General features: G+C 45.1%; 2 protein-coding genes across 5 annotated transcripts in view; both read right to left on the reverse strand.

The window, feature by feature from the left end:
* Nucleotides 1–687: 687 nt before the first annotated feature.
* RAB11FIP1 (RAB11 family interacting protein 1) lies at nt 688–35,409 on the reverse strand. Of its 3 annotated transcripts, none has more exons than XM_049631409.1 (6): nt 34,953–35,409; nt 19,966–20,408; nt 15,820–16,624; nt 12,455–14,329; nt 11,568–11,676; nt 688–3,804 (listed from the first exon to the last, which is right to left on the reverse strand). In XM_049631409.1, the coding sequence occupies exons 1-6, from the start codon at nt 35,327–35,329 to the stop codon at nt 3,586–3,588; spliced, it is 3,828 nt and encodes a 1,275-aa protein (XP_049487366.1). In that variant the 5' UTR covers nt 35,330–35,409; the 3' UTR covers nt 688–3,585. The 3 variants fall into 3 exon arrangements, with proteins under 3 accessions (XP_049487366.1, XP_049487367.1, XP_049487368.1); XM_049631410.1 differs by lacking the exon at nt 34,953–35,409 and adding an exon at nt 25,095–25,432; XM_049631411.1 differs by lacking the exon at nt 12,455–14,329 and having other exon boundaries at nt 34,953–35,406.
* A 10,824-nt stretch (nt 35,410–46,233) lies between these two features.
* The window catches only part of GOT1L1 (glutamic-oxaloacetic transaminase 1 like 1), a 35,356-nt gene continuing 15,926 nt past the window's right edge, over nt 46,234–65,663 (reverse strand). The window contains exon 9 of one of the 2 annotated variants that reach the window (XM_049631419.1): nt 46,234–46,605. In XM_049631419.1, the coding sequence (XP_049487376.1) occupies nt 46,280–46,605 (326 nt within the window). In that variant the 3' untranslated portion in view covers nt 46,234–46,279. The remainder of the gene's footprint in view (nt 46,606–65,663) is intronic. The other variant, XM_049631418.1, reaches the window with a different exon arrangement.

Below are 65,663 nucleotides of genomic sequence, written 5' to 3' on the forward strand. Positions count from 1 at the left end.
CTCTGTCCCTCTACAGTGTGACTTTTATCACAGGGCAAGAAAAAGCATCTCCTCCCTTTCAAGAGGTCGGGGCCCTTGGAGCATGGACTATGGTTGGGAGGCAGGCCGACCTCTCACCTCATCAGGAAAGGCTCAGACTTCCAGGAGAGCTGAGCTCGGGAGAAGATTCCCTGTGCTTCCCCAGTACCCTCTATTCAGGAATGGAAAAACCAAGTTGACTGAATCAGGGATTTGGCTCCCAGATCTTGGGCAGTGTGAACACAATATGAATTCAAATCACATCTCCACAGTGAACCTTTCACTCTCTAGGAAACTGGTGGGGGATTGGGGTGGAGGGATCAAGGAAGGAACCTTGCTCATACACTCAGCCAAAAGTGCCCGGTGCTGAGGAACAGGCGGCAGCTTTTAGTAGTGGGGACAGAAAATTCAAATGATGTCCTTCTGGTAAATGCCACGGTCCCTGCAGGCCAAGATTGAGGGACGTGTCGTAGGGAAGGGATCAGAGATGTCCCATCCTCTGTGGGAGAAAGGGCATTGGGACCTCTGGGCACCAGGCAAGGTGGAAGCAGCAGGAATCCAGGTGAGAGACCCTTCATGGGGTGAGAAACACTGGTCATTCCCCAAGAGAAGTTTTCTAGAAGATGGAAGACATTTTGCTGCACCCACACAAAAGTACAGACACAAATCTTTGAAAGGTAGTACCATTTTATTTAGTGTTATAGAAATTTTAGGTTACTTGTTAAAAACGAAACCAAAGAAGTTAAAAATTCCCGAAGTAACAAGGCAGGGAATAGTTTTACAATCCAAAAATGCTGGGCAATCCTGCAATCGGAGGGAGGAAGAGGTCAAGTCAGTCGCTCCCATAGTAGATACTGAGAAACCAGAGTTGCCGTTCATGTGACTAGTAGGAGGTTAAGTTCTCCACCTAAGGCAATGACTCTTTCGGCCTTGAGGGATAATTCATTAGTAGTTCTCAGAAAGAAAACAGAAAGGTCAATTGGGAAAAAGGACCCAGGGAAGGAAGATCCTAATTTAACATTAAGTTGCCTCTGGACTTCAACACAGTATGTGGCTGAGGGGCGAGGATCCTCCCTCCTCTCTGACCTTCTGAGCGCCGCCCGCTGCGGGCAAAGCTGGAAACGGCATGCGTACACCCCATCCGTGCACACACCTCTCCACTCAGCAGAGGCAAAGGGCAGACTTTCTTGCTCCTGCGTTCTGCCACCCTGATGTGGCTAACACACCGGAATAAGACGGAGGGCAAGAAACCTGTCAAAGTCCAATGAGATGGACAGCAAGTAGTCGGGCAAAGGACTGACATTTTTTCAGGAGTCTGACCTCCAACTGAAGTTCACTGCAAGGTGTTTGGTATTTAATCGGATGCTTCCCTAAAGTCCTGACTACTCTTTCTGAAGGCAGCCGGGCAAGGCCAGGAAGAGGAGAGCTGCTCCAGCTTCTCCAGAACACAGCTGCCTCCCAGGGTCCTTCAACTGGGTTAGCATTTACAGCAGCCAGAGGCGGGTCCCAGCTCTCTTTGTGTACTTGGGTGTGTGCCCCCCCCCAACCCCCGCCAGTTAGAGGAGCTCCAACCCTTGCTAATGGCTCAGAGCAGACTAAAATTCTTCCTAGATAAATTCTCCCCCAGAGACGAGAGTCCTCGAGGACAGTCGTTAACTAATGACCTCCAGGTGATCTATGCTGAGAGGTGCAGGAATGCTATGAATTCGGGTTTTTTCCAGCAGTGGTAGAAGCCAGACACCCTTGAAGTAAATTGTCCTTCATTCTCCAGAGTTCCCAAGTGGCATTTCAGAGTACAGGAATTCACTCCTCTACCCAGACTTCCCTCTCATTATCTCCAGCAGATTATCTCCAGACCAACCACCTCTCGTGAACAGGTCTCCACACCAGCCCTTCTAAGGAGAAATCATTCAGACCACACCTGCCCCCAGTACACTTGGGTTATCACAGTCAAAATACACTTATAAGTAAAAAATATATTGCAGAATAAATATATACACGCACATTTTCAGAGTTCAAGTGGAATATAAGGTTCTTTTTGCAGGTATGTAAATAACTTTCATAGCACTCCAAAAATACAAGGCATCTGAGAGGCTTACAGTGGTCCCCACTACTGTAAGACAGTATTAAATAAAATAGCTAAAGATAATTAACAGCTAATTCGATAAATCAAGTTACAGTATCATCCTTCAGATTAAAGTGCTCCGATATAACTAACATTGCAGCAAACGTGATCCTGAAAAGGGCCTCTGCTGACAACCATCTTGCCTCTTAACCTCCATATAACAAGGACAGACAGAGAAGCGATCCCTAGCCAATCCTCAAGCCCCGCCCACCACGCTAGCCTCAGATATTCTTCCCCCGGGGAGAGTGGTAAAGATTTGATCAGATCCTGTCACAACCACGAGAAAAAACTGACCAACGCAGAAATATTCTAATTCCAGTATTAGGTTCCGGACAATGAAACTACCTGAAGGATCGGAACTGGGTGCTATTAGTGAAGACGTGTCCTAGCTTAAAAAAAGAAAAAAGAAAAAAAAAAAAAGGGGGGGGGGGTCCCCCTAGATTTAAAAATACAGCAAACCAAAACTAAGTGTTATCTTCTTGCTCTTCATAATTTTATAATAAGGTGGGGGAAACGCCGGGAAGTGCTGCTGAGGAAATCCGGGGGCCAAGCAAGGCCAAAGGAATCCTACTAAAATCATTCCATACCTGGCGGAACCATTTTAGTGAGTGTATGGGTTATCCAATCCCTTATCAAGGCACCGACTAGACTACTCTAGCCAGCTAGGAACCTGGCTATCATGAGACTTTGACCAACCCCATTAAGTGAGTGCAAAATGATTCTCTAATTCCCTATTCTACTTCTCGTGTCTCTACAGACACGCCCTAAGGATTGATAAAGAGCACATTTTAAGGCTAGAGAGTAGTGGTAGCTAATGTTTAGAAAAGGCAGCTTGTTCAAAATCTACAAGGCACACTCAGGGGCTTTCTTTAAACTCCCCTGCTCCAGTCAAATCAACAAGACCAAGTCGAAGAAGCCCAGAAGGTTCACACGGTATCAGAATTTAGCACCCGCAGCCAAAAGCCACCCTGAGCTACTCAAAAGCCAAGCAAGTGTGTGTAACGCAACACCAACCACACGGTCCTTCTCATTTCACCCCACGCTTTACTGACTGGGGGGGGAAGGGGTACGTATCTTTAAATTTCAATATCAAAGAAAGAAAATCATCCCAATGTTAAATACATGAATATCCCCTGCGCCATCTGAATCTCTGGGCCAGGAGCAGATCTTATGACCATGTCTCCGATCAGAGCATAAAATATTTACAGGATAGTCAAAGGCACAGTGGGATTTAAAAACAAAACCCTGGGACTGTACAGTAAAAGATTCATTGTAATAATTAACCTGGTCTCAACTGGTAGAACGGACTCTTGCCAGATAACACACAAGGGAGATAGATGATTTCGAGCCTGTGTGCCGGTTATCAGGCATGCTGAGTCCTTGACCTCCGGGGCAGGTGGAAACAAACTCACAAAGAAGTCTCGGTGTCGCAGGCTGACGATTCACATCTTTCCTGCCTTTTTGCCGACCTGAGCAGGAATCCGGAGGATGTTGGGGGTCTCCTCCATGACCCTGACTAGCAGGTTGTCAATGTAGTCTTCCAGCTCGCGGACCTGAAACTCCTTCTTGCTTATCGTCTCCTTCTGTTTGAGGACCAGCTGGATCAGCTCATCGTGGGTTAGCTGTGCATAAGCGAAGGCAGGGTCCGACGGGTTGTATTTCTTTAGGGGGAGGAGAGAGGGGGAGAAAAAGTGGTAAAGTCAGCAAAGAAGTCAAATATCTAAAAGAAATACAAAAGAGGAAAATGTTAGCCGTCTGAGCCTCCTGGGAACGTGTTTTCAGTTCTGGTGGAAAAGCAGTTATTGACAAAGTTTTCTGTAAAGGACCAGACAGTGAATATTTTAGGCCTTGCAGGCCACATAGGGCCTTTGTTGCCTGTTATTCAATGTAGTAACTGGAGGCCTGTGAACACCAGGGATGACTGATGTCCACCTGTAAAGTGACCAGGCCCAAACGGTGAGGAAACACTAGGTAAGGACTGAATAAAAAGCACCTAATCATACCAAGTCTCCAGTTGTGTGGGGGAGGGGGCAATGCAACTTAACTTTTCCTGAAATTTGTAGTTCAGAGGATTTAGAAGTTTAAAGAAACAAATTCCTAGAGCCACCTCAAGACACTTTTGCCTGCAGAACTCGGAGGCAATCAGTTTCACCACCCTGAGGGTCAAATAATTTCACTTAGGAAGGCTAAGAGACCACCTTCTACAAGAAGCTAAGTCAAGAGAATCCTCATGGGGAACCAGTGTGGCTCAGTTGGTTAAGCATCCGACTCTTGGTCGGGTCATGACCAAGGCTCAGGTCATGATCTCATGGTTCAAGGGTTCGAGCCCCGTATCAGGTTCTGCACTGGCAGCACAGAGCCTGCTTGGGATCCTCTTTTTTCCCCCACCTCCCTGCCCCTTCCCTGCCCACTCTCTCTCTCCCTCAAAATAAACAAACATATTTATTTATGATATATTATAATAAAGAAATAAGAAGAATCATCATTCACTCTTTGACAAAAACATATAGACGGCTCTGTTCAGTCCCATGACATAAGCTGCCTACACACAAGCCGGAAATCAGAGAGATAGGCCACCTCTCCCATCCTGGCTCAGAAGGGAAGCTCAGTGCTTGTACGACTGGCTTAGAAGCCCACACCAACATTTCCATCCGCAGAGCAGGTTTTCACCTACCACAGGCTGCACAGAAACAGGTGAGATGTTGGACTACTTTTCAAAAAACAACTTCTCCCTTAATCTTTCTGTTGTTTTTGTTTTTTACCTTGTTGAAGGCATACATCCCTCTAGACCTCAATCGCTCTATTTGTAATTCTAAAACAACCTTCAGCCAGAAAGTTGCATGCCTGGAAAAGAATTCTGGAGACTGGCTGTACAATGTGACTGTACTTAACCCTACCGATCTGTATGCTTAAAGGTGCTTAAAATCCCTCGTACACTGTGGTGGGAATGCAAACTGGTGCAGCCACTGTGGAAAATAGTATGGAGGTGCCTTTAAAAATTAAAAATAGAACTGATCCAGTAATTCCACTACTAGGTATTCACCCAAAGAAAACAAAAACACTAATTCAAAAAGATATACGCACCCCTATGTTTACTGCAGCATAGTTTACAAGAGCCAAACCATGGAAGCAGCCCAAGTGTCCTCAATAGATAAATGGGTTAAAAAAAAAATGTGGTAATATATACAATGGAATGTTATTCAGCCACAAAAAAAAGAACAAAACCTTACCATTTGCAACAACATGAACGGATCTAGAGAATATAATGTTAAGCAAAATAAGTCACAGAAAGACAAATACCATATGATTTCACTCATATATGGAATTTAAGAAACAAAACAAAGAAAGAAAAAAAAGAGACAAAAAAACCTCAGACTCTTAAATATAGAAAACTAGTGGTTACCAGAGGGGGCGTAGGTGGGAGTATGGCTGAAACAGGCAAAAGGGATTAAGAGTACATCATAATGAGCACCGACTAATGTACAGAATTGATGAATCATTAAACTGTACACCTGAAACTAATATAATACTAAATGCCAATTACACTTTAATTTTAAAAAATAATTTTAAAAAATTTTAAATGCTTAAGATGGTAAGTTTTATGTTTATTTTACCACAATTTTCTTTAATGTTTTTATTTATTTTTGAGACGGAGAGAGACACAGCATGAGCAGGGGAGGAGCAGAGAGAGAGGGAGACACAGAATCTGAAGCAGGCTCCAGGCTCTGAGCTACCAGTACAGAGCCTGCAGTGGGGCTGGAATTCATGAACCGTGAGATCATGACCTGAGCTGAAGTCGGATGCTTAACCGACTGAGCCACCCAGGCACCCCTACCACAATTTTTTTTAATGTTTATTTATTTTTGAGAGGGAGAGAGAGCGAGCACGGGGGGTGGGGGGGGAGGTAGGGGTGGTGCAGTGCAGAGAGCGAGAGGGACAGAGGATCCGAAGTAGGGTCTGCGCTAACAGAAGCAAGCCTGACGCGGGGCCCGAACTCATGAACTGTGAGATCATGACCTGAGCCAAAGTCAGACACTCAACTGACTGAGCCACGCAGGTGTCTCTACCACAATTTTTAAAAAACTAGTTGCACGTCTATTGATACATCCTATCAAGAAAAAAAGTACTCTTTGGACACAATAGCAAAGACTATGTTCTCAAGGGTTTTTAAATCATAACTCTGTCATGTAAGGATTTTATTTATTAAAAAATGTGGATCACAGAAGATACTCTCTGTAAGACAGTTTGTGAGATAGAAACATGAAGAAGCTGTCACCTGGAGGGAGGGACAGGCAGGGATTCCTCGAGAGTAGGGACCAGGTATGCGCAGGGGTTCAGGGGCTCAGAGTCCAGAGAGCTGGACAACCAAGCACCCACTGTCACACAAGAGATCATGACAAACTTCAGAGATGGGAGTGACGAGTCAACTAGACTTTGGGCATGGATTAAAATTGATTTCCCCCCCCCAAAATAACAGGATCCTGTTTTTCACTTTAAAGGGAATATTCCTTCCTAATGGAAAATCTCAACTACAGAAGAGGGAAAAAATTATTGCCTATAACTCCCAACACTTAACATTTGGGTCTCCTATTGTTTCCTTGGTTTCTTTATGGTATGTTTTCAAACTTTAAGCATCACGCAGAATATGGCTTAAAAGCATTTTAAAATTATTGTTTTGTGAGCATTTTCCCATCATTAAATTTTGGCAAAAATCACGTTTTTTAACAGATGCTTAAAATTTCGTTATACTTTACCCATCTCCCTATTGCTGGATATTTAGGTTGTTTTAAAAATTATACATAACAGTTTTTATTAAAATGCCTGAGCAGAAATCTTTGATCATATCTCTAAAATATTTCCTTACGATAGATGCAGAGGATTGAAAGAGCATGCATACTTCATACCTTACAAACTGTGAAACAGCGATTCAATTTGATTTCATAATCCAAAGGGGAAAGAATGTAAGACTTTGAAATCATTACACGATCCTAGACATGTGATCATTTAAAAAATTGCAAAACAATCCAGCATTACAAAAAGTGAGCAACAGCCATGGTGAGGAAGACGTACAAAGAAAATATCTGTTAATTCCTTGTCACATATTTCCTTCCAGGATTTTTGCATTGGACTCCCCCTCCCATAGTTGTAATAATAATAATAATGATGATGATGTCTATTCAAATTTGGGTCCAACTGTTTCCATATTAATAGGACAGATGATTTTTGGATCTAGGTGGCTGTATTATTTTTAAATTTTTTTTTTAATGTTTGTTATTTTTGAGAGAGACAGAGAGCAGCAAGAGAGAGGGAGACACAAAATCAGAAGCAGGCTCCAGCTCTGAGCTGTCAGCACAGAGCCCGATGTGGGGCTTGAACTCACCGACCACGAGGCCATGACCTGAGCTGTAGTCAGCCGCCCAAACGACTGAGCCACCCAGGCGCCCCAGGTGGCTGTATTATTTTTAAATGGAAGTGTTAAAGCCACTTGGGTAAATAATACACTAAGTTTTAAATCATCTAGAAAGAACGGAGGCCCTAAAACAGGAACCTGCCTCCCAAAAAAAGCCATTGTAGCAATGCTTCAGCTATCTTTTCATAACTTTAGCTATGCAATTTCTTTCCCTAACCTCTGTCTTACTTTGCAACATTCCAAAGAGTAGTTACTTTTATAAATATTATTTACGGCTTAGTACAAAGCATCTATTATACAGAGGGCCAATAGCAGTCTCCAGGAAACTTTCCATATTTACTCAGAATATTTACGAGGCATGGTCCAGGACCAAGCGCTTTGTTGCAGTCAGCCAGAGGGGCAGCGGTGGGTCAGACAAACCGTAAGCAAAATAAGCAGCAGTTGCTTTTGTTGTAAGGCAAGTTATTCTCTCAATCAGGGCCAGGAGATAAGCCCCTGATTACATGAGCTTTGAAGAATAAATAAAATGGGAGCCAAGGGTCTTGCTCACTTCCCGACAGCTAGGTGTTTCTCTTTGGAGCCCAGCTGCATTCCACAGTAAAAGGAAGGAGGGATGGGAGGCTGCTCCACGACCCTGGTTTTCATTACTGTCCCTTTTATGCTGTCCTTTTGCCCGGTTTCCTGGTAAATATCGTTAACTCCAGGAAGATAAACGCGGCCTCCTCTCCACACCCACAGAAGCCAGCCAAGCTGCGTTGGTCGAGTTATGGTGTGGTTTTAGGCTATGGCTAAAACACAGCAGGCACACCGTACTGGCCACAGCTGATCATTCTGAGAATGATGCTTACTTACCGGCGGCCCTGGAAGCATGTAGTACAAGCGAAGAGAAGGCGAGGCGGCTGGAAGATGCTAAACAGCTCGCAGCAACCATCTGTCATCACCGCTCAGCCTCTTTACCTGAATCTCTGATCTCAGGGACCCTTTAGCCCAGCTCCTGGTGGCACAGGTGCAATGGAGCCAGAGGTAATACAGACTAACCAATGCTTTAAAAATGCTTGCGGGAGTAAAGGAGGCATGAGCGAAAAGTTTTTATTTTAAAAACACAAAAACTGGGGCGCCTGGGTGGCTCAGCTGGTTAAGCGTCCAACTCCTGGTTTCAACTCAGGTCATGACCTCAACGTTCTGTGAGTGCGAGCCCCACATCAGGCTCTGCACTAACAGTGTGGTGCCTACTTGGGGTTCTCTCTCTGCCCCTCCCACTCGCTCTCTCTCTCTCTCTCAAAATAAATAAATAAACTTAAAAAAAAAGAATAAAAACACAAAAACTGGGGTGCCTGGGTGGCTCAGTCAGTTGGGCGTCCGACTCTTGATTAAGGCTCAGGTCAGGATCTCAGTTTATGGGATCCAGCCCTGCATCAGGCTCTGCGTGGACAGCATGGAGCCTGCTTGGGATTCTCAGTCTCTCTCTCTCTCTTTGTCTCTCTCTGCCCTGCTCGTGCTCCACCCCCCCCAAAATAAATAAACTTTAAAACATAAACAATAAAAAATAAAAACAGAAAAGCTACTTGATGTCTTACACTGCACAAGACTGTAAGATCTCTGATTGAATGCAATTTCTAGATGCCCTAAACTAAAATAGAAATAAGGTTCATTTCTACTGACAGTGACTACCCCAGGAGTCAGTTAGGAAATTCCTCTCCACATATTTGAAATGCAACACATCCTTGCCCACCAGTCCCTCAGTAAATCATTCTCCTCCAGCCCACGTGACAATGAGTCAAAGACCAGAGGTCTGCAACAAGGCAGTGTTCTAAATCCTCCTGATTTTTGAACCAGAAAGGGCAGAATGGAGACACTCTATAACTCTATAGCAGAGATCATCTGGGGCTCTGGGGGGGGGGGGGGGGGGGGGGGGAGGGGTTGGTTTTGTTTGATTTGTGGGCAGGAGTTGTTGTTTTAAAGTTAGCCCAAGCTTTTTAAAGAGAAGAGACCCTCTAATCAAGCAATATTCTTCCTGGAGATTTAGCTTAAGAAGGGAAAGAGTTCTATGCAAGAAATTATTGACTATGACAGCATTCGCACTGAAAAACAGAAAACAGCCCAAATATCCAATAATAGGGGAACAGGTTAAGTAAATGTTGATATAACCATTTCAAAGAATTAAGTAGCAACATACAAAAATGCTTATGGTATACTAGATAAACCACCAAATGAATAAGAGAACCAGTGTCTCCATGCAGGCAATGGGGCTGGAAAACCACCAATTTGGCCACTGATGTATTCATCAGTGGATACAAAAGCCTGAGAATGAGGGGCGCCTGGGTGGCGCAGTCGGTTAAGCGTCCGACTTCAGCCAGGTCACGATCTCATGGTCCGTGAGTTCGAGCCCCGCGTCAGGCTCTGGGCTGATGGCTCGGAGCCTGGAGCCTGTTTCCGATTCTGTGTCTCCCTCTCTAGACTCTGTCCCTCCCCCGTTCATGCTCTGTCTCTCTCTGTCCCAAAAATCAATAAACGTTGAAAAAAAAAAAAATTAAAAAAAAAAAAAAGCCTGAGAATGAAAGGTTGGTGAGGAGCAGGATACCTACAGAGTCTGAAATTAATTCCCCACAAATTCTTATTGATTGTAAAGGGGATAAATAGCAATGTTATCCTAGAGACGCTGATGGGCACCACCTACAGAAAGTCATCAGAGTTAACACCCCCACTACCAGGACAAGCTGATACCATGTGCCTCTTTACACGATGTACCGGGAAGGGACACATGACTTGCATGGTTAATTCCTGCCAAGAAAGCATAACCTCAACCAAACCATGAGGTTTTGAGCAGACAAATCCAAACTGAGGAGAACTCTACAAAACAACTGATCTGAAGTCTTAGAAAATGTCGAGGTCTTGAAAGACAAAGAAGGCTCGGGGGATCCAGGATAAAAGAGTCTAGAGAGACACAGCAACATAAGAGCGAGAGATCCTGGATTGGATCCCGGACTAGAAAGAAAGACAGAAAAACGAAGCAGCACACTAATGAGACAACGGGTGGACCTGAAATTTGGGCTAGAGATGAGAAAAGAGGATTACGCCAATTTTAAAAGTCGTGATCCTGATTAAATGTCCTTATTCTTAGGAATTACATGCTTAGGTATTTTAGAGGTAAAAGGGGCATGAGGTAGGCAACTTACCCTCCAGCGGTTCAGAAGAAAAAAAAAAGTATGTATATACAAAGACAGAACAGACAGGGATGGGGAGAGAGAGGGTGGCAATGATAAAACCAATGTGGTAAGATGTCAACAATTGGTGAATTGGGATGAAAGGTATATAGGAGTTCTTTGTTCTATTCTTGCAACTTTTAATTTTGAAATGACTGCAGAATAAAGTTTCAGAAAATTATATCTATGCCATGATTACAACCCCAGGAATTTTACACTCGTGCCAAAAGATAAGAAAAGATACACGGGGAAATGAAAATATCGAATTTGAATGGACCAGATGGTGGGTGACATTTTCTTCTTACTGAAAAGAAGTAACAGTATCAATCACATTGCTTGGGGACAACAAACAATCGGACAATAAGTCAGTAACCATAAGGGGAATAGTAATTATCCAATGGAAAGTGTAGAAGCTCCCAAAGATTATCCAAAGACACAGACATAAGGTTAAATTGCTCCTGGCATTACCTGCTACCCAAGGAGGTGTACATAATGGTGGCTCTAGAAACGGGTTTTGTATAGAACCCTAACTAGCATGTCTATTTCTTTTTTTTTTTTAATTTTTTTTTTTAATGTTTATTTATTTTTGAGAGAGAGAGAAAGAGAGAGAGTACGAGCAGGAGAGGAACAGAGAGAGGCAGGCACAGAATTGGAAGCAGGCTCCCGGCTCTGAGCTGAGCTGTCAGCACAGAGCCCAATGCGGGGCTTGAACTCACGGAGCGTGAGATCACGACCTGAGCTGAAGTCAGGCGCTTAACCGAAGGAGCCACCCAGGCACCCCTAGCGTGCCTATTTCTTGGATAAAGCATACCTTCATCATGGCTTCATTGATCATGTTCTCACTGATGATGGTGGCAGTGCCCAAGCTGGAATTAACAATCTTGGGGGCTGCTGCGTTCATTGGCTTCACGGGATGAAGTCTAAAGAGAAGGGGATAGGATCCTTAGACCTTTCTGTAATGACAAAACTGAGAAACTGTCCATCTCACAGATGGCAGTCAGCAAGACAGACAAGGGGACAGAGTGGTGATACACTGTGTTCACACCCCCAGTCCAACACACGCCAATGTTCCTGTGGAAATGAAAGCAGTCAGCACAAGGCAGCCACAGGGTGAACAAAGCCCACCCACCTGACAGCCAGGGGTCCTGACATTCTCGCGAGACCCTTGGTCTCCTGATCATTGTCAGAAGAACATTAAAGACGGTCTCTTACTTTTGAGACAACGACAGCCTCAGATTGCACCGTGTGAGTCCCTACAGAGCCTGCTGCTCCTCAACAGTAAAGGAAGAGTTCAGAACAAATACGCCTGCTTCACATCAGCCAGTGCTTAACGCAAGCTTTCAACCCTGCTAGGTTCCACCACTCTGTCTCCGTTGGCTTCTGATACTAGGAAGATGCTGGTCACGAGACATCTCTGCAGTCTGAGAGCCCCAAATCTGACTATGCTGAACTATTCCAAAACTGGCTTTGAAGCCTGTCACTATGTCCTCCCTACAAACGTAGGAGTGTCTAGGGGAGGGATTCCCACCGCAGGGGGAGACCCTTTGAAAACAGCCCCTACCAGCCAAATGCACAGTATGTACCATCAAGATATCTGTGCGGTTAGAAAGCCAGAACCTCGGCAGGCAAAAAGCAAAGGGCAGGGTGGGCAGGGTGGGGGACATCGCTCATGTGGAAACAACCTTTCCCGACTCTCACCTGTGCTTGGCTGACCCCGTTCCCATGCTCGGCTGAGCTGAGACTGGATGTGTCTCTGAGGGTGAGACCCAGGCCTGAAGAAGCGGCTTCCTCTTGCCAGAATTGTCCACCTTACCAGCAGGGCCCTCTGCTGTTGCTTTTTTTTGAGATTCTGCTGTACTGGTGTGGTGCGTGTCAGCGTGTGGGTAGCTAGGGAAAGAGTGCGGAACAGGAAAGGTCTCAGAAAAGGAGGGGCTGGGTACAGGAGAATCCAGGGCCGCTTCAGGACACTGGCTTGGCCCCCCATTTCCCGGCAACTCTTCCTTCTCGCCACCACCAGGACCTGACCGCTGTTTATCCGAGCGTGAACTCTTGCCATGATCTGGTTTATGAATTCCCAAAGCTGTGGTCAGGAAGCTGTGGTCCGAAGAAGAAGCTGTAACGGGTGCTTTGGGCGCCTTCGACTGGGGGTCGTGCAGGCTCTCGGTGGGCGCCACCCACCCAACCGCCTGGCCTTTCGGCCCCTTTCCCATCTCAGGACAGGCAGGTGACATGCTCAAGGAAGAAGGCCCGGCTTCCGGGGCTGCCACCCGGGCCGTCTCTCCATCTCCGTCATCTTCAACCTGATCCACTCTTTCATCATCCGATGCCACTTCGGGGATGGAAGGAAGGGTTAAGCCCAGGTCAGCCAGGACTGGAGAGCTAACACCTGGGGCAGAGGGAAGGCCGCCCAGGGAGTCGGGCAATAAGCCTTCGTGATCACTGGCTTTGCTCTGATTCTCGGCCATGAGCAGATGGTCTCCCTCGACCCCACAGAGGGGAAGGTCTTGCCCCGAGCTTGCTTCACTCACAGGGCCTTCTGAGAAACTCTCCTCGCAGGGGAGGGCAAGGGGATCAGCCGTGGAAGCTAGCGCACCCTGACTGGCCGCTTCCCTCTTGGAGTCCTCTGTGTGGACAGACCCGGCAGGCTCCCCATCTGACCCATTTCCAGCCGTGGCTCCTTCCCGTGGCGGCTCCTGGGGGTTCCCTTCATCCTCCTCCACCGACCCGGGGAACTTCTCTAACTCCTCCTCCGTAAAGAGCTGCTCAGAAAATGACACCCGCTTCTTGATTTTCTTTCGGCCCTCATGGACATTCTCCTCGTGCGTCTGCATCGCACAGCCAAGAGTGGGGGATGATTCTGCCATCTGAAGAGGGGACACTGCTTCTGGAACCGCAGAAGCCGTTCTGCCGTCCTTCACTCTGTTCTCCCCACAAGACCCACATGGACTTGCGACGTCTGTGTCTTCCCCCATCGGAGGCTTCCCAGCTGGGCTTTCAATCTCGCCACTTGGGGGTGAAAGGGCGAATGTCATTTCTTGGGTCCCTTGAGATGAAGGGACAGAGGTTTGTTCTGAGGGGGGCAACCTCAGAACTTCTTGTGGCTCGGTCTCAGGCTGCTTCGGGAGAGACTTTGCTGAGTCATTACTGACGGTGTTCTCCGGGCCTACCTCACTGGTCTTCCTCGGAGAATCTTCTGGCCCTTTCCTCACTGGAGTGGGTAGCTGTTTAGAAAGTGACCCCGAGGCACAAGAAACAGTCTTTGGAACTTGTGTTAAACTCTCCTTTTGCAATTCTGCTTTAAGGAGTAAGGATGGTTCTTCAGGACCGGCCTGGCCCTTGTCTGTGGAAGGCCAGTTTTCAACCGGCGTGGATGTGGAAATGGGGGCCGCTATGGGAGATGAGAAAGAGAAGAAGACAGAAGGAGATTCAGAGGACAGTGTCTCTGAGCCATGACCCGGTTTAGAAAGGACAGGTGTCTGGCCAGAACTGGAAAGAAGAGCGGAAAAAAAGAGAGGAGACTCAGGGGAAGAAGGAAGCCTGGCTGTGGGTTGAGCCTCTGGAGACACTTCCAGTCTGCAAAAAGGACAAAATAAAATCTGCAGGTCAGTTGCAGATGCATCAGAAGAGGCAAAAAAAAAAACCCCAAAAACATGTAAAAATAAAGTTGATCCAAAGGGGAGAGCTTTTTTATACTTGGGGCAGTATCTTAAGGAGTTAAAGAAGGAGGGAGCATCTGGGTGGGTCAGCTGGTTAAGCATCTGACTTCTGGTTTTGGCTTAGGTCATGACTTCATGGTTTGTGAATTTGAGCCCCGCATCAGGCTCCTTGCTGACAGTGTGGAGCTGGCTTGGGATTCTCTCTCTCCCTCTCTCTTTGCCCCTCCCTTGCTCTCTCTCTCCCTCTCCCTCTCTTGAAAATAAATAAGTGAACTTTAAAAAAAAAAAAAAAAAAAAGTTAAGGAAGAAACAACAACAGAAAGAAGTTAAGGAAGAAACACGAATTATTTAACACATAAAAGGGACATTTTTTAAAACATTTTTTAAAAATGTTTATTCATTTTTGAGAGAGAGAGAGTGCGCGAGCGTGCAGGGGAGGGGCAGAGAAAGGGGCTGGAGGGAGGATCTGAAGCAGGCTCCGAGCTGACAGCACAGAACCCAACACGGGGCTCAAACCCATGAACTGTGAGATCACGACCTGAGCCAAAGTCGGACACTCAACCGACTGAGCCACCCAGGTGCCCCACAAAAGGGACACTTTGATCACCAAGCACACCTGCCACACAAGGGCTGTTGCCACAGAAAGAGAAAGCTCCAGGTAAAGCAACAGTTTACAGTGTCTTTTGGTGATAAACAAAAAGCATCTAAAAAGTTCAAAGCAGTCCAAGAGGCACCTCAAGGCAACAGGCACAAATTTTGAAGAGGAATGGCCTGCGTGTATGTGTCTGTGTGTCTGAAATCAAAGTAAGCAGAATCTCAAAAAAAGTCTCCCCCACCCCAGACCACAGAAATACTGTTTGTGCTTCTGGTGAATCATGCTGAAAGCAGAAAGTTCCCGACGCACCACCCCCCCCACCGGGCTCCTGCCACGAGGGGCACCCTAAACACTCTGAGAACTCAAGGGTGGATCAAGGGTCTCTGGTGCCAGCAGACCAGAGCCAAAGTGCAAGGAGGAAAGATAACATCTGCCTCAAATGGAAATATGTGGTAAGAACTTTAAATACACACATGTTCTGCGCATAACCACAACCCCAATCTGGTATTCCCAACTTGCAATACTCAGAATCTGCTATACCCTGCGGCAGTCCATCGGGGTCTGAACGTCCTACTGAGACGGGCAGACCACACATGGTGGCCGTGGCTTTGGGCCGGGACGCATCACTGCCGTCTGTGCAGGGCGGGCCAGGCAGGCAAGCCAGGCTGGTCGAAAACCACTTAGACTATCAAATGCTTGCCACACACAGGGACCGCCATAGAATGACGAGCAAGAGGTGCTGTAACGGTAGACCCCGCTGATTACAACGAGCAGTGAGGGGCAGGCCCTGCATGAGAAGGAACAAGACTCACCGAGGCTTGACAGCTTTGGTCTGCAGAGCCCTTACAGAGGGAGCAGGTGGTGTAGGTTCAGACTTGGGCTCTCGGTCAGCTTCCGGTTCTGTGATCTGCACGTCCTCAAAGGGATTCAGGGATTTACCGTGTCCAGAGACAACAGCTGTAGTATCCTTCTCGGATCTTTCTACTAGGTTTCCATCAGGCCCCGCCTGGTCCCCCCTCGGTGTGACTTCCATAAGCGTGCCTTCCTTCTCCTTTCCTGGGACCGTAGGGGGGCTTCCGCCTTCACTGCCCTTAGCCGCATCCTTCTTTCCTGTCACCAGAGACAGCAAAGAGGACTTCTTGTTCTCCTGCTTCTTGCTCTCCTTGGTTTCTTTTGCCGCCTCCAAGCTCACTGGAGCCGTGTTCTCCTGAATGTCCCCACTGATCTGTGGCCGGTAGGATGGCAGAGACATAGATTTCAGAGAGTCTTTTGTGGAAGACTCAGAGAACTGTCTGTCGGAAGACACCGCCCCAACGTCCCCAGGCTCCTTCCAGGACCGAGTGGCCAGGTTTTCGGTGGAGGAGAACAAATGCTTCTTCCTGAAGCCCTGGGGGGACGGGGAAGAAGAAGGGGTGCTGTCCTTGGTCTCGCTCTTGGCTTCTGGCTGCTCCACATAAACATGGTTCCCGTTGATACAGACATTAGAGCGAGAAAGGAAGTCATTCTTAGACCGAAGGCCACCAAGAAAGGGGAGTCCTCCTTCCTTCTTGGGAAGGTTGAAATTGATCTGGTTCAGTTGCTTAGGATGTGCACTCTCTGTTCTCTTGGGAGACAGGACTATGGGAAGAAAAACAAAGATCCAAAGGAAACAAGATGTTAAACGAGTGGTTCACAACTGGAAGGGGGTCCGTCTCTCCACGTCTGAATACATTTTTGGTAAACCGCCATCGGGTGTGTTACTGGCATCTAGCAGGTAGAGGTCAGGGTTGCTGCTAAAGATCCTACAGCACAGGGGGCAGCCCCACAACAAAGAATTATCTGGCCCAAACTACCAATAGTGCTGGGATTGAGAAGCCCTGCATTAAACCAATGCGAAGGGCAGAATCTGGCCAACAGTAACGATTTGGTCATTGAAATTGAAGTTCAAAACACACATTTAATTCACAGTTAAAGGAACTGAATTCCTCAACTTTCATGAAGGATGTAGCCCATGAAGGTTACGCACATCAAGAGGACCTCAATAAATACCTCATGAATAAATGAAATATCAGAATTACTCTAAGGTTGCATGATTTTACCCTTAATTAGAAAAAAAAAAAAAAAACCCGGATGCATACATTTTGTTAATTCCAAAAGCTTATATTAATGTATATCAGTTACAGAGCCAGACTGATTTAGAAAAGAATTTATGCATTCTTAGAAACCAGAGTGCTTAGAAATAGAGAAGATGACATGATACTATACATGGAAAATCCGATAGACTCCACCAAAAGTCTGCTAGAATTGATACATGAATTCAGCAAAGTTGCAGGATACAAAATCAATGTACAGAAATCAGTTGCATTCTTATACACTAACAATGAAGCAACAGAAAGACAAATAAAGAAACTGTTCCCATTCACAATTGCACCAAGAAGCATAAAATACCTAGGAATAAATCTAACCAAAGATGTAAAAGATCTGTATGCTGAAAACTATAGAAAGCTTATGAAGGTAATTGAAGAAGATATAAAGAAATGGAAAAACATTCCCTGCTCATGGATTGGAAGAATAAATATTGTCAAAATGTCAATACTACCCAAAGCTATCTACACATTCACTGCAATCCCAATCAAAATTGCACCAGCATTCTTCTTGAAACTAGAACAAGCAATCCTAAAATTCATATGGAACCACAAAAGGCCCCGAATAGCCAAAGTAATTTTGAAGAAGAAGACCAAAGCAGGAGGCATCACAATCCCAGACTTTAGCCTCTACTACAAAGCTGTAATCATCAAGACAGCATGGTTTTGGCACAAAAACAGACATATAGACCAATGGAATAGAATAGAAACCCCAGAACTAGACCCACAAACGTATGACCAACTAATCTTTGACAAAGCAGGAAAGAACATCCAATGGAAAAAAGACAGTCTCTTTAACAAATGGTGCTGGGAGAACTGGAGAGCAACATGCAGAAGGTTGAAACTAGACCACTTTCTCACACCATTCACAAAAATAAACTCAAAATGGATAAAGGACCTGAATGTGAGACAGGAAACCATCAAAACCCTAGAGGAGAAAGCAGGAAAAGACCTCTCTGACCTCAGACGTAGCAATCTCTTACTCGACACATCCCCAAAGGCAAGGGAATTAAAAGCAAAAATGAACTACTGGACCTTATGAAGATAAAAAGCTTCTGCACAGCAAAGGAAACAACCAACAAAACTAAAAGGCAACCAACAGAATGGGAAAAGATATTTGCAAATGACATATCGGACAAAGGGCTAGTATCCAAAATCTATAAGAGCTCACCAAACTCCACACCCAAAAAACAAATAACCCAGTGAAGAAATGGGCAGAAAACATGAATAGACACTTCTCTAAAGAAGACATCCGGATGGCCAACAGGCACATGAAAAGATGCTCAACGTTGCTCCTCATCGGGGAAATACAAATCAAAACCACACTCAGATATCACCTCACGCCAGTCAGAGTGGCCAAAATGAACAAATCAGGAGACTATAGATGCTGGAGAGGATGTGGAGAAACGGGAACCCTCTTGCACTGTTGGTGGGAATGCAAATTGGTGCAGCCACTCTGGAAAACAGTGTGGAGGTTCCTCAGAAAATTACAAATAGACCTACCCTATGACCCAGCAATAGCATTGCTAGGAATTTACCCAAGGGATACAGGAGTACTGATGCATAGGGGCACTTGTACCCCAATGTTCATAGCAGCACTCTCAACAATAGCCAAATTATGGAAAAAGCCTAAATGTCCATCAACTGATGAATGGATAAAGAAATTGTGGTTTATATACACAATGGAGTACTACAGGGCAATGAGAAAGAACGAAATATGGCCCTTTGTAGCAACGTGGATGGAACTGGAGAGTGTGATGCTAAGTGAAATAAGCCATACAGAGAAAGACAGATACCATATGGTTTCACTCTTATGTGGATCCTGAGAAACTTGACAGAAACCCATGGGGGAGGGGAAGGAAAAAAAAAAAAAAGAGGTTAGAGTGGGAGAGAGCCAAAGCATAAGAGACTCTTAAAAACTGAAAACAAACTGAGGGTTGATGGGGGGTGGGAGGGAGGGGAGGGTGGGTGATGGGTATTGAGGAGGGCACCTGTTGGGATGAGCACTGGGTGCTGTACGGAAACCAATTTGACAATAAATTTCATATACTGAAAAAAAAAAAGGAAAGAAACCAGAGTGCTTAGGATGAGCACTGGGTGTTGTATGGAAACCAATTTGACAATAAATTTCATATATTGAAAAAAAAAAAAAGAAAAGAAACCAGAGTGCTTAGAAATAGAGAAGCCTTTCTTCTTATTTATTTATTTATTTACTTATTTATTTTGAGAGAGAAAGAGGGCGTGCATGCATGAACAAGCAGGGGAGAAGCAGAGACAGAGGGAGAGAGAGAGAATCCCAAGCAGGCTCTGCACTGTCAGCACAGAGCCCAATGCGGGACTCAATCCCACAATCCATGAGATTATGACCATGAGCCGAAATGAAGAGTCAGACACTTAACTAACTAAGCCACCCAAGCGGCCCAAGAAGCCTTTCTAACCAAGATCATCCATCATCATGACCATCATCACCATTTTAGTAACTGAGGAACTGAATTAAAATCTTTCTCCTAAGATTTGTTTCTTCTCTTTTTTTTTTTAAGTTTATTTATTTACTTAGAGAGAGAGAGAGCGCGAGTGACGTGAGCGGGATCAGGGCAGAGAGAGACAGGGAGACAGAGAATCCCACGCAGGCTCCATGCTGTCAGCACAGAGCCCGATGCGGGGCTCGATCCCAGGAACCGTGAGATCATGACCTGAGGCAAAGTCAAGAACCAGATGCTGAACTGACTGAGCCACCCGGACACCACATTGTTTCTTCTCTCTTAAAGCAAACTAGACTGAGAGACAGAGAGAGAGAGAGAGAGAGAGCCAAGTAAGGAGGAGGAGAAAACTCACCATCCGAGGCAGAGGAGGACTCATCCTCATTTTCATCATCCTCCCACCGGGACTGAAAGCCTCCAGGACGAAGCAGCACTTTGTCTGACTTTGAAGTAGGCAGGACAGACATGGACTGGGAAAGTGGTGTTTTCTGCAAATTTGACTTGGAAAACAAGGTCTTGATCTTCGACTTCTTTTTCTTGTCTTTTGAAGTGGACTCATCATCGCTGTCGGCAGAGGGTGTGACGCTGGGAATGACGGCTGAAGCAGTATCGGACGCGCTATCCTTATGCTTCCCCTTGATCTTGTCCTTCAGCTTCCCAAATGGATTCCGAGACTTGTCTTTCATGGAAAGGTCAAACATGCTGGCGGTCATGTTGTTTCTCATAAACTGGATGTCAACCTCAATTTCGCCTCGCTCTTTATCCTTCTTTCCTGGTTTCGATTTCAAGGTATACCACCTACAAGGAGAAAGGCTGAGAGGTTACCTTTGAATTGGGCCTAAAACAGTGTTCACAATGTCCATTAACTTGGCCTCTCTTCTTCTCTGCTACTACCAACCTCTTACATAAATGCATTCTTGGGCTCTCTTTGGAGAGTAGAGGGTGGGGTGGGGAATGAAGGCAGAACCTGTAGTTTTATTTTTGAGAAGACATCCCGTAGGCAAAGATAGGATCTGATTCTGTACTGAACATACAGTCACTTAAAATCTTTATTCGATAGCTATTTCTAAAAATAAAATAAATATAACAAACATTCCATCAAATCCTCTCCTAGGGCTGGTATTTGGCTTCAATAGGGGAAAGATGCAAAGATCATACACAAACAGAAGGCAAAATGGAAATTGACACATAAATCTCAGAAAAAAGGGCAAGGGTTTGTAGAACCATCCCTGCCGGGGAGTTGACAGAAAACACAGGACAGAATAAAAAAAAAATTGTTTTTCAAAAAGAGTGCAATAAGCTAGTCACGAGATGACAGATATGGTATGATTCGATTTCTATGAAGTACCTAGAGCAGTCCAATCCACAGAGTAGAACGGTGGCTGTCCAGGGCCGGGGCCAGAAGTGAATAAGAATTAGTCCTTAATGGGTACAGTCTCAGTTTCGGGAAATAAAAAAGTCTGGACAAGGACGGTTGGCGGTGGCACAACAGTGTGAATGTATTGGACCAAGCCGTACACTAAAAAACGGTTGGTAAATTTTGTTACGTATATTTTACCACGCTAAAAAAATAATAAGAATTAGAAGTGGAAAGGAGGCATTCTTCCCTAGCTTAATACTCCTAAAAAGAGAAGATTTCAAACATTATCCAAGTATTTCAATGGGTCATTTGCAAACTACTTCAAGACAGGGCAAGTATTGTATCAGTCCAACTCGACTGAAAGACAAACTTCAGAAAAAGAAATCTCCCCTTGGCATGTTCCATCTGGTGACCTCCAAGAAGGCGAGGCGGATCCGTGGCATGACCACTACAGAGCAAATAGGTCTGAATCCACGGTCCACCGACAGCCATCCCCGGCGTTACCGTACAAACTGAGAAACCGCATTTGGATGTTCTTTGGAGTGACCTACTTAAGAGCTGAGGGCCGTGGACGTAAAGGAAATGACGGGTTTGCGCAAAAGAACACAGTTTCCTCCTTCACTCTCAGCCTGTCTTGCTCGCAGGGCAGATCCCTGCCCCACTACCTTAGCTCGTTTTACAACTGAGAGGAAAGGGGCAGAAGGAAGCAGAAACCTAACACTTAAATAGCATCTACAACATAACCTGGCACTGTGCACACTTAGGAACATCCTGGAATTAGTGTCCCAAGAATGACACACAGTAGACATTATACTCACTTTACAAAGACACTGAGGCTCACAAGTTAGGTGTTTCGTACAAGGTCTTACCACTGTTAAGGGGCATAGCCAGGATTCTGAATCAGTTCTGCATTTCTCCAAAGGTCCTATTCATTCTCTAACCCCAAGATTCCTGCTTTAACTCTTTGCTAACTCACCTCCCATGGGCCATGTTCACAACACACAGAGAGGAGATTCAAATTTAAATTCTTTCTAAATAAATAAACCTAAAAAAAAAGGGGGGGGGGCTGTGAGGGGTGCCTGGGTGGCTCAGTCGGTTAAGTGGCTGACTTTTGATTTTGGCTCAGGTCACGATCTCAAGGTTGTGAGACTGAACCCGTGTTGGGCTCTGTGCTGAGTGGTGAGTCTGCTTGGGATTCTCTCTCTCTAGGTGCCTCTGTCCCTCGCCAGCTCTCTCTCTTTCTCAAAACAAATAAATAAATAAATAAAACTTAAGAAAATAAATAAATTCTTTCTGAGGCAGGTTTAAGCTTCTCATTTAAAAGGCCCTACCATAAGAAAGAAAGTACCGAGGAAAAAAGTACTAAGAAATGTTCTAGGAAGAAAAGGGGGAAATCCCACCACAGTCACCACCAACCATAAATCATGAGATTACATATAGAGTCCAGTATACAAAGTCATCAAGAACAACTTAAACTTGGGGCGCCTGGGTGGCTTGGTCGGTTAAGCGTCCGACTTCGGCTCAGGTCACGATCTCACGGTCCGTGGGTTCGAGCCCCGTGTCGGGCTCTGTGCTGACAGCTCAGAGCCTGGAGCCAGTTTCAGATTCTGTGTCTCCCCCTCTCTCTGCTCCTCCCCTGTTCATGCTCTGTCTCTCTCTGTCTCAAAAATAAATAAACGTTAAAAAAAAAAATTAAAAAAAAAAAAAAAGAACAACTTAAACTTGATTTTAAAAATACATCCAAAAATTGGAGAAAATGATATAAGCTACGATTCTGGACTTTTAGAGGAAATTTTTTATGGTTTTTAAAACCACAATCCACAGCTGGGGGGCCGGGGGGGGGGTGGGCAGGGCAGGGGGAGACGCAAGGTGTTTATGGACAACCTCACCCCTGCCAGCCTAGTGTCTTCACAATATATTTTCCAAGACCTAGCCTGGAATAGCTTGCTTATTTGTCATTTAGATGTCCAGAGGATTATTTCTTTTTGTCATCTGCCCGTCATGCGGCTAAATGGTAGCCCTGGTGATGAAGGGTGGTTAGCTTTGGTAAATACCCACTGCAGGCACCTGAAAGGGGAAGTTGCTGAAGCTGAATGCAGAGGTTCAGATGACCACACCGGCCGCAAGAAGTTTGACCTCTTTGCCCACGGAAGCGGGGTCAGTCCGGCCTTCTCCCCAGCCTCCTCCACACAACTCGTACTGTTAGCCAAGCAGGGGATGCAAAGATGACCTTCAAAGCGTGCCATCGACAGTTCCTGGGACCAGCCCTCCTTTCCAAAAGTATCACCACCAGTCTGTTTACTTTGAACGAAGCTACAACCGACTCTGGAATCCTCCCTGGGCACCTATGCCCAGGATCAGTCCCCGGGGAACTAAAGTGGGATCTGTTTGGGGAACTTCTAAAACCACTAGGAGGTGTGAATAGATGCTCCAGCAACTGTTCCTATCCTTTATTTTCACAGGCAAACCTCAAACCAAAGACCAGGTAGCCAAGAACAGCCACAGAGCTATTTAAGGATGTGAAAAGCAGACCGAATCACAGGTAAGCGTCCCATGCAAACGTTCAGAATTTTTAACAATCTGTGCTGGATTTGTTAAAGCTGGAAACGAATACAGGAATTGTTCCGTCTAACAACATGACATTCAAACCACTTAAGCAAGGAATCTTTGGCACAAGGATAATTTTATAATAAATGAAAGCCATCATTCATAAATGTCTCTCACCCTAAGAAATCCCAAACCAGATATACGTTTGTGGGTTTCCGCATTCAAGCATCAATTTTATTTTAAGTGCTTTTTTATGCATTTGTTTTTTAGCTCACTTAATTCCAGCACCTCACGGAAGCAATTCTTGAATAACAAAGTCTCAGCAAAGCCACCCAGTGTAGGTAAGGTGGCAGTGTGGGTGTGTTCCAGCATTACCTTTCAGGTAGGCCCAGAAAGCTTGAATTATCTCAAAAATCAGGGCTGGGTTGATTTTCCTAGTCCAAAGGGCAGGGTACAGAAAGAAAGCCATAATCCCAAGGTAGTGAGTTTGTTTTAAGCCCGTATTTCTGAAAAATTCCTGCAACCTATCAAGAAAAATCAAATGATCCCTTCTGTAATCAAATAATTATTTTAACTTATAATTAAAAATTCAATTCTTTGGAAATTAAAAGGATCTCTGAATACATAAAAAGTGATAGGAAACATAAAAAAAACTATATTCGAAAGTAATAACAGGCATAGGGTAAAAATTCAAATCATACAAAATGGTACAAAATGAAAACTTCAATCTTCCCACCCCTCCATGCCCCTCAGTCAAGGGATGATGATCCTGGGCACACAAAAACAAAAACGCCCATTATCCAAACAGGCTACCCTGCTATTTTAGAGTTTTGGGGGCTTTGGGGTTTTAGGCTTTTTTAATCGAACACAAGACAAGGCAAGAGCTAAAAATACAGAAAAATTCATTTATGTCTTCTATTGCCTGGGCCCGCATCGTCAAATCTTCTGGGCCTTTCAATAGTCATTTTGAGAAAAGCTAGAATTATCCAACCATGCCCAATTCTCAGGGCCGGTCTGCTTTCAGAACGCACCGAGTCTCACTCCGGGGCTCAAATACGTGGAAAGTTGATCACAGGGGGCCTTCCATCGGAATGCGGCAGGGTGAGGGGAGTATGGTTCCTACTCTTGGGAAATGAGAAGTCTCGCAGCAATGCAGGCTTTCGGGATTATCCTTGTAAAGGACTGGCCGGTATGTCTCAAAAATAACCTTTCTGCAGCTGAAACAAACATGTTTTTCCTTTGAAACATTCCGCAGGGCAGACACGTACAAAGAAATGATGACTTCAAAGATTGGCTTCCAATTTTTTTCTTACATAGCAGCCACTGGAAATACAAAATGAAAAGGCCAGATTCTGCCCTAAAAGGCATACCCTCCAGTGGGAAAGAGAGAGAGCTGGCTCACCAAACATCACAAAGTGCTCCATTAGAACCACTGTTGCCTTTTCTTTCTGACTTTGAAGCATGAGAAAATAATTAGACGCGGAAAGAAATGCCTGCTAACGCATACAATTTCATCCCAAATAAGGGCTCTCACACACAAATAAGGTCCTCAGCAAAATTAAATACGAACCACCTACCTAGGGGCTCCAGCAAAACGAATTAATATTGCATACTTGTATTAGACACAGGAGGCTCCAGGGAAGGCAGGGAAAGAAAGACCACTATGGCTCTACGAGTCACTTCAACATTTTCATGTGTGTTAATTTCCAGGGCTCTCCGTCTGTGGGTCTGGTCTGGACTCAGGGTCAGTGGTAGACTGGCCCCCGCCCCAACCTGTTCCCTGCAAAATCTCAACCGTGACTTATAGCATGAGTCATCTCCATGGTAACCAAGCATCATGACACAGGGGATTATGGCCTCAGGTGAGGGAAGAAGCAGGAAGAACAGAAAGGCACCTGATGTAGTGTTTGACACAGAGGACACTCTCAATCTTTCATAGATGAAGAATTTTTAAAAAGCAACTCATTCGTTGTCTTCCCCAGGGAATAAAAAGAAGGCTGCACATGCGGGGTTAGCAGTTGAGAACATCTGAATGGGGTTCTGAAAAGGAGTGATTCCATATGGGTGAAATGTCCAGACTCTTCTCCCGGTAGCCTAGAAGCAATGGAGAGCAAACAGGGACAGAAATGTTTATGGCCTATAAAACGTCTGTGGTGTTCCCTACACGGGCGAGGCAGTTTCATATGTTTTGTTACTGCCCTTTGTAGCTGGTCTTGATTACCTTACTCTGACTACAGAATGACCAATCGGCCAACCTTGCCTCCCTCAGTGACGCTTCCCCTCTGCCCATTGTTAACAACTTGGAAGAACTCCTGAGAGTGGCAAATGGCTCATTTTTTTACCCCAACCCCTAAAACAGCCATTCTAGCGGCACTGAAAGGCCACCTGTAGCCACCAAACTCCATCCTGAAAACTGGTAAGTGGTGTGCTAAAGGAGGCAGAACAGAAAAAGCAGGTTGAAAACGCCCTGGGTCCCTTCCCTATTATTTGCTCTACAGAAATTCTCTTAGAAAGTGAGCACAACAAGTTACAGAGAATTTTTTGTTAATTTTTTTAATGGGCTTACTTTCATGCTAATGTGACCATTATCCCTTTTTACATACCTTCTTGAAGTGTTTTTCCTGTACATTTTAACAACCACTAGCTGAGACACTTCAGGCAAGTTACTTAACCTCTCTGTGGCTCAGGTTCCTCTGACACAGGGCTGAAAGCACCTAATTCACAAGGATGCTAATGAAGATTAAGGGACTTAATATATGTAGTGCCTGGCACTTAATAAGCATTCAATAAGTATTAGCTATAATCCTTACTTGGTTGTAACCAGAGTTTACATGTGATTTTATTTTTATAGCGTGTGGTGCGTTCTTGCCCTACAGTCTTCATACCCACCATTTCTAGTGGCTGTATGATATCCCGCCAAATGCGTCTATACCGTGGTTTACCCCCGCAGATAGTTCTCAGAAGGGAATTTAAGATCTCAACATTTCTGACTGGCTCTGCCCCTAGATAACCAAACCTATCCAACAAACACAAACAATAAAGATCTGCATTTGAAGGGAGGAGGAAATGGCTCAGTTACAAAGTAAGTCTGTATTACGCAATCTCCAAAATTAAAAAGTATGCGAGAGTCTTTTAAAACACCAGTCAGTGTGTATTTTCTGTAACTTACTGAGAGATGTAACGATCCTCAGATCAAACCCTTCAGGGTTTCTACACAGCAGACAAGACCCAGGGCTTCCAAACTACTGCAGGGATATGCTGAGATGGCGTGACTGAAGTATAAGGATCAAGACATGTTTTCTAAGTTGAAATCACTCAATGCTAGACTCCTTATAGGTGAAGACTATAAGAAATGGCAAGTATCGGTATTTTAAGATTCTCTACAAATTAGAAAAACATCAACTCGTTTTTAAACATGGAAGTGCACCCCTCCTGTATTCATTTACTTGCCGTTTTTTTTTTTTTTTTTACTTGATCATATCTCAAAAAGCCACAAATGTTAATATTCTACCATCAGATTAGGTATCTCGCCTCTTGCCCAATTGGTCCGTCAAAGAACAATGTCGCGGCAACCACAGGGTCCTTTATTATTCATGCAAAGAGACTTGGGACAAACATGCAATGGTTTTTGTTCACCTTCTAAGGACCAGGACAAAAGGAAACAAATACACTCTAGCATAAGGGATCCAACAGTCCACTCCCCACCCCACAAACAGGTTCACACTCTTTCTATGAGAGTTCCTGGCAAGAAAGCAGAGTGTCTATGATTTATCGTGTAATCAGCTAAGTCCCAAGAAAGAGGAGGAGGGGAACCCACATTTTAAAATCCTGTTTTAACAACAAATGACTAGCAAAAATGCAAAGTTCCATTAGCATAAAAGGAAAACCCCAGTTTTGGTGCTAGAAGAGGCAACACCCTTGAAGAAATATCCCGGGACCCAGCGTGCTGCCTGGTGCCCTCCACACAGGACATCCATTCTTCATGATCACAAGAGGCCTTTTCAGACCAGGCTTTCTGGAAGCCTGAATTGTTCCACCTAGGTTAGCCAAGTCCTTTCTCATAAAAGAGTGTTTAAAAGGTAAAGTGTACAGCAGCCACACCTCTAGAAACATTTTTCTGGGATTTCTTATAAATGCCTCCCCTCTACTCCATTCAAAGCCCAGCATTCAGGAAAGGACACTTAATTAGTGCTGCCTTTTTTCTCTCTGCAGGCACATTCCTAAATGTGTCCCTCAGGGACACCCTGGAGACTAAAATCCTCGCTTTTTCTCTAACAGAAGATCTACAGCCTTCTCTCTGCAGGAAAGGAATTTCTCATCTCATTAGTGGCTAACTGCAGCTCCCTCGCCAAAGGCATCATTAGCAGAAGGGAACCTGCTTCCTTGGTGTTAAGAAAAGGCAACCGACAAGCCACAGCCCAAACTAAGAAACTGAAAGAGCAGAGCTTTGACTTCATACCTCCGGCACCCCTGGTCTTTGATCCACTGGGCTAATTCTAAGATTAAACAGTTTTCCGTGTCCACGCAGGCAAACAACCGCCCGCTCTGTGCCTACAGGGACCTCAACCATTCACTCACTCACACAGATGTTACGAGCTCCTGCGTTGGGTCACACAACAAAGAACAAGACCAAAGTGGTCCGGGGCCAAGGGAAAGGCAGGCAGAGTCAGACTTGGTCTCCTAAGTCACAGCTCGGGCGCAAGATCTGACCCAGGACACCTTAAGAGGAGAAGCTCTCACTGCCAAGTCTTTTCCCAAACAAATATCTTGGCAGTGGACCGATTTTCTTCAAAAGCCAATACAAGGGTCCCGGTGTTGATTTTGTTGGAATTCAAAGGCCCAGAGATTTAGAGATCTGCACAAGACCCAGAACCAAAGGTCACACAAGGAACTGCTCTGAGATGAAAATAAAGCCCAAAATGACCTCCTATCACTTTCTCCATTAGCCTAGGGCTTCATCCTTCTGGAATCAGCCAGGGCTGGCGTCTCCAAAGTGTAGAGTGAGGAGCACAGTTTTCTAGGATGTATGGCAACTAAAATTGTACTATTTTTAATAGATACCTAAGATTACTGTTAAGGGCGAAAAGGGTAAGGTCAGCAAACCTATGTCAGAGTGGGTGACATTTTAATAAGCACATGTATTGCTTTCCATGTAATTATAACATTTTTTGGTTAATCGCTACAATTAAAATGACATATCAAATACTATTCATAAAAACCTCCCTCCGATGGTAGTTACAGAACTACAATAGAGGTCTTTGTAACCAAAAGGAAGTTTAAGCACAACAAAAAAGGCACAAGACTCTCCTGTACGCTCACCTTCCCTAATGTGAAAAACATGTAAATGGTTAGCTTACTAGAGTTTTATTTTTCACTTATAGGTTTCTTTTTCCTAATGTTATGTACTATTTTCCCTTTTTTAGTCCTACATTCCTTGAAGCAGTGACCTCATCAGCTGTGTTAGAGCGCACCGGTGAGATTTTACCAGCTACGTACACTATTACAAAACAAAGACTCGTCCTGTTTTAAAACTGTAAATACTTGGAGACACACATATACACACCCTGGTTTCCACCCTGGTTTCAATGGTGTTTCCTACTAATTCCTTCCAACAGGAGACTCAACTCACAGGTGTCACTGCCCAAAGCTGTCTTTGTAATGGTGACCTCACTCTGCTGGGGAAAGAAGACACCATCACTTCCTGGTTCATTTTCAACAGCAAGCTCTCTTTATTTTATTAGTTCATTCTTATCACTTCCTCTTCTCTCCCCCCACCCACATCCAATCTATCACAAATCAGGCCAACTACACTTCCAAAATATCTCTGAAATCCACCACCTCTGTCCACCTCCATGGCCATCACCCAAGTGCAAGCCACCACCACTGGTGGCCTAGATTACTGTAACAGCCTCCCATTTTGTCTATCCGATTCCAGGCTAGGTCTGCTTTGAATCCATTCTCCACCCAACAGCCACAGTGGTTTTTGACAACGTGGATCACAACACCCTTTGCTTTTAATACTCCGTGACTTCTCGCTGCTTTTAAATAAAACCCTGCCTTCCTCTTCAGCCTCCATCTATACAATCCCTCCAGCTTCCCAGGTGTTCCAGCCTCAGGGCCTTTGTGCAGGCTGTTCCCTCTGCCTCGGGCCCTTTTCCTCTACTTGTCACCAGAAAAATCTCTTTGTACTTCAGGTTTCTGCCTCAGAGAAGCATCCCCTTCTTTAAGCCATGTCCTTCCTGTTCTTTCCTCTTATGATACCCTGTTCTCTTCCTCCACAGTACTTATCATAATCCATGATTATTTATTTATGTGTTCATTTGCCTAACGTCTGTCTCCCCCACAAGGCTCTGAACTTCCTGAAAGCAAGGATCGTGTCTGTTTTGGTCACTATTGTTTACACCCCAGTGCTTGGCACCTAGAAGGTATTAAAATACATTTACTAAAAATACAAGCATGAGATCTTGCCATCTGCCACAACATGGGTGGACCTAGAGGGTATTATGCTAAGTGAAATAAGTCAGACTGAGAAAAACAAATACATATGAGTTCACTTCTATGTGGAATCTAAAAACCGGAACAAATGGCAGAAACAGGCCCATAAATACAGTGAGAACAAAGTGGTGGCTGCTAGAAGGGAGGGGGTGGCAATGGGCAAAAGGGGTAAAGGGGAGTGGGAGATACAGGCTTCCAGGTGTGAAAGACATCGGTCACAGCCGTGAACGTGCAGCATAGGGAACAGTCGGTGGTACTCTAACAGCACTGCATTGACGGATGGCGGTGAGTATAGCACAGCGTATAATAGCACTGTCGAATCACTATGGTATACACCTGAAACTAACGTAGTATTGTGGGTCAACTATACTTCAGTAAAAAAAAAAAAAAAAAAAAAAAAATAAAAAAAAAAGGTTTGAAGACAAAAAAAAGGGGGGGGGGGGGCGGTTGGAACTTTCCCCAAGCTAACTAAATATCTTATAAATGAAGTCGTAACCAAACAATACCATGAGCTCCCAGGTGGCTCAGTCAAGTAAGCGTCCGGCTCCTGGTTTCGGCTCAGGTCATGATCTCACAGTTCTTGAGTTCGAGCCCTCAGTCTGGCTCTGCACTGACAGCCCAGAGCCTGCTTGGGATTTCTCTCTCCCCTTCCCGGGCTTTCTCTCTTTCTTTCTCTCTCTCTCTCTCCCCCCCCCCTTTCTCTCTCTCTGTCCCCCGCCCCTCAAAAAATAATAATAAACAAATAATACCATGAGGAACATGAGGGAGCATCTTTCCCATCACCGGAACAATGACTCTCCCCTTCTTAGTCATTTCATTCCATGGCTACAACCAGGTTGGGGTTACTTGTCCCAGAGCTGACAGACAACTCTGTCTCAAGCACTGAGCTGTCAGTTTCCTACACTGGAGTAGGAGGGGACTGTGAGAGGCAGGAGGGTTTCCAGAAAGGCCCAATGTTACCTTTAAGGGGAATCCCAAGAAAGGAAAAATTTAATCAGTAACACTGCTCCAGTTTTCCAATCGGTTACAAAAAAAAAACCTAACTGCACTTAGGAAACTTAACAGTATAAGCACAAACACTGACTGCTTTTTTTTTTTCTTAACGTTTATTTATTTACAAGAGAGAGCAGCAGAGGGGCAGAGAGAGAGGGAGACAGAGGATCTGAAGCAGGCTCTGTGCTGACAGTTCGGGGCTTGAACCCATGAACCGTGAGAGCGTGACCTGAGCCAAAGTCGGACTTTTAACCAACTGAGCCAACCAGGTACCCCTGACAGCTTATTATTTATCTCTCTGGTCCATTAAATCATTTCTCCACATCCAACTCTCCCAGGAAAACAACCATTGAGCCTTTATTTCTTTTTAATAACCCGGATTTCCTCTGGCAACTTATTATAGCAGCTTACTACACTTATAGTTCTTCAAAATCTCAAATCTTTCATGTGCAACCAAACTCCCTCTTGCATCTTCAAGAGACATAAGAAAATGACTCTCCATCACTCACTCTCCCTTCACAGCTGGAAGACTATTACAGTATTAAGTGTCATGATATTTAGTTACACAATGGCCTTTCAGTCACTAGCCTGAATGGATGTTTATTTTAATCTGTTTTTAACAGATTATTTCCCCCAAATTTTGTTGCTCTTAGTATCCTAAAAGGGTTCCCCCCACCCTTCTGGCCTCTCAGCTTCAGGTCCGTTTTATGAGCGTGAGACTTAACTGGTTCCCATTTCACCAAGGCCCAACTGTGACCCCAGGTCTTTAATAAGTGCAAAAGAAACACATTTCAATTTCTTCTTCTTTTTTTAAATATTTTTTAATGTTTATTCATTTTTGAGAGAGAGAGAGAGAGAGAGAGAGAGCGAGCATGAGTGGGGTAGGAGCAGAGAGAGAGGGGACACAGAATCCGAAGCAGGCTCCAGGCTCTGAGCTGTCAGCACAGAACCTGACGCGGGGCTCAAACCCACAAAACGTGAGATCATGACCTGAGCCAAAGTCAGATGCCCAACTGACTGAGCCACCCAGGTGCCCCCATTTCAATTTCTTCTTAGCAAAAGGGGCCACACACTATTCCCTATTAGAAGTATCCTACCTCTATGTCAGTCTCCACTTGGTATTTTAAAGATGTGTGTCATCACACTAAATTTGAGGTCCCCCAAATTTGAGTCATGAAAAACATATTTTCTGAACTCCAAACATATGATGGATGAGGGCTTATCAAGAGAACAAAGGGAAGTATGAGCACAGTTAACTCTTAACGTCTTGAGTTTCTGGACCCGTGACAAAAGTCATACTCTAAATAGCAGCAACTCTTCTTTGCTAGAGATTAACACACATGCATGCACACGCACGTGCACACACACACACACACACACACACCTGGAAACCAAAATTGAACTTATGTTTTGTTTCCAGTTTTTATTTTATTTTTTAAAAAATTCTGTTTTAATGTTTATTTATTTTTGAGAGCAAGACAGAAACAGAGCATGAGCAGGCGAGGGGCAGAGAGAAAGGGAGACACAGAACCGAAACAGGCTCTAGGCTCTGAGCTGTCAGCCCAGAGCCCGACACAGGGCTCGAACTCACGCACCGTGACATCATGACCCAGCCGAAGTCGGACGCTTAACAAACCGAGCCACCCAGGCGCCCCTGTTTTTGGTTTTTAATGTCTAAGGTGTAGTCAAACCATTAATAACTAGTTCAAATGATTTTCCTAGCCCAACCAGTTTCCTTCTGGTAAACTTCCACCTCTCTCGGTATGCATCACTCTCCACATGTCAGCCATCTTGAGCACCCAAGTGATGTACCAAGGCATCAGAGAAGCTCGGTTTCACTAGGTTCCCTAGCACCCTGGAAAGTCCCAGGAAGTGGCAGATGGAAAGCTTGCAATTTCACCTACTGCTGATGGGGCAAAGACTTCCTTTGCAGTTACAAAAAAAAAAAAAAAAAAAAAAAATACACATCAACTAAGCATCATTTTCCTACAAAGTTGATACTGCGACTAAGTGGTAATCAGCTCCTACAGTAGACAGGAGGAACCATCTAGGTTTAGGATTACACTGGAGAGAATGACAGAAAGGAAGATGTAGACCTCTGAACCCTTTCTGAAATAGGGAATTTAAGGAGGTTTTCATTCCTCACAAAGCAGTAACAGAACCTTCTGAGCCTATACCCAGGCCCCATTAATCCAGGAACCTGGAAACATCTTATAAACATCAATTAAGCCGGTAACAAGCTCCACGTATAAATAGGGACACTTGGGTGTTTAGAGATCGAGTCGCTTGAAGCCTAACAATGAGTCAGGACCAGAGTGGGCACCCGACCCAGGAATCTGGAACCCTCATCTCTGGCAGGGACATGTGATCTATCCTTCAAGGGAATAAAATGTTCCAACAGAAACAGACGGCAGAAACAGATGATAATATCCACACATCTTGGGATGGGACAAGACAAAGGACAGCCAATGGCGCCCAGTTGAAGCCAGAAAGGAAGCCAACCCAAGGCCCCAAATGTCATTTAATCAAATGGAAAATTAGCATTGCTTCAGCACCTCCTTAGCAAAGACACTGCTCACCTTCTGGCTTGTAAGTTGATGCCAAGAGATATCCTATCCATCCTCACCTCAAGGCTCTCTATTTTTATCTGATTTGAATTCAGAAAATGCCTATTCATCTTTGGCCAGATAAGTGAATCGGGTAATACATTCACAAGCATGCAAGCTGAAATTGGACCCACCCTGCAGAAAAGGGAATCTGGTAACTTCAAACCCTCTGGCTTTTACTGTCCTGTTCACAAGGGAAAGTGAAAATGCCGTGTATATCTAAAACACCCAATGTGAATCAGTATGCTTCACCAACTGTAGGACCTGTGGTAATATGACTGACGTGCCTATTTACCGTCCAGCACAAAGTAACCAATTAAGCTAAGGAGCCCAGCTTTTGGTATAGGATATGAACATAATCAAATGTTCCATAATCAAATGCTCCATGACAAACACCTGTGAAAGAGAACAAACAAATGGGTGACACCTTGAAGTGAACTGGGTGTTGTCCAGCTTTCCCTGTGGGAGCGAGATACCCTAGCACAGAACTCCACACCTAGAAACCACTGAGAAGCCACAGGCGAGCAGTCATCCACTCTGAGTAGGACCAGAGAGAACCTGACAAACTCCAAAGAGAAACAGTGCCTACCACCCACTTTAGCTTGGCCAAGGGCAGACCCTGGCTCCAACCAGCACACCTTACTAATTTGGGGCCCAGGACAAACAGGGTTAATAATTTTCAGTCTGAAAAGTTAAATTGTTTTAGCATGCTTTGGGGAGGCAGGGGAGGAGGGGGTTGAAAAGGGGAGGAAAGACAGGCAAATTCTCTTCACCAACCCCTTAAGCAGTGCGGTCACACTGCAATGCCTCTGCTCTGCCCCTCGGTGAGCCTCTGGGTTTCACTCCTCCACTTAATCCTCCCTGCGTTCTGGCCCCGCCATTCCCAGCTCAGTGGCTAGGACAGTGAAATACCCAGGAGCCTTTCCACAGAAGCTAATGTGTGTATCACACATACACACTACCCACAGTAATAAGAATTCGTCAGCCCACATGTATTTTCAATTCATCAAAAATTCATTAAGCGCTTACTAAGTTCCGGGCGCTGAGCGTCTCCCTGCAGATTCAAAACTACCCCAGGTACTCCCCGCCCCCACCCCGCACGCCCGCCGCAAAGAGCCCACACGCGGGGAGAGCTGGGGTTGGACAGCCGAAGGAGAAGTTGAAGTTAGGTGAGAATACGGTGACCGGCCGGGGAGATCCCTCTCGAAAGGCCTCTCTCCCTCCGTCCCTTTGGGACGCAGCGGCGCGGGGTCTGCCGCGCGCTAAGTGGATCTCAGCGCCAAGCCACACGTTCGCCCCGCACCTCCCCGCTCCGCGTCCCCTCCCCCGGCCCGCACTCACTGGGTCTTCCTGCGGCCCTGGTCCCGGTGCAGCTCCCGCAGGTCCACCTCGGCCCGGCCCAGGAACTTGTCGAGGCCGAGCAGCGAGCGGTGCAGCACGGTGAGCTGCAGGGTGGCGGCGGCCGCGGGCGCGGCCCCGGCGGACAGCAGCGGCGGCAGCTCGAAGGTGGCCTCCTCCCGCCACACCGGCGCGCCCAAGCTGCGCTCCGACACCGAGGTGGCGTACTTCTCTTTGCCCACCTGGATCACCGCGTACGCATCGCTCGTGCCCCCGGGGCCCTTGGCCCGCAGGCCCCGCGCCTGCAGCACCGTCACCTGCACGTGCGTTGGGGACCACACGGCCCCCGGGCCCCGGCCAGCCGAGGCCGCCAGGGACATGGTGAGCGCGCCGCGGCCGGCTCTGAAACGAAAAGAAGATCACCGGGATGTGCGGCCCCTGCGGCCCACCCCGCCGCCCCAGCCGCTTTAAGGCTTCCGGCCACGCCCCCCCCAGGGCCCGCCTCCCCAGCCCGGGCCGCCCCGCCCGCCCCGCCCGCCCCACCTGCCGCGCCGGGCCGGGCCTCCGCCGCACTGGCTGGAGAATACCAGGGCGCGGGAGGCCGGCGCGGCCGGGCGGGGGCGGGGACTTGGAGAATTCCGGCGTGAGAGGTGTGGTTAGTTAAGGGACGAGGTCCCCAACTGCCAAAGGTCGCACGGCCCAACCGGAACTGGCCGGGGCACTGCCTTGGGAGTCAGACCTCTTTTCCAATCTGGCACCGCCAATTGGCAGGTGTGTGAGCTGGCACAGGTTACTTAACATCTTTTGGTCTCAGTTTCTTCATCCATAAAATGAGATAACAATCGCCTCAAACAAGTGCTGTAAAAAAATAATAATAATAACGTAGCCTGGCACGCGGTGAGTTCTCAATCAAGAGTAGCTATGAGGGTGATAATGAACGCGATTCCAAATTCACCGCCTTTTCTGTTTGGGACAGTCGGCGGTTTACTCTGGAGAACGGTGGGTTCTGGGATGGCGCCAGGTGGGCGGGGGAGGAGGAGGATCGTTCGAGGGCCAGAAAAGGGGAAGGTAAGGGGGGGGAGACGGCCTGGAGGTGGTGTGGGAGTGTCTTATTTTGCCCTGCCCTCACCGAAAAAGGTGAGGCTAAGAGGCTAAATTAGGGAAGGAGAATGAAAGAGGAAGTGAAATTAGGATTGCTAAACCAGACCTCAGGAACAGAGTGCCATTCCCCCCCCCCCCCCCCCCGCACAATTCCCCAATTCTCCCTGGCTGGATCCTTTTCAGTCTCTCCCTTCTTTTTATCTCTCGGCTCCCAATCATTTACTTCCTTGTTCCAGATATCCATTGGATTGGCAGATTCCCTTCGTTCCCAATATGCTACCTCAAAGGTTCAACCATGGGCGGGCCATCAGATTGGAAAGGGCACTTTGAACGTTTTAGGTTATACAGCTAAGGAAAGGCCCAGAGGAGAGAAGTAACTCGTTCAGGGTCCCACAACAGAGCCAGGACTAGAACCTAGGTGTCCTGACTCCTGTCCAATGTTTTTGCTACAGAACTCCCATCTTGAATTGCTGCTAGTTTCTCACCTGATCACTAGGCTATCCTCCCTTCAATTCACACTACACATTGCTTCACTGACCTGCGTAAACCTGCAATTTTGCCTCACCACCAACTGCATATACTTCAGACTTAAGATTTCAAGGCATTCCTATTTTGTCCCCACCCTAACTCATCCTTCTCTATCTCCCAAACAAACCTCCAGGCCTGTGCTCACTCGGTTGTCCTGTGGCTGCCCTGCCAACCCCTCTGCCTACCCCGGTCCTGCGACATTTCACCTAGATTTCCCCCACGGTTTAGCTTCCAGTAGTCCCTGTCAGAGCGGGGACCAGGTGGTAACTTACTTGTGTCTTCCATAGCCCCTGGCAGAAACCTGGGTACACAGTAGGTACTCACAAAGTGCCGTGAAATTGAAGAGTTTGCAAGTTGTTCCAGCCTATATCAGTACATAGCATTTCCTGTTACCATGGAGGAGATTAGAAGATACATTATGCCTCAGGTTTGCAAGGGAGGGTAGCTACCCTGTGGGTAAGACCTATTCAGTACATTGTAAATATTTAATGGTGATAGAAAGGGAAAAGAAAGGAGGCACCAGACAGGTAAGTGATGGGAAAGCCTAACAGAACTCTGTTGTTTTGGTGCCATTCCCCCCCCCCTTTTTTTTAAGTTTATTTATTCTGAGAGAGAGAGAGAGACAGCCTGTGGGAGGGGCAGAGAGAGGGAAAGAGAGAGAATCCCAAGCAGGCTCCACACTGTCAGCGTGGAGCTCCATGCCAGGTTCAAACTCACAAATGGTGAGATCATGATCTGAACCAAAATCAAGAATCAAACACTTGGGGCACCTGGGTGGCTCAGTTCCCAGGCTTCGGCTCAGGTCACGATCTTGCGGTTCGTGGGTTCGAGCCCCGCATTGGGCTCTGTGCTGACAGCTCAAAGCCTGGAACCTGCTTTGGATTCTATGTCTCCCTCTCTATCTGCCCCTCCCCTGCTCATGCTCTGGCTTTCTCTTTCTCAAAAGTAGATAAACATTAAAAAAAAAAATTAAAAAAAAAAAATAAAAAAGAATCAGACACTTAACCGACTGAGCCACCCAGACACCCCAACCATTTCCCTTTCTTGACAATATATTAGTGTCATTCAACCTCATGACTCCATTCACTATCATAAAGGTTTATTGAGAACTTACTTGGTGCCTGGCATGTGCTAGGAACTATGGAGGGCACAAAGCCTTCTGAACAAGATCCAGTTCCAAGGCACACACTGACAACTGCTGTAAAGGAAGTTCTGTACTAATAAAATGCTTTGGGGGTTTTGAGGTTGGAGTGATTTTTCTTGGTGGGTGGATTTTTTTGAAGGAAGTGTGGTTGAGCTGAGCCCTAAGGCATATACCGCATTTGACAGGCAGAGAGGGGGGCACGGGGGAAGAATATTTCAGAAAGAACAGCCTATGCAAAGTATGAGGGCCAGAGAGTTCATGGCATGTGCAGGGGTTATGAACACCCCATTGGGGCTGGAATGTGGGATATTTTAGGAGGACACTGGGGGTGGGTTGTAGAGATACCTTGGTAAGACAGCTGAGGTAGGTGAGCCCAGATCATGTAGATCATGAACACCAGGCTAAGGAGTTTATACCACCGTGTTAGGCCAGGGTGAGCCACCTTCAGAGGGTTTTGAGCATTGGCGTGATGAGGCTGTGCTTCAAGTTGTAAGGCAGGTATGAGCTGACGTAGCCTGGCAGCCAATATCATGGCAGGTCACAGCCAGATGGTTTCATTTTCACCTGGGGACTGCCTGCCTCTGGTGCCATTCCACCCTGCCACTTACTAATCCTCAGGGTCTATTTCAAGTTGGTACCGTATTAAATAAGGCATATACTTCCCTCCCGGTTTTCCTACCTGTGCACTGCTCAACTACATCCCAGCTGAACAAAGTCAGAGACTTGGGGTCAAAACTGACCCTGGGAGGGGCACCTGGGTGGCTCAGTCGGTTGAGCGTCTGACTTCAGCTCAGGTCATGATCTCACCGCTCCGTGAGTTCAAGCCCCACATGGGGTTCTGTGCTGACTGCTCAGAGCCTGGAGCCTGCTTCGGATTCTGTGTATGTGTGTCCCTCTCTCTCTCTGCCCTCCCCTGCTCGCGCTCTGTCTCTGTCTCTCAAAAATCAACATTAAAAAAATTTTTTTAATTAAAAAAAAAAAGCTGACCCTGGGAATAAAGTTTTTCAGCTCTCATCTCCTATCCTCCCCCACACTCACATTGTTAGTGCAGCCCCACAATAAAGATAGCAAGGAATTAAACCTAGCTGGAGAGCTTCATTGGCTGAGTATGACACAAAACATCCCTTCCATTCATGGACAGGATTAGAAGACAAAGTGTGGGGAGGGGGGGAAGGAGGGAGGAAAAATTATGAGCACCTTGTGACGTCATGTGTTTGGGTTTCTGTCAGACACATAGGCTCTGTGGTTAGAGCAGAGGTGGTAGGTAGGCTGGGGAGGACATGGCTGCCCTACAACCTCAAGAAATCAAGATCAAGATCCTTCCAGACACAGGACACTGGCAGGGGCTCACTCAGAGGAGTGTGGGCTCACCAGAGCCAGGCACTGGAGATTTGTTGGAGAAGAGAGAAGCCAGGAGCTAGAGCACAAGGTGTGCTTGGAGCTGGCTTACCGCCTGCTAGACGCCTTGGTGGCTGTTTTCTCCCTTCCTCCAGCCAGAGCACATTGTCCCTCAAGACTCACTGACCACCGGGGGGTGAGCCTGTCTTCTCCCAATATTACAGCCCCCCAGTCCAGACCGGGGGGTGTGCAGGTGCAATGACAAGGACCAGAAGCCCTGTTCCCCACTTGCACTTGGAGGAATCCACCTGGGCGTCCCTCCCACCCTCTCCGGCAGCCTGGGCAGTCCTGGGGCGGCTGACCCCTCGCAGGTTCACTGCATTTCAGGAGTGTTTATAAACACCTCCACAGCCAGGGTGGGGCAAGATGACTTCTCCTTCCTCTGGCCGGCCGGCCTCTAGCCCTGATGGAAAGAGGAAAAGAGTTTCTGTGAGCCCTGAGCACGTGGACAAGGTGCCTGGCAGGTTGGACTGGACAGGTTAGCCCTCCTGCCCTCCTCCCACAGAGGAGCACACCAGGACTTCAGACACCAGCTGTGCGGTTGGGTGACCAGGGGGGATTTGCTTTTAGGAGGAGCTGGGAGCAATCCCCCAGGATGAGGTCTCTGGTAGAGTCATGCTGGGGGTGGGAAGAGCGAGCAGAGGGAGAGCCGTTCACTACTCTGCCACTGCCAACCAATCACTCCTGCCCACAGCTCCTCAGTCCGCCCCCAACTGCAAGAGATCCAACTCAAAACCCACCTCTGGAGGCGCTGAACGAGCTAATGTGCTAGCCAGCCCCAGGGAGGAGCAGAGAGAGGCCGGTAATGGTTGCTCGTGTTTCTCCTTTGCCTCGGACTCTGGGGTGTGGTGACAAATGTCCACACATGACTCATTCACTGCCGTGCTTGGTAAACAGCCTTCTGGCTTCAAGTCCAGCCGCCTCAGACTCTTGCCCACTCTGACCAACGAGACGATCAAGGTGTGTAGGCTCTGTGAGCAAGGGGCTCCCCTCTCAGGGCTCAGCGAGCCAGGGAAACAAGTCCCCAACATCAGGCTCTCTTTCCACTGCCCCAGTGGGTGTGGCAATGCGGAGGTTAAAACTGTGGCCACACTGGACAGAGGATGGTCCCAAGAAGCAAATGGCTAACATTTCCCCCTGCGGTCTTGCTGGCAATGTTACTTTGTTTAACAAAGCTTGCGTCATGAAAGACACAAAGGCATTCTCTTTCTAATTTGCCAAGTCTCTTCAGAGAAGGCCCTGGAATCTTCCAAGTGAAAAGTTGTCTAGAGAATGTGGACCCCTTACCTTTCCCTTCACCTCTCCCTTTAAGAAATTCCTTCTGGTTTCCTAGCTTATTTCTTGTGCTCTGATTCAGCACTTGTTTCATTCACCTGTAAGCATCTGGAAGCAGGAAATGTGGGCTTCACCATTTCCCGATCTCCCTATGCCCTGCTAGCAGAAGGCAGGTCAGGTTAGTCAGGAGAGGCATAGAGGACTTTGAAGCCTCCAGCATTTGTCCAGTCAAGGCCACTGGTAGCACAACCCAATAGAACCGTCTTTTGAAAACATAGGTTGATTCTTTCTGATTATAAAAGAAATATGTGTTCATTGTAGATACAAGCCATGCTTCGTCTTTCCATAATCAGTGTCACGGCATAGGGGGAAGGAAGGCAGAAGTTCCAAGCATTTACCCCTCTGCAAACTGTCCCATTGGAAGCTACCCCTCAGGGCCTTGTTCTCCTGGCCTGGTCCATGAGCCTCCGCTTTCTCAACCGCTGGGCCCCTGGACACAGACCTGCGGAGGCAGAGCCGGCCAAGACGTGGTGTAAGCAGCCCACCGTCCCTTCACTTCGCTTCCCCTTCAACGCCACAGCACATGGCACAGCGCTGACGGGCATGTCGACTGTTGACCCTAAGGAACTATAACGCTGGCCGGGAAGCCTCAAGGCAAGCCCAGCATTTGACAGTTCACTAAGTCCAAGGTTGGGGGTGGGGAGCACAGCCAGAATAAAGCTCCTTACCTAGGGGTTCCCTCTAGGAGGCAACCTTTTGAACCAGGTTCAAACCAGGTCCTATCTTTAAGCACCCTCTTCTTACCTGCCCTTATAGTCCCTCTGATGAAATCTCTGCCCACCTTCGGGAAATGAGAAAGAAAATATTGTCAATAATCAGAATACGTGGGTGGCTCAGTTGGTTAAGCATCTGACTTCGGCTCAGGTCATGATCTCACAGTTCAGTTCGTGGGTTTGAGCCCCTCATTGGGCTCTGTGTTGACAGCTCAGAGCCTGGAGCCTGCTTCGGATTCTGTCTCCTTCTCTCTTTGCCCTTTCTTCTCTCTCTCTCTCTCAAAAATAAATAAATGTTAAAAAAAATTTTTTTAATAATTTTTTTTTTTTAAGTAGGTTTCATGCCCAGCTGCAGCCCAACACCGGGCTTGAACTCACAACTCTGAGATCAAGACCTGAGCTGAGATCAAGACTGAGCGATTTAACCAACTGAGCCACCCAGGTGCCTCCATTCATAATTTTTCATAAACATACGTATTGGAATCTAATATATTCAGAAAATAGAAGAAAATGTATAACATAGAAACAGATTTTTTTTTAAACCACAGCCATAGTAAAGGAAAGAAGGTGAAAAGGAAAATGTACTATAAACATTATCAGCAGAAAAGTGCAGAAAAGCATTCAGCTTGGTGAGTCTTCAGCACCCAGATCAGGAAACAGGACAGTATCCACACCTGCAGAAACCATGCTAGAGTCCCTCTCAGTCCCTGGGTCCCCTCCTTTCCATAAGGTACCTACCACCATCCCAGGTTCTGTCCTCTACATTAGTCTTGCTATTTTTGAACATTGTATAAATGAATCATACATTAGGTATTTATTTGGAGTCAGGCTCCTTTCACTCAGTATTACGAGAGTCACCATGGTGTTCGTGTATAGTAATTTGTTCATCTTTATTGTTTTATAGCAATACATCACAATTTATTTTTCATTCTACAGTTGATAGACATGGCTTGTAGTGGGTTGAATGACGCTCTCCCCGCCACCAAAAAAAAAAAAAAAAAAAAAAAAAAAAAAAAAAAAAAAACAAACGTATGCATGTCCTAATCCCTGGAACCTGTGAATGCTACTTGTTTAGAAAATGTGTTTCTGCAGATATAATTAAGGATTTGAGATGAGGAGATCATCCTGGATTGTCCAAGTGGGCCCTAGATCCAATGACAGACGTTCTTAAAGGAATGAGTCACAGAGGTTATACAGAAGGGGCCAAGGCCATGAGAAGAGGCAAAGGCATCCACAAGCCAACGAATGCCCATAGCCACTACTGGCAGCTGGAAGAGGCAAGGAACAGAATCTCCTCTAGAGCCTCTGGAAGGAGTGTAGCCCTGACATCTTGACTTCAGACTTCTGAGCTCCAGAGACAACAGAGAGAGATTTAATTACTGTTTTAAGCCACTGAGTTTGTGGTAGTTCATTATGGCAGCCACGGGAAACCAACAAAGAGCTATTAAGAATAAATTGCTGTACATTCTCATGTGTCTTTTTGTACATGTACATAAACATACACACACACACCCCTAAGAATGGAATTGCCAGGTCGTAGGGTTGGGTATATGTTTAGCACTCGGAGATATTGCCAAATAATATTTTAAAGCAGTTACACCAATTTATACTCCCACCAGTGCTGTTCGAGAGATCCAGTTTCTCCACATTTTTGTCAACCTTGGCATCGTCAATCTTTTGTATGTGGCCCTTCTGGGAGATGCGCGGTGGTTTTAGTTTGTATTTACCTGATGACTCGTGAGGCTGAGCACTTGTTTATTAGCCATTTGGATACGGTCTTTTGTGATGTGCTATTCAGGTCTTTTGTCCATTTTTCTTTTCTGTTATCTATTTTATTGATTTGTAATAAATATTTGTATTGTTACATAATATATATATTTCTATTATATCATACATATAATATATAATACTTTGTATATGTAATATATAAAAATGCTTTGCTAATATCTTCTCCCACTCTGTGGCTTGCCTTTTCACTCTCAGTGGTGTTCCTGGGTAAAAAGTACTTAGTTTTTTTTTTAATTTTTTTTTAATGTTTATTTATTTTTGAGACAGAGAGAGACAGAGCATGAATGGGGGAGGGTCAGAGAGAGGGGGAGACACAGAATCCGAAGCAGGCTCCAGGCTCTGAGCTGTCAGCACAGAGCCCGACACGGGGCTCGAACTCACGGACTATGAGATCATGACTTGAGCTGAAGTCGGACACTTAACCGACTGAGCCACCCAGGTGCCCCAAAAAGTACTTAGTTTTAATGAAATTTGAGTTATTCATCTTTTCTTTTATGGTTAGTGCTTTTGTGTCCTGTTTATGAAATCTTTGCTGCCCCCAAAGTCATGAATATATTCTCCTTTATAATCTTCTAGAAGCTTTATTGCTTTACCTTTCACATTTAGGTTCGTTATCCATCTGGAATTAATCTGCATGTATTGTTAAAAGATAATTTTTTTTTTTTTAAGATAAAATCATGGGGCACCTGGTGGCTCAGTTAGTTAAGACTCTAACTCTTGATTTCAGTTCAGGTCGTGATCTCACCATTCACAGGATCAAGCCTTGCATCGGGCTTCTTGTTGTCAGTGGATCTCTGCTTGGGATTCTCTCTTCCTCTCTCTCTGCCCCTCCCCCACATGTGTGCACACACGTGCTGTCTCTCTCTCAAATAAATAAACTTAAAAAAAATTTTAAAACATAAAATCATGACACTCATTCACATATGAAAATAAACACATGTAGGGGCGCCTGGGTGGCTCAGTCGGTTGAGCGTCTGTCTTCGACTCAGGTCATGATCTCATTGTTCGTGAGTTTGAGCCCTGTGTCGGGCTCTGTGCTGACAGCTCGGAGCCTAGAGCCTGCTTCAGATTCTGTGTCTCCCTGTCTTTCTGCCCCTCCGCTGCTCACACTCTGACTCTCCCTCTCAAAAATAAATAAGCATTAAAAAAAATTTTTTTTAAAGAAAATAAACATATGTTAAAATTTTATTTAACTTATAAAGAAGAAAAACTGGCAAGGTGTTTCAACCTGTTCAAAGGTGAGTCCAAAGAACAGACACATTGGTAGATCAGGAATATTGAAATGAATATGCAAATTGAGGCAAAATAAATTTTTCTCTGGGGGAGATGGTATCCCTCCATGAGACAGAATTTATTTTCATGAATTTTGCTTTGCTATCAGTTATCTACAAGTTACAGAGTTATAAAATGGTTGCCATAAAATCACAATCAGATAACCCAGAGGGTATGCTACAAAAACGCAGTTTTCCACGGAAGCATAAATTTTTCCTACCATACAGTATCAGATAAGAATCAAGATTCTTTTTTAGTTTTTTCACAAATATATCCCATAGACCCAGCCCCATTTATTGAAAAACCTAGCTCTTCACTGTCACAGTTATGTCAGATTTGTTCCTGACCTCTATTCTGGTCCATTGGTCTATTAGTCTATTCTTGAGCCAATACCACACTGTCTTAATTATTATAGCTTTCTAATAGTTCTTGATATTTACTAATGTAAAGCCTTCAGCTTTGTCATTCCTCCTTCTAGATTTCTTGACTATTCTTGGCCCATTCCATTTTCATGTTCATTTTAGAACCAACTTGTTCATTTCTAAAACAAAACAAGACCAAACAAAAACAACAACAAAAACTTGCTCAAATTTCGATTGAGATTGCATTGAATTTATAGATCAATGTGGGGAAATTTAATATCCTTATAATATTGAATCTTCTAAACAATGTGCAAGATATACCCTTTTCAAATTTAATTTCCCTCAATGTTTATAGTTTTCTGTGTAGGTCTTGTTCATCTTTTGTTAGGTTTATTCCTAGGTATTTGATGTTCTTGATTCTATTGTAAACAGTATCACTTTACATTTTCATTTTTAATAGCCATTCATAATTTGTAAAGTCTCTCTGATCCTGGGGCACCTGGCTTGCTCAGTGGGTAGAGCACATGGCTTTTGATCTCAGGGTTGTAAGTTCAAGCCCCACATTGGGATTACTTAAAAATAAAATCTTTTTTTTTTTTTAATTTTTTTTTTCAACATCTTTTATTTATTTTTGGGACAGAGAGAGACCGAGCATGAACGGGGGAGGGGCAGAGAGAGAGGGAGACACAGAATCGGAAACAGGCTCCAGGCTCCGAGCCATCAGCCCAGAGCCTGACTCGGGGCTCGAACTCACGGACCGCGAGATCGTGACCTGGCTGAAGTCGGACGCTTAACCGACTGCGCCACCCAGGCGCCCCAAAAATAAAATCTTAAAAGGGGTGCCTGGGTGGCTCAGTTGGTTAAGCGTCCAACTTTGGCTCAGGTCATGATGTCACGGTTCGTGGGTTCAAGCCCCGCATCAGGCTCTGTGCTGACAGCTCAGAGCCTGGAGCCTGCTTCAGATTCTGTGTCTCCCTCTCTCTCTGCCCCTTCCCCACGGTGCTCTGTCTCATGTTAAATTTTTTTTTTTTTTAAATCTTAAAAACACAAAGCAATGTTTGGTCTTCCTCCTCTCTTTTTTTCCATTTTTTTACTTTTTATTTGAGAGAAAGAGCACGGGGGGGGGAGGGAGAGTGGGGAGAGAAGGGTGGTGGGGTGGGAAGAGATAAATGGGGGAGAGGGGGGAGGGAGAGAGAGGGATGGTAGGAGGAGAGGGGGAGATGGTGGGGGGAAAGAGGGGCATGGGGAGAACAGAGGGATGGGGCAGGGAGCATGGTGGGGGAGAGGGATGGGCAGGGAAAGAGAGAGTGAAGGAGAATCTTAAGCAGGCTCCACACTCAGTGCGGAGCCCTACGCAGGGCTCAGTCCCACGACCCTAGGATCATGACCTGAGCTGAAATCAAGAGTTGGTCGCTCAACCAACTGAGCCACCAAGATGCCCCTCATTTTCCTTGTCTTCTTCTCTGAACTACACACCACCCAGTGAGGTCCTTGACGCCTATCAGGAAAAAGTGAGAGGCTCCCTTGAGAATGCAGAGATGACCATTTGAAAATGGACTTTTAGTTCTTCACCTAAAGCCCTCATTTACTTCGGTTTCTGTCTTTGTTTAATATCAAGCTTTATTTATTTATTTGAGATATAATTCACATAACATAAAATTAGCCATGTTCAAGTGTGCAGGGCAGTGGTTAATCTTCGCTGTGTTGTGTAACCATCGCCACTGATGCCGGAACATTTCCATCACCCGAAAAAGAAACCCCATGCCTATGAGCAATCAGTCCAATTCCTCTTTCCCGGCCCCTGGCAAACGCTAATCTGCTTTCTGTCTCTGTAGATTTGCATTTCATGTACATGGAATCATACAATATGTGGCCTTTTGTGTCTGGTTTCTTACACGTAGCCTTGTGTCTTTGAGATTCGTCCAGGTCGTAGCCTGTGTCAGTACTTGATTCGTTTTTATGGCATTGCCTCTGTTTTCCCACAGGAAGGGAGTGAGGATTGGTTCGTAGGAAATCTTGAAAACAAAGAGAAACAAGTAAAAATAAAAATTCACTTATATTCTACCTTGGAAAAATAATGACTGGTTTTGTTCCCATTTCAGTGTATTTCTTCCCGGTGTTTCTCTCTGCCCACTTGTCTTTTATGTAGTTGAGAGTATATGGTGCACACACTTTTGTATCCCATTGTGCCCACGTTTTCTCGTTTTATTGGAAAATTTCATATATTTAATTTCCAATGGTGGTTTAATTTCATTATGTGAATGTCCCCTCGTTTTTTAGCGATCTCCCTCTTATTACACATAATACTATATGTAATACTTCCATGAAAATCTTTGTGCATAAAACACTGCTTATATTTAGACTTACTTCCTTAACACATTTCCTAATGATACATTCTGGGAAATGGATCAAAAGTTGTGAACATTTTTAATATTCATTATACATAATGATGAATGTCACTTCCCCACAGCAATGTATTGGATGAAAAGCTATTTCACCCATCCTTCTCCAATACTGAGTATAATACACTTTTTATTTCTGTTAATTTGATAGGTTAAAATGGTAATTTTTGCATTTATGCGACTGCAAAATAGGCAATTTGCATTTCTTTGATTTCTAGCAAGTTTGGTTTTTTTTAATTGTTTTTTTAATGTTTACTTATTTTTGACAGAGAGAGAGAGACAGAGTATGAGCAGGGGAGGGGCAGAGAGAGAGGGAGACACAGAATCATCTGAAGCAGGCTCCAGGCTCCAAGCTGTCAGCACAGAGCCGGATGCGGGCCTTGAACTCACAGACTGCGACATCATGACCTGGGCCGAAGTCAGACGCCCAACCGACTGAGCCACCTAGGCGCCCCCGATTTCTAGCAAGTTTGAATATTTTCTTGCGAGTCAGATCAATTATTTTATCTTACACGCGAAGTGTCTGTTCGTATCCTTTGCCCAATTTCTTTACTGGGGTCTTAGCACTTGGTTACTGATTTATAAATGTCCTTATGTAATACAGACATTAACCCTTTGTATAGTTTCTGATAGCCTATTTTTTCCCCATTTTGTTGTTTACCTTTTTTTTTTAATGTTTATTTATTTTTGAGACAGACAGAGTGTGAGCAGGGGTAGGGGCAGACACAAGAGGGAGACACAGTATCCGAAGCAGGTTCCAGACTCTGAGCTGTCGGCGCAGAGCCTGACGCGGGGCTCAAACTCATGAACCATGAGATCATGACCGGAGCCGAAGTCAGACAACCAACTGAGCCACCCAGGGTCCCCTTGTTGTTTACCTTTTAACTTCGTCATTAATTTTTCATTTTCATGTAGTCAAACATTTTCTCTTGGGGGGATGAAAGCCATGTTTTCCATTGCTCTCAAGCTTAGAATGTCTTCCTCTGGATGTGCGATTCACTTAGGTTTTCATACAGCCTTTTTTGGCCTAAGTTTTTACCATTTTACATGTTAAATTTTCAGGAACTTATATTAGTATATGATGTGGTTTAAAGATAAATTTTACTTTTTCCCACAAAGTGCTACTTAAATATTCAAACGGAATTTGTTGAATAACCTGACTCTTCCCTAATTGGATTTATAATCCTTCCTTATCATATAATTCTTATATTTTACAGGGTCTGTTTGAAACACCTAGTCTGCCGGAGTGATTCTAATCATCTTAATAATATATAAGATTCCGTCAACTTACCCATTTTGGGAACTTTCAAGAAAAGAGAAGATATACAGTGGAGAAGGTAACCTGGATGAGCCCTCTTTGCTTGATTTTGTTGAGTCCTGATATCACAGGCAAAAGCACTATCTTCTAAATGTCCATAGCCTGTCTCCAGGATGAACGACACTTAAACCATCCCATAGCATTCATGAACTAAGGAGGAACTCACTGAGAGAAAAGCTTCCTGGGATATTTTAATCAAACATTAGTAATCTTCTGAAGATGTATATCCAATAGAAAAAAAGAATACAGGTAAATATATTTAATGGTACTTTCCAAAAATACATGAAGAAAAAGAAAGGTTGGCTTATGTTTTAATGGTCCTCAACTAGATCTTCGTCTTCATACAGGAAGACAGACAAAAACTTAGTTTCATGCAGAAAGTAATTATGCAGACAAATGTAAAAATGAAACCATGACAAGTGCTATGGAGCTATCTCTTGTCAGCAGTTTTTTATTTTTCAAGTTATTTTGACTACGATTTTTCTGTCAAATACATTTGACATCAGGACACACAGGAACTAGTACTTTAAGCTCTGACAGTGACATCAGGAAGATGAGTAGAAATTAAGTGGGTAAAGAGAAGAAGAATGTTCCAAGCAGAGAAAGCAATACGTGCAAAGGCCCTGTGGCAGGACAGAGCAAGCAATGATAAGCACTGTAAAAAAGGCTACTTGGCTGGATCTCAAAAGCAAGGGTGATCGTGATATGAGACAAGGCTAGAAGAGTCATAGGATGCATACCATGTATGACCTCAGAGTCCACGGCAAGAACGCTTGCCTTAGATTCAGATTTGTTTTGAAACGATCACTGGCTAGAGTGGAAGATATATAGAAATATCAGTCAGGAGGCTCTTGCAGCAGTGCCGGCGAGAAGTTACAGCAGCCTGGACTGAATAGTAGTGGTGGAGATGGAGGAAAATGAGCGCAGGCAGTTATCCCACAGAACTCAATCAATACCCGCTCTGTGCCATGCTCTGTTCTAGGTCATGAAGACACAGCAGAAAACAAGCCAGGCCAGGTCCCTGCCCTTAGGAAGATTATATTCTGGCTCCCGGCCTCTGGCTTGCCTAACTGTGCACACAATGATGCCATTGACTGAGACAGGGAATCCTGGAAGCAGGATCAGGTGCTATTTTGGACACGTTGAGCTTTAGGTACTTTTGAAACACCCAAGAGGATGGTAAATGGATATATGAGTCTGCAACTCAGAGGAGAGGTCTGGCCTGGAAATATATTTTCTTCATCAGACCTAGAACCGAACCAAGGGATAAGAGACACACCAGGAAGTATCTTTGTGTGCATAAAGCGGGGCTGGAAGTTGTACAAGAATTCATCCCAAATTTACTGCACGCTTGCAATACACTGAAAACTAACATGTTTGTGGGCAGCTACTACATATCTGTACGCATGGATATGCACACCCACGACATACCTGCACACAGGCAATTTGCTGGTACTTGCTGATAAGTTTCGTTGTTTGGTAGAGTTACTATTTTTTTCACATACTGTGATGCTAAACTCCTCATTAAATTGTGAGAGTATTGATCAAAGTCGGCTTTATATTAGAATTATTGAAGCATATGTCTAGCCTGCAAGAACTTCTAGAGGGTAGGACCCTGCCTAAATTTCATTGTTTGCCCTAGAGTTCTGCATTCGGTGCACAAAATTAATTTTTTTTCTCCCTCAGTCTCATTCATTCATTTCATTTATTAGGGGTCCGCATTTGTCCTTAAGACACTCAGGACAAACAGTTAAAATTGTGCACATAGCGCAAATAATCATTCCTCTATTACTTGCATTCCTAATTCCACTACCTTGCCTGTGTATATATGCATATGTGTTTGCATCTACATATATCATCTTCTTCTGTAAGAAAGTCCCAGTCACGATCACACTTCTGTTTAGATGTGCAAGAGGCCAATCTCCATGAGAAACAGAGTGGTCTGGGTAGCAATAGGCATAAATCTTAGTTTAGACTCTTTAGCTCTGGGACCTTCAGCAAGTCGTTTAATCAGTTCCAGCCTGAGTACTCTGTATGAATGGCTATAAATGGTCTCTTACATCTCCAAGATGTTTTGGAATCCAATTTGATAGTAAAAATGGCTTTTCAACACTTAGATGCCTCTGACCACACACCTTTGACTGAAACACGTCAGAGAAGGCAGGGAGATACTTCTAAGTCTTTGGTAGAGCTACATTCATCTTTTAAGATTGCAGTGGGGGGAGGGACCATTGGGGGACGGAGGTGGGGCGTGAGTTAAAACTGAAAGCCAAGATTGCTGCTGGAAGTTACGAAGCATCATCTGGCTTGAAAGTTGCTCTAGGCAGGGGTGCTAGAAGGACCACTCTTTTGAGGAAGGGGAACAGAGGGTCCTGCAGTTTGAGAATTACTTAGGTTTGTAGCTGGTATAAAAATATGACCACTGTCCTGATCGGCCTTCGTCTGAATGTTGTGGTCACCATGTGGTGCGTAATGGAAAATAAAATAAAAAATCATGAACTATCGCTCAGATGACTTAGTTTCACATTATTTTCTGCTTACGTTTTGCTCATCTAATAGACTTTTTTAGGTCATTTCAAATGTTCCGGTCTTATGAGTTTAGAGCTTCAGGGGCTCTGCAGGGAGTATTAGGGAAAGGTCATGAGTCCACAGTGGCAAATGGTTAATGTCACAGCAATCCCCAGCCTTCACCCCACCCCAAAGCTTAGTGGTAACAGCAGCAACCCTGGAAAGATGCTGAGGGGAGAGGCACCGGGAATGCCAGGAGTCAAAAGGTAAGCCTGTGCGGTCCTGTCACCTCTTTCCATGAGGAGATCCTCTCTCTTCTGTGAGTCGTGGAAGATTCTGGATGTTATGGTCAGTAAGGAGTGCAGTCATTTTCTTATATTAGCCCAAGGTTTAGCCAATATCAAAACATCTGACCTTTCAGAGTCGTGTTTTTCTTTCTATTTATTTGCACCCTGCCCTGTCTCAAAAAGGACTTAAGACCATTTACAAAATCCCGTAAGTGAAGTTCAACAGCATCAAATAAGGACACCATGGTAAGGTGTGGCAGAGGAAAAACAAGGGTAGGGACATAAAAGCCTATCAAGAGCGAGACTGGCAATGTGGAGTCCCAAAGGCACACGGGGCTTTGGTGTGTTGGGCTTTTTAAAACTTGCTGAAGCTGTCAAACCAGTGTTGTGTTTGCATTCCCCAGAATCCTACCATTGTTGGGGACAAAGCCCAGTGAAACAATCAAGTCCAGATTCACTGGATAGAAGGAGACCTCCTACCTAACCCAATGCCCCAGCTCAGCAGAAAGCACCCAGTTCACTAACTAGTCCCCATGGATGCTTTCTGGAACCTGAGCTCACTGGATAGAAGCCTGAAATTTAAAGCTACAATTGAAGAGATGTTTCCCAAGTGTCTGGTCTGTTTTACTGTGGAGTCCCAGACCCCTAAGAGCACTCTGAGCTTTCTCGGGAGACGGGAATCCCAAGAGCGAGAGGAGCAGGCAAAGCCATCGAAGCTACCCTTAGCTGGGGACAGGGTGAGTCAGCAAGGCTGATGGAGGGGTGTGTAAGAATGCCTCTGAATTTCTTTACCCCTCCCAGACAAACTACCGGTGGCCACCACCCAGGATTTCACCTGAGCCACATTCCAAAGACATTTGGGATACCAGCGCACGTGGGAAACACACAAGAGAGCAGATCTCAGCCCTCCCTCCTCCCTGGGCCAGCTGAGGAGCTCTAAAGAAGCTCAAGGAGGAAGATGCTTCCCATCGCCCACACCCTCCTCTGCTGTGGCAGCTGGAAGGGAGAGAGTCACCAGGGTAGAGATGCCTTCTCACGTGAAAAGTTCAGGTTTCCCCTCCTCGCCTCCCAAGTTTACTAAACAGCACCACCTGCTGTCTCCAAAGTCAGGAAACCGGAGAGAGCCGCAGGAAACCGGTGTGAGCCTCGCAGACTCCTGCTTGGGGTGGAACAGGTGTCCCCCTCACTGGGAGAGGCTCAGAAAAGACAGAAAGGGGGCAGGATCCCACCCCCCACACCGCAGGCCAGCTTTACACCCTCTCCTCCACCACCCCTGCCTCCTCCACGCCACCCCTCCCCTGTCAAAACCCACCAATTTCCCAGAGCTGTACGCTAACTCCCTCACCAGCACCACCTCAACCATCCCCCCAACACCCACTTACCATCCATAAAGGGGGTCCTAGACCCGAATTCTGTCACTGACTTTTGCACTTCCTGGTAGGAAGAGGTGGTCAACTGCCTCGAGTCTGGTACGGTGGTAGACCCCTAAAAGTTCTCATAAGGACATGTTGCCTGCTGTCTTAAAAAAATTTTTTTTTAATTTATTTTGAGAGACAGCGCAAGCAGGGGTGGGGGGGCAGAGAGAGAGGGAGGAGGAGAGAGAGGGAGGGAGGGGGAGAGAGAGAGAGAGAGAGAGAGAGAGAGAGAGAGAGAGAATCCCAAGCAGACTCCTCACTGTCGGCACAGAGCCTGATGCAGGGCTCAATCCAGCGAACCATGAGATCACAGCCTGAGCCAAAATCAAGAGTCCGATGCTTAACCGACTGAGCCACCCAGGCGCCCCCCAGTAATTTTTTTTAAAAAATTGTGGCAAAACGCACATAACATAAAATTTACATTTTCAAGTGTACAGTTTAGTAGGGGTAAGTAATTCACAGCGTCCAGAACTGTTTTCATCTTAACCCTGGTAACATTTTTGACATCAGCCTTCCCCCCTCTTCCAACCTTCCCGTCCCCTCTCATATCTCAACTTTTTCTGCATTGTCATACATTTTTTGTTTGTTTGATGTAAGGTTTATTTTTAAGAGAGAGAGAGCACAAGTAGGGGAGGGGCAGAGAGAAATGGACAGAGGATCCAAATTAGGCTCCTGCTGACAGCAGCGAGCCTGATGGGGGGCTTGAACTCAAAACCGTGAGATCATGACCTGAGCCAAAGTCAGACACTCAACTGACTGAGCCACCCAGGTGCCCGGTGTCATACTTTTTTTTCTTTTCCCTAATTGACATCATGAATCTTCATGGAGCTCACAAAATCTACTCCATTAGCTTAGCCATCTCTCAATTTCCCACAGGCTATGTTTCAACGCTGGTTTATTTCACTCTTGTTTCTCCCTTCCTTAAGGCAGTTTTAGTTCCTTCTGACAAAGAGAAGGCAGGAAAAGAGAAGAGTTGAGGTTTGCCCATTTTTCTGCTGCTACAGCTCTGTGAAGAGTCTGCCCAGGAAGGAGTTAAAGAGTGGGCATCTGGGCTGCCTGGGTCCTGAGGATCCCTCCGGGGCACTGGACAGGGTTCCCTGAGTCCAAGAACTCCTGGAATTGTATGCAAATTGTATGTGCTTGTGGGAGTGCAGGTAGGTGTGTGTGTGTGTGAAGGGACAGAGAGACATTCTCTAACTTTCCTCAGATTCTCAAAGGGGTCCCTAGCCCAGAAAAGCCTAAAAGCCACCAACCACCGACACCCACCCTTGGAGATTTCATTTATCCAGTTCCTTCCTTGAACAGCCTATGGCTGTGAACTACATGTTGCCCAACAGTATCCTTGCCTTGTTTTGACCACAGTGTGGACTGAGTGAGGGAAAACATCAAAGAGTGGCAAGGACATCACAGAAGAAAACTGGAGCAAAGAGCTCGGAAAAAAGATTGAAGTGGAATCATGAGGGGAGGGTTAGAATCTGCCAATATTCCTGGGAAGCCAGAAAGATAAGAAGGCTACACAGAGGCCTTTTTTTACCCCCAGTGTGCCCTTGGGTGGCTCTTTGAGTTCTCACCTAGTGACTTTAGTCACCATAGAACCTTCTGGAAGATTCCTGCTAATAATAACTCTTATTGAGCACTTATTATGCTCTTTTCAGACATGACCTTATTCATCTCAGCACAACTCATCAAAGTGGGTATTTTAATCCTCATTTTGCAAAGGAGAAAACAAAGCCTTAGGAATAATAGGTAATTTTCCCAAGGTCAGAACACAGATTTGAACCCAGGTCTGCCTCACTTCAGAGCACATCCTCCTGACCAGTAGGCTATCCCTTGTTGTTTTAATTGTAATAAAATGAAGAAAAGCTCATTTAAAAAAAAGATTATTTATTTTTAAATGTTTATTTATTTTGAGGGAGAGAGCATGAGCACACAAGCAGGGGAGGGGCAGAGAGAGAGGGAGGGAGAGAATCCCAAGCAGGCTCTGCACTGTCAGCACAGAGCCTGATGCGGGGCCCATTTCATAAACTGTGAGATCATGACCTGAGCTGAACCCAAGAATCAGACACTTAACCAACTGAGCCACTCGGGCGCCTGTACTTTTCTTAAGTACAGAATATACCCTACGTCCTCCCAGCCCCCTCCAGGGAAATCCATTTTCACTGGGGAAATACGAAATAACCTGCTCAGGTGTGTGTAGAGGGAGATGATACCCCCAGGGGGTGCGCTCCAGTAATAAGAGGTGCTTTCTGAGCCGCCTTCTTTTTTTTTTTTTTTTTTTTAATTTTTTTTTTTTCAACATTTTTTATTTATTCTGAGCCGCCTTCTAAAGACTGGACTCTGTGGAATGGAGAGTATAAGCTTGGGGTCTGAACTAAGCTGCTCAAGATCATTAAGAAATTTGCGAGGCATAAATAGGAGAGAGGAAGGGGAGGAAAATGAGCTGGTAATCAGCCAGGGACTTTGAGGGAACAGGGAGGTCTAATAGGGAATTCACTAAGTTTGCCATGTGGGATACCAAAAGCAGATGAATATACCACGAAGAAAGAGAACTACAGGCCAATATTTCTGATGAACATAGATGCAAAAATCCTCAACAAAATACTAGCAAACGGGATTCAACAATACATTAGAAAAAAATCACACACCACGATCAAGTGGGATTTATTCCTGGGTTGCAAATGTGGTTCACTATCCAGAAAACAATCAACGCCGTGCATCACACGAATAAGAGAAAGGATAAAAACAATATGATCATTTCAATAGATGCAGAAAAAAGATTTGACAAAGCACAACATCCATTCGTGATTTAAAAAAAAAAGTAGGTCTAGAGAGAACATGCCTCAACATAATAAATGCCATATATGAAAAACCCACAGTGAACATCCTACTCAATGAGAAAAACTGAGAACTTTCCCCCTACAATCAGGAACAAGACAAAGAAGTCCACTCTCACCACTTTTATTCAGCATAGTACTAGAAGTCCTAGCCATGGCATTCAGACAACATAAGGGGGGGAGAAGGCATCCAAATTGGTAAGGAAGAAGTAAAAGTCTCACTATTTGCAGACGATGTGATATTACATATAGAAAACCCTAAAGACTCCACCAAAAAACTGCCACAGCTGATAAATTAATTCAGTAAAGCTACAGGATACAAAACCAATGTTCAAAAATCTGTCTCACTCCTATACACTAATAATGAAGCAGCAGAAAGACAAATTAAGAAAAAAATCCCATTTACAATTGCACCAAAAATATAAAATATCGAGGAATAAACTTAACCCAAGAGGTGAAAGACCTATACTCTGAAAACTATAAAACATTGACAAAAGAAATTGAGGAAGACACAAAGAAATGGAAAGACATTCCATGCTCATGGATTGGGAGAACAGATATTGTTAAAATGTCCATACTACCCAAAGCAACCTACAGATTTAATCCAATCTCTATCAAAATACCAACAGCATTTTTCACAGAACTAGAACAAACAACCCTAAAGTTTTTATGGAACCACAAAATACAGCCAACACAATGCTGAAAAAGGAAAACAAAACTGGACTTATCACAATTCCAGACTCAAATTACAATACAAAGTGGTAGTTATCAAAACAGTATGGTACTGTCACAAAAAGAGACATATAGATCAAGGGCACAGAACAGAAACTCAGAAATAAACCCACAATTATATGGCCAATTAATCTTTGATAAAGGAGTAATGAATATACAATGGGAAAAAGACAGTGTCTTCAACAAATGGTGTTGGGAAAACTGGACAGCAACATACAGAAGAATGAATCTGGACCGCTTTCTTACACTATCCACAAAAACAAACTCAAGATGGATTAAAGATCTAAATGTGAGACATGAAACCATAAAAATCCTAGAGGACAGCACAAGCAGTCATTTCTCTGACATCAGCTGTAGCAACATTTTTCTAGATATGTCTCCTGGGGCAAGGAAAATAAAAGCAAAAATAAACTAGTAGGACTATACCAAAATAAAAAGCTTCTGCCCAGTTAAGAAAACAATCAACAAAACTAAAAAGCAACCTACGGAATGGGAGAAAATATTTGCAAATGACATATCTGATAAAGAGTTCGTATCCAAAATATATAAAGACTTACACAACTCAACACCCCCAAAACACAAATAATCTAATTAAAAATAGGCAGAAACATAAACAAACATTTCTCCAAAGAAGGCATCCAGATGGCCAACAGACACATGAAAAAATGCTCAACATCATTCATCATCAGGCAAATACAGATCAAAGCTACAAGGAGATATCACCTCACACCTGTCAGAATGACTAAACTAAAAAACACAAGAAACAAAAAGGATTGGCAAGGATGTGGAGAAAAAGGAACCCTCATGCACTGTTGGTGGGAATCCAAACTGGTGCAGCCACTCTGGAAAACAGTATGGAGCTTCTTCAAAATTTTTTAAATAAGGGGCATCTGTGTGGCTCAGTCGGTTGAGCATCTGACTTCGGCTCAGGTCATGATCTCAAGGTTTGTGAGTTTGAGTCCCGCATCAGGCTCTATGCTGATGGGTCAGAGCCTGGAACCTGCTTCAGATTTTGTGTCTCCTTCTCTCTCTGCCCCTCCTCTGCTCATGCTCTGTCTCTCTCTCTCTCCCTCGCTCTCTCTCTCTCAAAAATAAATAAACACTTAAAAAAAAGAATGAAAAAATTTAAATAAAGTCACTCTATGATCTAGTAATTGCACTCCTGGGTATTTATCTCAAAAAAAATACAAAAACACGAATTCAAAGGGATACATCCACCCCTATGTTTATTGCAGCATTATTTACAATAGCCATATCATGGAAGCAGCCCAAGTGTCCATCGACTGATGAACGGATAAAGAAGATGTGGTATATATACCCAGTGGGATATTATTCAGCCATAAAAAATAATAAAATCTTGCCATTTGCAACATGGATGGAGCTGAGTATAATGCTAAGTGAAATAAGTCAGAAAAAGAAAAACACCATATGATTTCACTCAAATGTGGAATCTAAGAAACAAAACAAATGAGCAAAGGGAAGAAAAAAGAGAGAGAGAGAGAAATCAAGAAACAGACTCTTAACTATAGAGAACTGATGGTTGCAGAGGGGAGGTGGGTGGGGTGATGGGTGAAATAAGTGATGGGGATTAAAGAGTACACTTATCACGATGAGCACTGAGTAATGTATAAAATTGCTGAATCACAATATTGAACACCTGAAATGAATATAACACTGTATGTTAACTATACTGGAATTAAAGTTTTAAATGTAATTTAAAAAGATATACATGTTTGTAAGCTTAAAAAGGATTTTTGGTAGATCAATGATCTTTTGCATTCTGAGAAAATGCTACTCAGTTATATCCTGGCATTTCAAGGCCAAAAAAAAAAAAAAAAAGTTTTCCATAGGGGGGAAATTCAATGTCTGTCCCCATGACAGTTTCAGCTTCGTGGTGTGAGATCAGTGTTAGAAAAGTGTGGTGATGTGCTGAATTTGCTTCAAAGGGAGAATGGTGAAGAACCAAGGCAGAGGTGGGGGGAGGCCCACCCCCACTCAGTGTCCCATATTTGTTGAGTTCCTAGGAGTGCCAGACCCTGTATGAGAGCCTAGGAATACTGCCCTACAGAGGTAACTGACTTAGGTCTCTTAAGGGAAAATTCAGGGAATAAAGACTACACCTAGGCACCCACCTTACACACTGACAACTTGGAGCTTCTGCAAAAGTGCTGGTTTCTACAGAACTGGGTAGAGTGCCCTATCCCAGGAGGCATTTTCTGGCTCTGTCTATGGAGCCAGGAGTCAACTAATTAATAAAAGTGCTATCACAAACATTTGACAGCTTGTTATATGCCGGTCACAGGTCACAGGGCAAATACGTTTCCTGCTTTATGTTACATCAAATTGTCAAAGTCAGAGAATAAAATAAAATAAACACAAAGTGCACACAAGGAGGTATAAAGGAAACAAGAAAGAGGAAATAAATATGTTTGTGGGGAGCAGAGACCCTACTTTGTAGGAGAGTCGGATAAAAGCTTTTGTGAGGAGGAGGCATTTAAGCTGAGAAGTGAGACCCACACGATGAGAAAGGGGCTGACCTTGCAAAAAGCAGAGAAAGTGTTCCTGGCATGAGAGTGTGCAAAGGCCCTGAGACAGGGAGACCTATTTATGTTCCAAGAACTGAAAGAAAACCGGTGTGGCTGCAGTGTGGTGAACAAGCGAGAGAACGAGGCCTAAATCTTATATCACAGAGTAGGGTTAAGGTCCCCTCTTACAGGTTTATGGGAGAGGAGTGAGTGGGCGAGTACACATATTTGGCTGCCATGGAAGGCCTAGAGGAAACAGGGAGCAAAGGCGAAGACCCGCTGCGGGCGCTCAAGAGCAGTTCTGAGTCCTTTCTCACTCCCACCCCCACCCCCACCCCCACCCCCACGCCCACCCCAGTCCAACCGGGCTCCGCCCTCCAGTCCTTGGGCGGAGACAGGAGCCCCAGCCCAGGCTAGCCCAGGGCCCCAGGCACATGCCTAGGTAGAGAACGCCTCCCTCCCACCCCCGGACTCCACCTGTGGGTCAGGCTGCTCATTGGCTCCAGCGCCCATGATGGGATCCCAAAGCCAGGCCGTGAGTCACTCCTCCAGTCCCCGCGGTCCACGTTGTCCTGGAGGCCACACACTTGCCCTGTCACAGAATCCTCGGTTTTTCTTAGCGTCCCCGCCCTGGGGTTTCCTTCCACGCCCCCCCCCCCCCCCCCCCGATTCAGGGCCGAGCCTGGGGCCGCCTCTGCCTGTGGAGAACCAAAGAAGGCCAACCTGCCCCTACCTCCTTTTCTTTTACTGCGAGGTCTTGCCGGGACCCAAGCTGATGGAAAAGGGGAGAAGGCAGCCCAAGAAGTGCTAGGTAAAGCTCAGCACACACCCCCACAAACTGCTGGCCAAACACTCCCGCGCACATCCTCGGGATGCAACAGAACCCTCTGGAATCTCAGCGTGCTCCTACGAGAGAACCTCGGAGTTGCCAGACACATTCACAGGCGGACTCACTTTAAGATCAAGCTCCCCGACGGCAGATCGCGGTGAAGCAATTACTGCACTTTGGAATCCTCCCTCCCGAGCACACACACATCCACACCAGATACTTGAAGAAGCCAGGGCTAGCCAGGTCCTAGCCGCCAGCAATGCCGGGGAGGAACTCAACTGCCACCAGAAAAGGTGTAGCCGTGGTCTGTGCAGAAACCGCCACGAGCGTCGGCTGCAAAACCTGGCTTTTCTGCAGCCACGCCCGCTCCTGAGCAGCTGGTTGCCCGCTGGTACTCTCACCTGGCTTTCCCAGTCCTAAGAAAGGCTGTGCCCCAGTCTGTCCCTCCTACCCGTTCCTTTATCTCCCTGGCCCTACCAGCCTCTCTGCGCCAAGCTTTCCTGGCGCGCAGTGTCTGCTCCGAGGGGACGCAGCTGTGCGCTCTTCCTTCTCCGCAAGACGCAGAGCTCTACAGTTGGCGCCCGTCACGCGCGGACCCTGGAGGCTCCTCTCCATGGAAGCAGGCTTCTTCTGGGCCCTGTTCTGCGTGCTTATTACCTCCTCAGGGTTAGAGGCTAGAGCCCTCAGGGGGAGAGAATGAAGGAGTGACGGCAGCAGCCTGACTGGGGGCCAGCGGCACCCTTAGGAAGGGTGAAGGCACTGCGCACATGGACCCCTGCACCCTTACTAGCTGGGTGACCCGGATTGGGCAGGTTACCGATGCTCACCAAGACAGAAGATGTTGGACGTAAAGTGCTTAGAAGGGTACAGCTCCAGATGAGCATTCAGCATCCGTTAGCTAGGATGGTAATGGTCATGACTACAGTCTGGACTCATTGGAAGAACCAGATGTGTTTACAGACCATTTACTCAACCTAAGTCCCAATGTTTCCAGTGTCCTGGGCTGGGTTACAAGGAAAACAGTCCCCTAAGAACAAAAGGTGAAAATGTATTCCCTCCCATGTTAACTCCACCGGAAAGTGCACCATTATCGAAATACTGATTTTATTTTTTTAATATTTATTTATTTGAGAGAGAGGGCACAAGCTGGGGAGAGGCAGAGAGAGAGAGAGAGAGACGGAGACACCGAATCTGAAGCAGGTTCCAGGCTCCAGGCTTCCAGCTGTCAGCACAGAGCTCATTGCAGGGCTACCACCGAGAACAGCGAGATCCTGAAGAGTGAGATCATGACGTGAGCCGAAGTCTGTCGCTCAACCAACTGAGCCACCCAGGAACCACTCTAAATACTGATTTTAGACTTCCACCTGCAGACCATCACTTTCTACATTTCTCTGCTTCCAAGATTTCTAATGGACTGGCCCCCATGACCTCTCCACTTTGTATCACTCCTATCTTTTTTTTTTTAACTGACATCATCAATTGCACATATTTAAAGTGTACAATTTGTGGGGCGCCTGGATGGCTCAGTTAAGCCACCAACTCTTGATTTTGGCTCACATCATGATCTCAGGTTGGTGAGATCAAGCCCTGCTTTAGGATTCTCTCTTTCTCTACCTCTGACCCTCTCTCCCTCTCTCAAAATAAATAAATAAACATTTTTTTAAAAGTATACATTTGATACGCTTTGACATATGCACACACCTGTGAAATCATCACTATGACCAGGGTAGTGAACATATCTACCACCTCCAAGAGTTTTCTTGTGTCCATTGGTAACCCCTCCCCCTCAGGCCACCACTGATCTTTTTGTTACTATGGCTTAGATTGCATTTTCTAGAATATTATACAAATGGAATCATACAGTATGCACTTTTTTGTCTAGCTTCTTTTACCCAGCATAACTATTTGGTGATTCAGTCACGTTGTATATATCGATAGTTGATTTATTTTCGTTGCTAAGTAGTGTTCCATCGTGTAGGCATACTGCAATTTGTAAATCTGTCTAAATCCATTCACCTGTTCGTGAGCATTTATTCCAGTTGTTTCTGGTTATTGGCTATTACAAATAAAACCACCATGAACATTCATGTACGAGATTCTGTATGGACATGTTTTTCTTTTTCGCTTGGGTAAATACCTAATAGAGCAATAGTTGTATCATATGGTGAGTAGTGTTTAACTCCTTACAAAACTGTCAACGTGTTTTCCAAAGTGATAGTATTGTCTTACATTCCCAGGAGCACTCTATGAGAATTTCAGTTTTTCCACATCCTCACCGACACTTAGTATGGTCAGTCATTTAATTTGTATTTCCTTAGTGACTCCTTATTGACTACTGACGCTGGGCATCTTTTCATATGCTTTATTTGCCATGTGTATATCTATTTTTTCCTTGGCAATGTATCTGTTCAACTCTTTTGCCCACTTAAAAAATTGTGTTGTTTTCTTATTATGAAGTTTTTAGAGTTGTTTATATATTCTAGATACAAGTCCTTTATCAGATGGGCGATTTGCAAATATTTTGTCTCAGTCTGTGATTGTCTTTTCATTCTCTCAACAATGACTTCAAATAGCAGAAATGCTTCATTTTGATAAATTCTAATGTGTCTATTCTTTCTTTTATGGATCATTCTTTGATATTGTATCTCAGAAATCTTTGTGTAACCCAAGGTCGCAAATTTTCTCCTGTGCGTTCTACAAGTTTCTATTTTTAGGTTTTACATTTTCCATTGAGGCCTATGATCCATTTTGAGTTCAATTTTATATATGGTGCAAGGTACGGATTGAAGTTATTTTCTTTTTTTTTTCTTCTTTCTTTCTTTGTCTTTTCTTTATTTATTTTTTTTTTCCATAGGATATCCGACATGACAGCCCCTTCCGTTGCATTACTTTTGCCTCTTCATTAAAAATCACTTGTCCATGTGTATGTGTATGATCGTTTCTGAAGCTCTCTTCTGGTCTGCCTTTACAGCAATACCACCCCCTCTTGATTAGTATAGCTTTATAAAACTTCAAATCAAGTAGTGTTAGTCCTCAAACTTGGTTGTTTTTCAAAATTGGCTATTCTAGGTCCTTTGCATTTCCACATGAAGTTTGTTTATTGGTTTTATATTCCCCTTCCCTCCGACCCACCTCCCCTCTGGCAACCATCAGTTTGTTCTCTTAAGAGTCCGCTTTGTGGGGCGCCTGGGTGGCTCAGTTGGTTAAGCGTCCAACTTTGGCTCACGTCATGATCTCACGGTTCGTGGGTTTGAGCCCCGCCTTGGGAACCCGGAGCCTTCTCCAGATTCTGTGTCTCCCTCTGTCTTTGCCCCGCCCCTGCTCACACTGTGTCTCTCTTTCTCTCAAAAAGAAATAAAACATGGGGCGCCTGGGTGGCTCAGTCGGTTAAGCGGCCAACTTCGGCTCAGGTCATGATCTCACGGTCCATGGGTTCGAGCCCTGCGTCAGGCTCTGTGCTGACAGCTCAGAGCCTGGAGCCTGTTTCGGATTCTGTGTCTCCCTCTCTCTGACCCTCCCCCGTTCATGCTCTGTCTCTCTCTGTCTCAAAAATAAATAAATGTTAAAAAAAATTTTTTTTAAAAAGAAAACATTAAAAAAAAAAGAGTGTTTTGTTTTTTTAGATTCCACACATGAATGAAATCAGATGGCTTTTGTCTTTCTTGGTCTGACTCACTGTTGGTTTTGAAGACTATGCAGAGCTAGAGAGAGGGGATGCAAACACATTAGCTTAAAACCCCACAAAGCTCACTGCTCTAATCAAGAGTGAGGGGGTTCCAGGGTGGCTCAGTCAATTAAGCTTCGGACTCTTGATTTCAGCTCAGGTCATGATCTCTCAGTTTGTGACTTCAAGCCCCACATTGGGCTCCAGGCTGGCAGTGCAGAACCTGTTTGGGTTTCTGTCACTCCCTCTCTCTCTGCTTCTCCCCCACCTGCTCCCTCTCTATCAAAATAAATAAATGAACTAAAAAAAAAAGAATCAGCTGGGTTTTTTTGAATAAACAGTCCCTGGATGGCTGCAAGCCTTTGACTAATTTCCAGAATTATGAAAAAGTTGTTTCTGTTCAATGTTGCCGGTTTCTCATTGTTTTAACAAAGGAGAGAATTTTCAGAGGTCCTTACTGCACAATTTTCACCAATGTCACTTCCTCCCCTCTTGTCTTAACTTTCCTTCACAGCCAGCCCTGGTGCCAGGGTCCAGACAACAGTGGCTGCCTATAAAATCTCATGACCCTCTTGCCTTTTTCTCCTCTACCCTACTCTTTACTGCAGGATTCCTGGCCTGATCACACTGGGTTACCCTCCTTCTCTGAGTCTGCATATAAGTAGCTGAATTTTGGGGCACCTGCATAGCTCAGACGCTTGAGCCTCTGACTCTTGATTTCAGCTCAGGCCATGATCCTAGGGTTATGAGATCAAGCCCCACATCAGGCTCTACACTGACAGCATGGAATCTGCTTGGGAATTTCTCTCTCTTTCTGCCCCTCTCCCCTGCTCGTGTACTCTGTGTGTGTGTGTGTGTGTGTGTGTGTGTGTAAAATAAAAAATAAAAAATTTTTAAATTAGGGGCGCCTGGGTGGCTTGGTTGGTTGGGCATCCGACTTCGGCTCAGGTCTTGAACAGTCTGTGGGTTCAAGCCCCACGTTGGGCTCTGTGCTGACAGCTCAGAGCCTGGAGCCTGCTTCGGATTCTGTGTCTCCCTCTCTCTCTGTGCCTCCCCTGTTCATGCTCTGTCTCTCTCTGTCTCAAAAAATAAATAAAAACATTTTTTAAAAAATTTTAATTAAAAAAAAGTAGCTGAATTTTGCTGGAGAAAACCATATAACTGACCTCAAATGGGCACTCAGCACAGGCAGACAGTCTTATTACAATTAATTAATACTCTTTCCCAGTCTTTTTTTTTTTTAATTTTTTTTTAAGTTTATTTATTTTTGGGACAGAGAGAGACAGAGCATGAATGGGGGAGGGTCAGAGAGAAAAGGAGACACAGAATCTGAAACAGGCTCCAGGCTCCAAGCTGTCAGCACAGAGCCCGACACGGGACTTGAACTCACAGACCGCAAGATCATGACCCTAGCCGAAGTCGGCCGCTCAACCGACTGAGCCACCCAGGCGCCCCTCTTTCCCAGTCTTAAAGAGAAGCAGAGAAATGCGTATTGATTCCTGATTTTTCAATTCCTATGCATTATCACAGACTATCTCATTTCCTGCCTTTGAATGCTGATGAGATTAACTGTTTATCCTTCCTGTCTGCTGAATCTTTCTCCACAGTCTTGCCAGTTATTTTAGTTTGCATTCTTTAATTCATGATGAACAACAATTTTTTCAGGTTGAAAATTTCCTTTTTAGTACATTTCTTGCTTATATCCTAAGTCCTTTAATAAATTGCTTGTTTATGTCCATTTTTCCATCAAAGTATTTTTTTCAAGATTTTGTTTTTAAGTAATCTCTACACTCAATATGGGGCTTGAACTTACAACCCCAAGATCAAAAGTCGCATGCTCTACCAACTGAGCCAGCCAAGCACCCCAAGGTATTCTTTTTCTTGATGTCATATATGTTGCATATCAATAAGAGTGTGTGTGTGTGTGTGTGTGTGTGTGTGTGTTTTACTTTGGAGCTAATAGCAAATGCTATTGGTCAGAACTGGTGTTTCTTAATGACATTTAAACAGCTCAACTCATAATGTCCTATACCTTTTTGTATCCCCCTGAGCTAAAAATGTTCCTCATACAAAACATAAAGGAGGTTCAAAATTTACTGTGGATGATGACTGAAATGATACAGGAATATCTTAGAGCAAAAGTTTCCTAATTCCCAAAGGCTGCTTTCTAGAGAAGCCACCTTGGCAAGTGCTTGACATAGTCTTATAGAATTTAAGAGCCAGAAGAAAGTTTAGGTGATCCTCTATTTCATTCTGGACAATGTAAGAAAACTTAAGGTAATTTAAGAAATTAAATTTAAAAATTTAAGAAGTCTGGGAAGGGGTGCCTGGGTGGCTCAGGGGGTTAAGCGGCCAACTCTTCATTTCAGCTCAGGTTGTGATCTTACAGTTCCTGAGTTCTAGCCCCACATCGGGCTCTTCCCTGACAGTGTGAAACCTGCTTGGGATTCTCTCTCCCTCTCTTTCTGTCCCTCCCCTGCTTGTGCTCTCTCTCCCAAAATAAATAAACAAACATTGATATATATATATATATATATATATATATATATATATATCAAT

Source organism: Panthera uncia, chromosome B1 (genome assembly GCF_023721935.1).
Source record: "Panthera uncia isolate 11264 chromosome B1, Puncia_PCG_1.0, whole genome shotgun sequence".
NCBI lineage: Eukaryota > Metazoa > Chordata > Mammalia > Carnivora > Felidae > Panthera > Panthera uncia.

What these genes read in the sequence shown, in the direction of transcription:
- RAB11FIP1 (XM_049631409.1), bottom strand. Translation starts at nt 35,329, where the DNA reads ATGTCCCTGGCGGCCTCGGCTGGCCGGGGCCCGGGGGCCGTGTGGTCC. An exon ending in CAGGGCCGCAGGAAGACCCA is followed by an intron (nt 20,409 to 34,952) that starts GTGAGTGCGGGC and finishes TTCTCCTTGTAG; the next exon opens with GTGGTATACCTTGAAATCGA. An exon ending in GTCCTCCTCTGCCTCGGATG is followed by an intron (nt 16,625 to 19,965) that starts GTGAGTTTTCTC and finishes TTCTTCCCATAG; the next exon opens with TCCTGTCTCCCAAGAGAACA.